At 40.9% G+C, this 72,089-nt stretch overlaps 1 protein-coding gene across 8 annotated transcripts; it reads right to left on the bottom strand.

The window, feature by feature from the left end:
• Positions 1-36,231: 36,231 nt before the first annotated feature.
• LOC141503444 (uncharacterized) lies at positions 36,232-53,559 on the bottom strand. Of its 8 annotated transcripts, XM_074208688.1 has the most exons (7): positions 53,487-53,527; positions 51,933-52,556; positions 50,572-50,675; positions 50,378-50,468; positions 49,898-50,024; positions 47,754-47,864; positions 36,232-42,095 (listed from the first exon to the last, which is right to left on the bottom strand). In XM_074208688.1, exons 3-7 carry the CDS (start codon positions 50,628-50,630, stop codon positions 40,552-40,554), a joined length of 1,932 nt encoding a protein of 643 aa, XP_074064789.1. In that variant the 5' UTR covers positions 50,631-50,675; positions 51,933-52,556; positions 53,487-53,527; the 3' UTR covers positions 36,232-40,551. The 8 variants fall into 8 exon arrangements, with proteins under 8 accessions (XP_074064789.1, XP_074064791.1, XP_074064794.1 ...); XM_074208690.1 differs by lacking the exon at positions 51,933-52,556 and having other exon boundaries at positions 53,487-53,523; XM_074208693.1 differs by lacking the exon at positions 51,933-52,556 and having other exon boundaries at positions 50,572-50,634; positions 53,487-53,510.
• Positions 53,560-72,089: the final 18,530 nt, after the last annotated feature.

Raw genomic sequence — 72,089 nt, 5'->3', positions numbered from 1 at the left:
ACGTGTGCGTCTCCACAAGCATACCTGACATATGTTCCTATTTTTCCCAGAGGAAAAGTGTGCCCTAATTTTATGGGGGAAATATTTTATTCCTTCTTTTCTGACTATGTTATTTCATTAAATGCCTTTGTCTTGATCTAATTGTGTCCTCTGGCTGACTAGCAAAAGTAAACACATCAGTGGGGGCTCCCAAGCTATTATTTTGAGTGGCTGCGGACCTACAGAATATCTTGAACTTGGGGTAAACTTGTTTGAGGAACCCAGTGTGCTCATTGGGGAGTGTCCCAAAGTGCTACACTTTAAATGTGCCAAATAAAATTCTATTGTATTGTATAACTGACCCTTTACGTTACATGGGGGCAATTTTCCCACTTCATTCTTCTTTGCCAAGCGTGGGTAGGTAGCAGCCTCTCTCCACCGTCTCCTCCCCTTGGATTTTCATTTCACACTCCTTTGTTCTTCCTGTTCTCATTTCTTTTGCACTGGTCTGGTCCTTCAGAGAAACGACAAGCCGGTTGAGGTAGGTCTTGCTTTGGGACCCTCCAATGATAAGGAGTTCCCTGTCCTTGGAGAGTAGAAGGTTGAACAAGATTCCAGATTCCTGTTGTGGACCTTGAGGACAGAGTTGAAGCCTTGGGTTGCTTCTTTCTGTTCTCTAAGGTGTCTTTGCACAAACCAGTCTAAGATTAACTATAGGGATCATTGGGTGACATCAGCTGGAAAAGGACCTTCCATCTCCCACAGTCTTCTTGTTATGCAAATCTCAGCACATGCCAACAGCTAGAATGATGGGTCTCTGCCCCAATCCCCGGCTGCTCCAGCAGCTCTGGAGGGAGTAGTCCAGGCCAGACTGGTTTGACCTGCCTCCATGTTGCTATAGTAACCCTCTCCTATCTACAGGAGGAGAGTAGAGGGCAGACTGCTAGCCAAGAGCAGAACCCCCAAAACTAATGGGAAGAGACTCTATGGCCTTTGTCCTCTTTTAGTGATGGGATAGAAGTATCGGTTAACCTAGGCTTCCTGAAGAGAGATTAGGAAGATCTATCTCTTCTCATTCTTTTAGATCCTGGTGGCTGGGTCTGAATCTTGCAAAGTTGGGTGGCTGAAAGGAATGTGGTTTACTCCCACCCCCTCATTTGCAGGAAAAACTCTAGATGTCATCAAACTAATCGTTAGCAGGGCCAGGAAGATGCCATTTTACCAGGTATAGGTTGAGTATATGTCTGCTGGGGGCGGGTATCATTCTACTACTAGCAACACAGTTGTGGGAGTCTGGGAGTCTTTGATTTTGTGAAACCTGTCAACAACCCATGAATGCTACCTGTGGGACTGTAATGTCGAGGGAGACATATTAATTCAAATCTGAATTTCAATCGTATCTTAAGAATCTTCCAACTATTAAGAGGCTTGCCTCAAAGTCATGGTGGCTTTTCTGTGAGCTTTGGGTTGGAGTCTGGGAGTGTCTTCTTGGAAACATAGAAGCAACTAGACAACAGAAAGGAAGAAAGAAAGTGGAGCAGCAGTATGGTTTCCACACTGCTCTAAACTGTTTTAAATCAGTTATTGTATCAATATATATTTTCCCCATCCTCTGACATAAACCAACATCTCTGTTGATGCATTTTTTAAAAATTCTCTTAGAAAGACTACCACAATGTATCCAAAATCACTCTGATTAAGATGGATTTATATCAGAGAAGAATAGTTCAATGTTACAACAGTGAACATAATTAATCATAAGAAAGATATTTCCAACCCTGTGACTTTATCGATACAGTCAGAAAATCCTTTGATAAAATGCTATAATCATTGTTTTTGTCTTTTTAAAAAGAAATCTACAAAGCATGGGCAAAGAAGGGGAATTTTTAATATGCTAGAAAGAGTAGCTATCTAAAACCAAAAGTAAATATTATTTGCAATGGGAAACCATGAAAAGCTTCCTTAATAAATACAGGGTGTCCCCAAAACTACCAAAGCTTAAAACTGCACAAAGATTTTTGGAACACCTTGTACAGAATTAATCCTGTTACTATTTGACATGGTTCTTAAAAGACTATCAGTGGCAATTACAAGAAAAGGAAATTAAAGACAGAAGCCTTGACAAAGAAGAGACGAAATTATTCCTTTTTGTTGAAACATGATAGTTTACTTAGAAAGCCCAAGGGAATCAGTAAACAACTAATTAAGACAATTAATAGCTTTAGTAAAATAGCAGTTTTCAAAATAAAGCCAAATTTCCATCTAGCAATAACAAAATCTAGGAGGCAATAATAAAAAAGTAATTCCATTCAAAAATAAAACTCCCTTTAAAGAAATAAGAAATGACATTAAAAGTTGGGGGGATATTCATGGCTCACAATTATGAACATCTATAAATTAATTTGCAGATTTGATGCTATGCCAAACCACCAAGAGGTTATTTTTGTAGAATTAGGCAAACTAGTAAAATTCACTTGAAAGAACAAAAGGTCTTAAGATCTTAAGGCAAACAATGAAGAACTGGGAATGAAGAGTAACAGCACTTTCAGATCTCAAATTATATTATAAAGCAATAACCATCAAAAATATTTGATCCTGGTTAAAAAGTATAAAAGTTGAAAATGGAACATTCTAGAAAAGGAAAAATCCAAGACAAATGAACTCAATAATCCTGTGTCCAATAAATCTGTTAACACAAATTATTTGGAGAAGCCCCCATCTGACGAATATGGCTGGGAAAACTAAAGAACGTTGGTATAATTTAGGTGTACACCATCACTGAATGTCATAAACCACAATAAGCTCAAAATGGCTGAGGGGGAAAAATTCTTAAGCAAATAAGGGATAGAGGCAATCACAAAAGATAAAAGAGATCGTGTCAATTATATAAAATTGAAAACTTTTTGCATGAATAAAATCAATGCTATTAAGAAAGAAAGCCTTTGACTGAGAAAAAAGTTTGTATCAAATATCTCTAAGGGTCTGATATCCAAGATATATAGAGAATTAACACACACACACACACACACACACACACACACACACACAAACACGATCAAGAGTCACTGGATAAGTAGTCAAAGGATAGAAACAAATCATTCTTAAAATAACAGCAAACTAATCAAAGATTGCTCTAAATTACTAATTATTGCAAATAAAAACACTTCAAAAGTTTCATAAACATTCCTATTCCCTCCCCACCCAAAAGAACTGGTCTTTACCATCTTTATGGGAATGGTCAATATTGAAGGGGCAGAGGAAATGCAAGCTAAGGCACTGTTACTGAATCTGGGAATTACCTCTATCGTTCTGGAAACCAATTTGGAATTATGCTTCAAAAAGCAACTCAAAGGGGCGTCTAGGTGGCACAGTAGATAGAGCCCCGGCCCTGGAGTCAGGACGATCTGAGTTCAAATGCGGCCTCAGACACTTAATAATTACCCAGCTGTGTGGCCTTGGGCAAGCCACTTAAGCCCATTGCCTTGCAAAAACTTAAGCCCCCCCCAAAAAAAAGCAATTCAAATGTTCTTTTATTCCCCTGCTAGGAAGGACTCCAAGGATGTCAAAGATAGGTCCCAGATTTTTCCCAATAGAACTTCTTATAGTAACAAAGATCTCATACACAGCAGATGTCCATTAATTGGTAAATGTGTGACGAAACTGTGGTCTATGAATAGAATGGAATATTCCTCTATTGTAAGAAATAGCAAATGTGAAGAATTCAAAGGAGATTAGGGAGATTTAAATTCAGAATCGAGTCAACAGAAGCAGGAAAACAATCAAAACCTTGACTTCAGCTATGCGAACGGGAAGGAGAGCAACAACAAACAGAAAGGAGGGTTGTGCATTTATGGCCACCGAGCTCAGGGGTGTTGAGCAAAAGCTCCTTGCTGCCGGGAGTGGGGCCTATGGGCAAGGAGTCGCTTATATACTAGCAGATTCCCTTGGTGTGTTCATTAATTTTGCTGAGCTGTTTTCTTTTTCTCTTTTCTTTTTAATCTTTGTTGTAAGCAACAGCCCTATGAATAGGAGAGAGGAAACATATATATATATATATATATATATATATATATATATATATATATATGTTTGTATGTATATATAGAGAGAGAGAGAGACATAGAGATATAGAGATATAGATATATAGAGAAAGAAAAGTTATCAATAAAAATTTACTATTTAAAGTATGAGAGCTCAGCTCTGTATTCCTAATTACCATTTCTCTCTTATTTTCTTAGCAAGATGAAGTTCAATCATTGGTAATCTATGATAGAGAAGTAAACTGAGGCTTGGTAAGGTTAAACTGTCCAATGTCACACAGTGGTAGTGAGTCCAAATCCCTTGTTCTGTCTACTATCCCACGCCATTATCCTGCACGACTGAAAGAACACAGACAGGGAGGGTAGGAATCCTGAGTTCTGGTCCCATCTCTCTCAAACTTAGCAGCTATTTTTCAAGGTCGGGGCTAGGCGCATGCAGAGGTTCCTCCTCTTTTCTCTATGTGACATTCTCCCTTGTTCCCTTTTATGTTTTTTAGGGGCATCAGATATTTCATCTTCTATTTCTAGTGCACAAAGCCTTCCATGGAACAAACTCTATTCTTTGATCCTGGGTGGGACCCTTGGGCCAGAATCTGGGCCAATAACTCTCTTAGACTCCCACTCTCCCCCAGCTCCAAGAAAGGCTACTAGATGGAAATTGAGGGTAATGTTTTGAAGGTTTTCTTTGTTGTAGTTTTTGATAAGGGAGTACTGGATGAGATTCAGGTCAGTAGTTCTTCACTTGGTGTTCATGAAGATATTTTTGAAAAAGATTTTGATAACTACTTCAAATAGTTTGTTTCCTTTGTAATCCTGTGTATGTTATGCATTTAAAATCCATTGTTTTGAGAAGACTTCCAGGCACTTCGTCAGGCTTTCCAAGGGACCCAGGACACCAAAAAGGGTAAGAGCTGCTGACTCAAATTCAGGGTCTCACCAGTAGTCCAGGAACACTCTGATCATTAAGTATTCTGGGCTTCTGGTCTGCAGGCCTGGTTCTTTTACATAACTGAGATGAGTACTCACTCCCAATGTCCTCTCTGCTTGGCTGCCATAATGTGGTGATAGGGAAAAGAACTGGATGCTAAGCTAAGCTGTCTGATAAAGCTAGATGTTTCGTGTGTGCTATTGTACCCAGAGGATGGAGGTTGGGGCCCTGCCCCATTTCATTCTCTCTGAAAGGATGCTGCTAGGAAGGAGCCCAGTTAGTCGCCTTGTGGATCAGCCTTTTGATTCCTTTATTTGGTCTCAAGAGAGGCTGTGTGGCATAGTAGTTAGAAAGTGGTCTGCTGAGTAGAGAAGAAGCACTGGGGTTGAATCCTGGCTCTGCTACATCCTGGCCATGACACCCTCTAGGTGCCCCCTCTGCTCTGGAAGACTGCTTTGTAGAGCAGGTGCCCTTATACATCTCCATGGAAGGAATTTTCTTTTGAGAATTCCCTTCATGACTGAAACTGGAGGTCCAGTCAAAAGAAAATACACACACACACACACACACACACACACACACACACACACACACACATATACATACATATATGTATGTGTCTGTATAGGCAAAGAATCCTTTGGTTTTAAAACTGTTCCTGGAAGACTCCCTCCCATTCATCAGGTTGCAAAAGTAAGGGCAGCAATATTCTCCCTATAGAGCAATGCCTATACAACGGATTGTTCTGATCCTGCCATGTACAAAGGTACTAGAATAGGAAGGAGGGCTCCTATGGGACTCGAGGCCCAGATGGAGAAGGGGCTTATACAGCTGGTCGCTGGCCAAGCTAGGACCAGAAATCAGGTCTTAAGACGTCTCCCCTCCCCCCAAGCCAGCTCTCTTTTTACCAGGCCATAACAAGCCATTCCTTGATGCCAACCTAACTCTTTGCAGACATATGTATATGGGGGGGGGGAGGTGGAATGCCACTAAAGCCCCAGTAGTCCATGGAAGGTCTGGGCCCTTCTTAAGTCATCTTGGAAAATTTGCGTCTGCAGGCTGAAAACAGCATATAGGCCCAGGGTTGGGTGAGGGGGCAGCAAGCTTCTGGGCTTCTCTCTCTATTAGAAGCACATTCAATAAGCCATGCTTCTTTTGCCTGAGGCTCAACTTCTCCCTACTTGGCCCACTCTGGCTTTTCAAGGGGGCTGTCTCCCAAATTAGTGAGAGGGCTTCCAGCTTAGCCTTTTCTCGGGCTGGAGAGTCCTGTCCCTTTAGAGTTTTCCTGGCAGGATCTCTCAACACAACCCACAGAGGCATGCCAGGGAGGGTTTGGTTTCAGCTTTCTCCTGTACCAAGAGCCTAGAGCCACTAAGCTCTCTCCCAGGGTTCCAGAGTCACATGTTTGCTTTTGTTGGTCATCACTCTGAATGCCCTTCCTTTCCTCAAGCTCAGTCGTTCTATAAGGAGAGCATCAAAAGGAACCCAGATCCTGTCCTTCCCTCCCCAACCCCACCCCATGTGCACCTGTATCTTTTGGTCCCAACTTTTACTTTTCATCTTCTATTGGGCACATCAACTTTGAACTTGAAAGTCATGACCAATGTGTTGGCCTTGCAGATTTCCCTCCTGGCAGGAAGACCTTGGGGGAGATTCCTTAAGCTATGTGGGCCTCAGTTTCCATTTATAAAATGAGAGGCATGGATGAGGTCCCAGCAGAGGTGATTCTGGGCTTCAGTTTTCTCATAATTAAGGAAAGGCATTAGCTAGTTGCCAAGCATTCTTCCAGCTTTAGGCCAGGGGCCCTTAACCCACGGTCTGTGAACTTGTTTCCCAAAAGCCTCATTTCATTTTGATCAGTGCATTTCCACGCAGTTTGCCGGACTGTTTGCTTCTGAAGCGGTGGTGGGTGGGGAGTGGTGGAAAGGGGGGGGGGGGGCGATGGAAAGATGTGTCACTTGGGAATATGCAGGTGAATGGGTGGCCAAAAGTTTCATGCCATGTAGCGGAAAGGATAAACTATGCAACCATAGATACCCACATAGCTGTGTGTGTAAAAGCTGTTTTCTTTGATGTCTTTAAAAACACGATTCCTAGAGGGGGCCATAGCCTTGAGCGCATCGTCCAACGACAAGGTCCACGACACAGAAAAGATAAAGAACCCCTGCAACAAGGTTTCTGAGCTTCAATTCGCCTCTGTGGGCTCAGTTTCCTTTTCTGCAAAATGAAGGGGTTACATGACGGGGTCTCTAGAGCTCTCGATCTCAGATCCTATGACTCGTGACAAGTTTCTTCCCTCCTGTGGGCCTCAGTTTCCTCACCTGTAAAACCTGTCAGAAGGATCGGGCTAGGTGACATCCGAGGACCTCTCCAGCCTCGGGGTTTGCTGTACTTTCTCCCCGAGGGTGCCCTAGGGAGCAAACTCTCGAGAATGGTACAGGAGGGAGCCCAAGGGCGCTGTAGCCCTGATGTACGGGAAAGCAAATAGGTCCCGGTGTCGACTGAAGCCCCTGCCGCCTGTCCCCCCCTCTCCCACGCTGCCGGACCTTAACGCGGGGAGTCTGTGTCTCGCGGAGGGCGGCTCCTTTGGGGGACTATCTGCACATGACGGCGAGGTGACTCCTGGCGTTAGAGACGCAGGGTGGGGGTCCCTAGCCTTGCCCCGGGCTCCGGGCCTCCGGGGCGGCTCCGGGCCTCCCGGGGCGCGGCCCCCCCTCCCCCGCGCACCCTCCCCCGGCCCCCGGGCCCGGCCCTGGCCCACCTGTGGAAGAAGAGCAGGATGGACAGCATGGTCTGGTCGATGTTGCGGCTGCAGATGCCCTCGTTGCGCAGGTAGCAGGGGTCGCGGACCACCGGCTCCAGCGAGTCCTGCCGCATGATGCGGTCCAGCTTGTCGGCGTTCAGGTTGGCGAAGAGCAGCTGCTCCCGCAGCTGCCGAAAGTTGCTCACGCTGGGGCTGCCCGGGGCGCCGGTGCCCGCGCCGGGCCCGCCGCCGGCCGCCTCCGCGCCGCTGCGGTTGGCCAGGTCCAGGCAGCAGGTGCAGCCGTCCAGCCCCACGGGGGACGACAGGGCCATGGTGGCGCGCTGCGGCGGCGGCTTCTCCGAGCGGCCCCCGCCGCCTCCGGGCGCGCCTCTCCGGGCTGAGCCGGCCGGGGCTCCCGGGCGGCGGCCGAGCCGAGCGCGGCCGAGCCTCGGGGCCGCGGGCTCCCTTGGTGCTGGCGCGGTGGCTGCGGCGGCGGCTCTCGCTCTGCGCCCGGTGCCGCGGCCCCGACTCGCAGCCCAAGTTTCCCCAACTTAACACCCGGACTCCCGATTGGGCCGGGAGCCGGGGTGGGCAGAGTCCCAGGCGCGGCTGGGGGGGGGGGGGGGGCGGGAGGAGGGAGGGAGGGAGGGGAGGAGACACGGGAGGGGGGGGGGCTCCTTCGTCCCTTGGTCCGGAGCGAGAGAGAGAGAGAGAGAGAGAGAGAGAGAGAGAGAGAGAGACAGAGACAGAGAGACAGAGAGACAGAGAGACAGAGAGACAGAGAGACAGAGAGACAGAGACAGAGAGAGAGAGAGAGACAGACGGGCACACGGAGACGCGGAGAGCGAAAGAGAAACCGAGACGGACGGACGGAGACAGAGACGGATACGAGCACAGACACAGACACAGAGAGACGGACGGACAGACAGAGACAGAGCGAGAGACAGAGCGAGAGACGGCCAGAGACGGAGACAGGCACAGACCCAGAGGCCAAGACAGACGGACAGACGCGAGACAGCCAGATCGAAGTAGAGACGACAAAACGGAAAGCAGGGAGGCAGAGTGCCCCCTCCGGGCTGTGACAGCACCTAACCCACCCCTGGACAGCAGGCCCAAAGCAGCAGCTGTTCTGCCTTCCTAGGCCTGAGGGAGTTGGGGCAAGGGAGGCACCAGCTCCCTCCCCAGGGCGCTACGGAGCTCCTGCAGAGCTGCCCCTCCGGCCGCCCCTCTCCCCAGGCCCGGGGTCCCCTCCCCCCGGACTCGGGGTCCCCTCTCCCCGGGCCCGGGGTCCCCTCCCCCCAGGCCCCTCCCCCCAGGCCCGGGGTCCCCTCTCCCCAGGCCCGGGGTCCCCTCCCCCCAGGCCCAGGGTCCCCTCCCCCCAGGCCAAGGGTCCCCTCCCCCCCGGGCTCAGGGTCCCCTCCCCCCGGGCTCAGGGTCCCCTCCCCCCGGGCCCAGGGTCCCCTCCCCCCGGGCCCAGGGTCCCCTCCCCCCGGGCTCAGGGTCCCCTCCCCCACTAGCCAAGTCCTCCCTCTCCAAAGCAAGCATGCACAGGCCGTCTTCCCTTCCTGTCCCCCCCTCCCTGCCCCAGCTCAGGCCGAGGGTTTTCTTGTCCCTGGAGAGGAAGGAAGCGGGCCGGTTGTCAGCAGCAGCAGGAACGCAAAGCCCTTGGCCTCAGTCCTGCTCCTGATGCCAGCTTGCCTAGGCAGGAAACTCCTGGAGGGCAGGGAATATTTCATTCCTTGTCTTCATCTACCCCCCCCACATACCCCAAAGCCTGGCATTCAGTCCAAGGCAGGGACGGCATCATTCCACCCGCAGCATGCAGAACAATCTCACAAAGGTATACTGAAGGGGCCCAATAGATGCTCCTGATGTGACTGATTGCTTCAACAAAGCGAGGAAGTCTCTCTTTACTAAGGATGTTCTCTTTCCCCCATGTGGCAATGAAGCCTGGAGGCTACTAAGAATCTAGTCGAAAGTGTCAGAACCCACTGGGAGGCCTGTGGGAGGCCTGGGGGAGGCCTGTGGGAGGCCTGAAGTCCTGGCCAACTCCTCAGATGCCAGGCCCCTTCTCCCCCAGGGCTACCATTTGCAAAACAGGGGCACAGTCCTGGAGGAAGTTGTGAGTCTGCCGTGGAACAATGCTCCCCACGAAGCCAATGGAAGAAGAACCCAGGACAACAGTGATCCAGTTTGTCATCTTGCCCCCCCCCCCATCCTCCTCACTGCCAGGAGTGAAGGGAGTCGGACTGAATCCCACCAAGCTAGAACCTGCCGGAACAGTGCACATTTGCACTCGTGTTGGATTCTCGTTGTTCTGGATTATTAAATTCCCCTTTGCCCAGTCACACCCAGTTGCTCTCAGTGGTACAGTCACAATAGTAATGATGATGATAATCAGAACCAACATTTCTACAGTGCTCTCAGGTGCCTTACCCACATTATCATTCCTTTTTGGTCTTGACAACAATCTTATGAGATAAGTGTTCTTCTTATTTTATAAATGAGGAAACTGAGGCACAGAGAGGGTGTCACTTCCCCAGAGTTATGAATCAAGGGTGGGACTGGAAGGCAGTGAATGGAGCGCCAAACTTAGAGTCAGGAAGACTGGGGTTCAAGTCCCACCTCAGACAGTTACTAGTTGGGTGACCCCGAGCTAGGGTCTATTTTGTTTGTTTCCCCACCTGCGCGTTAAGTGGGTTGAACTCAATGATCCCTAAATCTATGATCCCCAAGTCCATGTTTTTCTAACTCCACATCCAGCCCCCATCCACTAAAACAAAGCCATCCATTTATGAATATTTTTGATTCCAGAAGTAAGTGCAGGGCCGTGTGATTCAGGTAGGAGCTATGGTCGGATAGCCAGGGCTGTCTGTCTGTCTGTCTTGTGATTTTTCTGGACTTGTCTAGGTTGGCAAAAGTGTTCTAAGGCCAATAAGGATCTCGGGCTCTTGCTATGCTCTCATTTTGATGTTCTTTATGCCAAGGCCTAAGATGGGAGAACCACCTTTGGTATGTGGATCACCCCAGTGAACAGACCCATACCTGTCTCGGCTCCATTTTAGACACACTTAATTGGTGTTCTAGGGGTTCTACAGAAGAAGGGCATCAACCATAGGGCCTGGGACTTAAATGACACTTCAATGCTAAGAAGAAAACCTCTTTGTTTTAGGCAATACCTTAGACAGATTCCTTTCTTGCATAGGGAGACTTGAGAGCTCCCACATGGACAAGGCCTCTCAGCACACAGGATGCTAGTGTAAGACTTAACAGACAGCAGGGGCTGGAGGAAAGAAATGGGGAGCTGGCTTTGGAGGAAAATGGGCTTGGGGAATGGGAAGCAGGGGAAGACTGCAGGAAAAGACCAAGACTGAGATGGGAAGGTGTTAGAAGATCCCCTGGGCAGCTCCACAGAGACAGTGAGGGTGCTGACAAGGGCAACCATGCGCTTCTAGCACTGATATTTGTCTCCCCATTGGCTACTCCCAGGTCCGTGACTCAAGGGGTCCAACTGGGGGACAGCCAGGTCCCACAACCAGGTGGAGTACATTTAGAAACTGATATTTGCACTTGATTTAATAAGAGATATCTTTTGCAAGTCTCCATTTCCACTGAAATCATAGTAAGGGAAATTTACTTAAAACAGCAAACAAGAGCAAGATGAGCAGAAGCAGAAAAACTCTGTCCACCCTAACAGCTGCATGGGGCTGAGGAGCAACCCTGGTGGGCAGCTCGCTCCTCCCTTCAGGGCAACAGTCAGGGACAATTTGGGGCTGTCTGCAATGGAGAAGGCCATCTGTATCCAGAGGAAGAATTATGGGCTTCGAACAAAGACCAAAGACTGTTACCGTCAAATTAGAAAAAAAAGTTATGTTATTACGTAATTTCACTATAGATACTTTATGTTTCTTCCTTAAGGATATGATTTCTCTGTCATATTCAACTGGGATCAACGTATACCATGGAACCGATGTAAAGACTAACAGAATGTCTTCTGTGTGGGGGGGTGGGGGAGGGAAGCAAAAATGGGGGAGGAATTGTAAAACTCAAAATAAATAAAATTTTTCTTTTTTTTTAATTTTTTAGTTTTTGCAAAGCAATGGGGTTAAGGGGCTTGCCCAAGGCCACACAGCTAGGTCATTATTAAGTGTCTGAGGTGGGATTTGAACTCAGGTCCTCCTGACTCCAGGGCCGGTGCTCTACCCACTGTGCCACCTAGCTGCCCCATAAAATCTTTCTTAAACAAATAAAATATAAATAAAAACAGCAAGCAAATAAATAAAAATTAATTCAAGAGGTAAACCCTATCAGCACCACCTTCCAAACCTGCCCAGACTGGAGACTGGATGCCTATTCCCTCTGCACTCTCCTAACACTCCTATCTAATACATAGGATTAGAGACAGCCAGAGAAATCACTTTCCTCTCTCCCCAGCACAGCAAGGGGGAAAGATCAGCCATTCACATACAGGAGGGAAAGTTCAGGGAAGGCTTGAGTTTCTCACCAAATGCCTTGATGACACCCCCTGTGCTCCCTACCACTGTGTCTGCTGCAGTGCTAGTCACAGTCCTTCCTCTCTCTGACTACATCCCCAAACCCCATAGGCTGACTAGCCCCATCCATGAAGGAGCATTACAAGGGCTTTTGGGAAATGTGGTTCCCAAGGAAGCCATACATGATCATGGACCCACCTCTTTATATGAATTATTTCCCTAGTGGAAGACAAGTATGGATGGCCTTGGAGTTAGGAGGCCAAGGATTCCAGCCCAATCTTTGATGCAACTTAGCTGTGTGATCCCAGGAAAGACAACCTCTCAGTGACCCAAGTAACTCTAAATCTGTAAGGAACAGAACAGTGAGTTCAGAGTGTAGACACACCTCCTTCTTACCTAGCCAAGGTTTATTGCAACATTATCTGGACGTGTTTATATGTTGCTAGTAATTCCATTTCAGAAATGCTTTACTGATGGGGCGGCTAGGTGGTGGAGTGGAGAAAGCACCGGCCCTGCAGTCAGGAGTACCTGGATTCAAATCCGGTTTCAGACACTTAATAATGACCTAGCTGTGTGGCCTTGGGCAAGCCACTTAACTCCATTTGCCTTGCAAAAAAAAAAACCCCTTAAAAACAATGCTTTATTGATGATCATTTCCCACCCACCCCTTCGGTTTGAATCCTCCCTATGCCAAAGAAAAGCAAAAAAATCTACATAAATCTACATACATAGACTGTGTCTGACAATGTATGCAATGTTTGGTCTCAGTAGTGCCACACAGCCCCCCACCTCTCCTCTGGGAAGGAGGAAGCAAATTTTCAGATAATAAGCTAGTTTAAACAGAAGAACACATAATATAAGCTTCATGTGACTCAACAGTGGAGGGAGCGTGATGGTCAAAAAAGGAGAATATTCTCTTAGGGTGCCATCAAAAGAGCAAAAGGCTTCAGTTCTGGGAAGGTGAGAGGCCTTCTGTCCTCTAACCTGAGGAGGCCACCCCAGGAGGGTGGGCTTCCACTTAAGGAGAAGCATTCTAGGAAAACCATCAATAAACTGGAGAGCGTTCAGAACCAGTTATCAGATAAAGAACTTCTTCTCCTCACCCCAATCCCCATGTATTAGTTTCAACAATCTTTTCGTTCAAAACGTTTGATATTGCCATATTAGGCTTGGTTGAAAGAACAAGGGGATATTTAGCCTGGAAAACAAAAGTCTTGGAGGAAGAGGACAGACCCAGACACCCAGTCTAGATCTGGATTTCAATTCTAACTCTTTCTCTCATGTGGCTTTGGGTAAATCATTGGACTTCTTTCCACCTCAGTTTGCCCATCTGTAAACTAAGCACATTGGACTTGCCTCCGAGTTCCAGTTTAAAGACCTGAATTGAAGTATTTGCAAGGCTGTCTCACGTGGAAGAAGAAGGAGCACATTGGTTCAGCTTGACCCCAGAAAATCGAACTAGAGAGGTGGAGCAAACAGAGACTCCTATGTAGACTTGATTTAATAGTAGGTGACATTTCTTTAGTGTTTTAAGATTTGGAAAGGAAATTCTCGTCTCTTATTTCACTTTGCGCTTCCCAACAACCTTGTAGTTATTATGCCCATTGTACAAACAACTAAGCCAACTAAGAGAAATAAAATGATTTGCCCACAGTTCCATAAAGTGGCAGAGGAGGAACTGGAACTGAGGCCTTCCTGACTCCACGATGAATTTGTTCAGTTGTTTAGTCATCTTTCCATGGACCCAACTGTTTTCTTGACAGAGATACTGGAGTAATTGGCCATTTCCCTCTCCAGAGGGTTAAGGCAAACAGGGTGAAGTGACTTGCCAAGGGTCACATAGCTAGTAAGTGTCTGAGATCGGACTTGATCTCGGATCTTCTGACTGCAGGTCCAGCCCTCCATCCACTGAGTCACCTCGCCTAAATACAACCTTGTAAAACGAGTCAAAAAGAACTTTGAGTACTCCAAGAGTGGAACAACCTGCCTCAGGAAGTTAGCTTCCTCCATCCTAGAGGGCTTACAAAAGAGCTCCAATGGTCATTTGGGGTTTTGGCAGAGGGGCCTCTTGCTTACTTAAGTTGCGATGACCTTGGTGGGTCCTTCCAGCTTGCCTAACTGATGATTCTCTAAATCTCTAAAAGCTTCAGTCTATTCTCCATCTGCCTGTTTCTAGGAAGGTTGCAGGTTGCAAAGGCAGGAGCCCTGACTCTAGAGTTAGTTACTACCTGTGTGATGTTAGCCAAGGCTTTTCCCCTCCTTGGGCCTCAGTTTCTACTCTGTAAAATAAGGGGGTTGGCCTCTGAGGGTCCTTCTCCATCTAGAGCTAGGAATCTGTAAACAGAACCAGATTAGATTCTGAAATATACCAGGACATAGCGCCACCTTGTGGCAAAATAGTGAAACACTCTACCTGTCCAATCAGGTGGGGTATACACACCGAGTTTTTCCCAGCTAAAAATTGGAGGAGTCTGACCAAAGATATTTCTTTTACAAATGCTTGTTAAAAGTACATTTTGTTTCATTAAAATGGATACCAGGCTGCTGTGAGACACGCTGTGTGGTCTGTTATAGAGAGCAGGCCTCTGGGCAAGTCACTAATGACTTTTAGGTTGCAGAGCAGGTGCTGATTTGCATTAGAAGGAGTTTCCACACTGAAAGGTCTGCATACAGATGAAATCCTAAGGGAAAAAACCATAAGCATGGAGTATGATGGGAAAAGCCTGTAGTATAATATAAAAAGCCTCATCCCTAGAATCTGGACTTTCATTCAAATCTTGTCTCCGCTACTGCTTGGTTCTGTGACCATGGGCCTTTTCTTTTTCCATTTATGCACCTCAATTTTCTCCTCTGTAAACTGGTAATAGTAAATAAGGTAATAGTAAAATCAAAAATTTTTTTAAAAATTTCAAATAGTAAAAAAAAATGGAAATGAAGTCAATGCCCATCAATTGAGAATTGGCTAGACGAAATGTGGTCCATGGATGTAATGGAATCTTAGTGTGCTCTCTGTGAGGAATACAGAGAAGTCTGTAAAAACCCTCTATAGGGGCGGCTAGGTGGCACAGTGGCTAAAGTACTGGCCCCTGGAGTCAGGAGTACCTGGGTTCAAATCCAACCTCAGACACTTAATAATTACCTAGCCATGTGGCCTTGGGCAAGTCACTTAACCCCGTTTGCCTTGCAAAAACCTAAAAAAAAACCCCTCTATAAACTGATGCAAAATGAAAGAAACAGAACCAAGAAAGCAATATACTTAGTGACTATATCACAAACATCCACCAGAAAGCAACCGATGAGAAATGGTACAAAAATGATGAAAAACAAGCATGGAACCAAAGAAGAAATAGAAGACAGCTCTCCCTACCCCTTTGCAGAGGTGGGAGGTCTACAGGGCCAGCCCCAGGGAGTGATAGTCACACATGGTTGGTGACTTTTCCCATCAAAGCTATGTGTGGATTATTGCTCTTTGTATGGATCTGTTGGCTCACCAGTGAACCCTGACCTAAGATCATCTGTGGCTCCAGGATGGTTGTAAAAGGTTTCTTTGATAGAGAAGCATGCATTCTTCTAAGAACAAATATTGTAAATTTACCCAGGAACTTGTAAAACTGGGTCTCTTTTAACCGGTTATTCCTGAGATAAGTTTCTGCTATAAAAAGTCTGAGTTTCCAAAAATAAAGTTGGTAGATTTTCACTTCCCAACCTTCTGTGTTTGGATATGTTTGTCTGCCCAAACTCTCAGAAATTCATGTCCAGACCCACACCAGAGCTATGGCGGGCGATAGCTGGTGCCCAAACAGGGACTGAGGATGGACTGATGGATGGACAGATGGACAGTCGGACCTGGAGGGGAATCAGTCTTGAAAGGAAAGCTAAAGTCTGGACACCTGCGGGGGGTCAAAAGAGCACTCATAAAGGGACAGCAGGCAATGAAGGTAAATAATTTTTTCATCAGGTCTAAAACAGAGAGCATTAAAATGGGACAGTCCAAGGAGAGAGGACATCATTTGAGAGTTGCTAAAGCAGATAGTTAAAGGACAACAAAACAATTGGAAGAATTTAGTGAATGTGTACAAAAATGTTGTCCTTGGTTTCCAGAAGGAGTATTGAGTATTGAAAAATGGGAAACTGGGGAAACAGGAGTGAGCATTTTAAGCAGGAAGGTCAGGAGGCATTCCCTATAGGAGTCTTTTCTTTGGGGAATATTTTAAAAATCTGTCTGACTCCACCTGGAGATGTTCCTTTGGCTCCGAGTATATTAAAAGTTGATGGAAGGGGTGGCTAGGTGGTGCAGTGGATAGAGCGCCGGCCCTGGAGTCAGGAGTACCTGGGTTCAAATCCGGTCTCAGACACTTAATAATGACCTAGCTGTGTGGCCTTGAGCAAGCCACTTAACTCCATTTGCCTTGCAAAAAACCCCCTTAAAAACGATGCTTTATTGATGATCATTTCCCACCCACTACCGCTGGCCTTGCAAAATCCTAAAAAAAAAAAAAAAAGTTGATGGAGATGATCAGGCTATTCAGCAGGAAGACAAGAATAAAAAAGAGTGGTGGCTTTTACCTCCAATGCCACCTCCAGACCTGTGCCTGCCTCCGGGTGGAAGGAGGGGTGTGGAGGCCAAGGCCAAGGGCCCCTACCTCCCCTGGAGAATCCTCCTCCCAACTCCCACTTTAGGAACTTGTACCAGAGAGTCTCCGGGAGGCCAGGCCCCACCTGCTCAGGCTGCCACAGCGGCTGCTGCTCCTGGGGTTCTGGTGGTGGTGGCTCCCCAGCCAGCACCACCTCCTCCTAACTCTAATAACCCACCTTCTACTCCTTTGCAGTCTAAAGAAGAAAATGCTACCAAAGATAAGGGGCATAGGAATATTGGCCAAACAGCCCCTCAAAGAGCTATAGCTAAGGGAGAGAAGATTCCATGGGACACGAGAGAATCATTGTTCCCTTTTCCTGTACTTGAGAGACCTGATCCAAGGATTCCAGGGACTGTTTTGAGAGAATACAATAATTTAGATTTTAAAACATTTAGAGAATTCAAACCAGCAACAAGCACGTATGGTAACACCAATCCATATGTTTTAACTATGATAGAAATATTAGGTAGACAAATATTAGCCCCAGAAGATTGGACCATGAGAGCAAAAACTACTCTTACACCAGGAGATTACTCAATATGGAAAACTGAATTCTTTGAGAATTGTCCTAGTCAGGCTAAAAGGGAGGCAGCGGGATTAAAAATAACATTGGAAATGCTCTCTAGCGCTGGTCCATGGGCAGGAGTAATCAAATTGGGTGTAGTTTCCAGGCACATGAACAGGCATGGCTAAAACTGCCTGGAAAAGGAGGTGGCAATGGGAGGGAGAGATCAGACAGCTTGTTGGCTCATGGCTCGCTTATCCATATCTTGGAGTTAACTGAGGGAGAGGAATTAAGATAAGAGAGAGAGAATTGTTTCATGAAGACTTGATAAAATAAAGTAAAATGTTAAATTTTTAAAAATGCTGTTTAATTTCCAAAAGACAAGATAATCAGGTTCATTTTAAAATACGTAATTTGATGGTTACAAAAAATAATGCGATGATTGAGGATTTAAAAAAAAAGAAACTACCCTCCTAGAAAAGATTTAGGGCTGTTGAAGTTATGTGCTTTACTCTAAGCTGGTAGGGGACAGGGGATAGTCCAATGTGGCTCAGGGAATTTCGAGTGACTGTTTGCCTTCTCAAAAGTTATAGCTATTTATGGTTAAAATCAAGAAGTGTTAGATATCAAAACCTTTGAATGGAAAAATGTATTGTGAAAATGGAAGGTTCTCTGCATTGTTCCTCTGGTTTCTTGGAGGATTTGTCACCTTTGGTGGTGTTATCCTGTTGTTTTTTGTCTTTGAGTAATGTTTAAAGGGACCATCTAGTGTGAGAGCAAAGTGGGGTTTCCCCAGATTTGGGGGGGCCTCTGGTTCTAAATGCTCTGACTCCGTTTATGTGTCTATGTGTTTGCTTTAAAATACAGGCAGAGAGAAGCTCTCAGCTCTCTCTCAGGCCTGCTGCTTTCTGTGTTCTAATTGGCCAACCTTCTTTCCATTCTCTCTTTTCAAAATGAGACCTTTTTTCTCCAAAACTCATGATTGGCGCCAAAAAGGAGATTTTCCTGAGAATCATGTTGTTTTAGGAGGAGAAGGGGTTCTATTATTTTCTCTTATTTTCTAGTCTTTCTTTTCTGGTCTGACAGACTAATAGAATTTTACTTACTGATTTGACAAATTATACTTATAAGGGACCTAGGAGAAATTGAAATTGTCCCTAAAATTATTTTTGGACTGGTCTTAATTAGCATGATAAATATATATATAAAGTTTTGGTTGAACAAGGAATGTTAAACAGTAAAGGTAAATAATGAGTGCATACTACCTTGATATCTCAAAATGTGAAGAATCTCCAATTCCCAGAACATCATTTTGTCAGTGAGGATAGAAAGTTCTTTTAAGTTAGAGCACTGAGAAGTTAGAATAGCTCGGATACAGAGAAGAAGGATTTGCCAACTTTATATTTTGTAAAAGGAAAATAATTTAAGGTAATTTTGAATATGAGTTTGGAATTTATAAGATCATTAAGAGAGCTATAAAGAAAATCTTGTAATGATAAAAGGGAATTTTAGAAACATTTTGTCTCAAAAAATTTTTATTGGGGTGGCTAGGTGGCGCAGTGGATAGAGCACTGGCCTTGGAGTCAGGAGTACCTGAGTTCAAATCCAGCCTCCGACACTTAATAATTGTGGCCCTGGGCAAGCCACTTAACCCATTGCCTTGCAAAATCTAAAAAAACAAATATTTATTACAGAACTTTAGGGAGTAATGGGAATATACATTAAATTGAAATATGGTATGTATAATTAGTAAACTTTGTATAAGAACGGATTCAGACAATTTTTTGAAATTTTAATACTGTGTTACGATAACAAACAATGGATGAATTGAAGTATCATCCATCACCTTTGTAAAGATTTGTTATAAGAAAACTAGAGAATACCTTGCCAACGAGGCTATATTTCTCAAGGTCTTTTGGCTCAGAGAGATTGTGAAAAACTGTGTTCTTCCACCTAGTGTTTCTTCTTTTTTTTCTTTTTTTTTTTTTGGCAAGGCAATGGAGTTAAGTGTCTTGCCTAAGGCCACACAGCTGGGTAATTATTAAATGTCTGAGACTGGATTTGAACTCAGGTACTCTTGACTCCAGGGCCGGAGCTCTATCCACTGTGCCACCTAGCTGCCCCCCACCTAGTGTTTCTTAAAGGGAATATTTATATGTAAGATCAAAGTAACTTATTTAATATCGGTTATTTAAGAGGAAATTATATATGTATGCTGTAACCCTGGCATTGGTAAAAGTTTTACACTGATTTTTTTGAAATTATATATATATATATATATATATGTGTGTGTGTGTGTGTGTGTGTGTGTGTGTGTGTGTGTGTGTGTATAAAACTATATTGGATATTTTGAAATTATTATATATAAAACTACATTGGATTTTTTGAAATTATTATATATGAAACTAAATTCATAGAGAATCTTATTTTTTGAAAATAGGAGTGTATTTGAACAAGAAGAAAATAAGCTTTTAAAACAAAGATGTGAAAGAAATTTATGTGTAACAGATATTTAGTTATAAGGTTAACTTTAAGATGTCAGCATGGAAACATGTTTCATGTAGGTTAAGAATTTAATGTTTAATTTTTAAAAAAGCAAAAATGGTAACCTTAGAAGAAGGTTGTATAAGAAATTGGGAAGCTATAGCTTAAGTGCAATTATTTGCAATAATGCCGAATAAATGTGAGAGGCTTTGAAAAATGATTGAGAGATTGAAAATTATGTCACCCATGGTTAGGCAATTTACTGATGAGCAAGATGTTTAAAAGTTATAGGATCTAGTCTTACCAATATAAGCTATTTTACTGTAATGATATCAAAGCCTGGAGTTAATGATTAATTGCTCTGTAGAGGTAATGAGGGAAAACATCTGAAGTTATGACACTCTTAAGTTTCCTGAAATTTTTGAACAATGTGATGCACCTTATTCTAGACCTGTAGGTCCAAGCATAAACGCAATTTTTAAAAAAAATATTTTTTAATCAAAACAAAAGAATGAATTATATGGCTAATTAATGGTATTAATAGAACAGCTACAAACACTTAACATTTTTACACATAGTAAGTATAGTTATCATGTGGTCAGATACATAGAAACAGCTTTTATTAAACATGGCACTGATGAAGAATTATATCAATTCTTTAAAGATTTACAAGAAGTTATAAGAGATAGATATAATCTTTTTTTTAACTGAACACATACATTGCCACACTGGATTGCCTGGGCCCATATATGAAGGCAATCATAGGGCTGATCAATTAACCCTTCCACTTCTTATAAGCTTAGTAGAACAGCAAGCTAGGCAGTGTCACAAAAAGTTTCACCAGAATGCCTCTTTATTAAAGAAAGACTTCAAAATCACCAGAGAATGAGCAAGGAATATAGTAATATCCTGTCAACTATACATTCCATATTTACCTACCCTTACAAATTATTCTAAGAATCCTAGAAGCCAAGTTCCTAATGAATTGTGGCAGATGGATGTGACTCGTTATACATCTTTTGGAAAAATGAAATTCATTCATGTTACTGTAGATACGTTTGGTTCATGTGCAATGGCAACAGCACATAGTTCAGAGGCTACACAAGGTGTGATTGATCATTTATGCCATTGTTTTGCTATTTCAGGGATACTAAAATCCACAAAAACAGATAATGGCCCTGGATATACTTCTATGGCATTTAAACAATTCTGTCTATATTACAATATACAACATATTACAAGTATTCCCTATAACCTCACTGCTCAAGCTTTAGTAGAAAGAAAACATAAAGATCTTAAGAAATTGCTGGAAGTGCAAAAGAAGGGTGACTATATAGGGACAAAAGGGAAACAAGGAAGGAGAGTAAATCTCACCTTATATGCCATGAAGTTTTTAACATTGAATGATGAACAACACCTGCAGAAAGATTTTTTTAAGGATATGCAACATGAAGAGAAGGGCATGGTTACGTGGAAGGATCCTAAGACATCAACAATGAAAATGACTGGATCCATTATTAATCCGGGGTCGAGGGTATGCTTCTGTTTTGTCCACAGATGGAGAAATTGTCTGGGTATCAGAAAGAAGCATCAGTCCGTGCAGACCAGATGAATCAAGTAATACAGAAAATGAATAACTTATATTTAAGAAATCAAAAAGGAAAAGATGAGAGGAGAATACGTCATGGATTTATGGGACAATTTATGACTCATGAACAATTTGGGGACTGTAAAAGGAATTGAATTTCGGACTTATGTTCAAATCTCCCCATGGGTCACTGTTCTACAATGAGGAGACAGTATAGTTGAAATTGTATTAATTGGGGAAGCTGCAGATTATTTGGGATATAACAAAGTTCCTACTGGAGATATCAAAGCCGAGAAGAAAATTTAGGCATAATTTTTCTGGTTTAAATACTGTGACACCTAAATGTTTTTGTAAAATGTGTATGGTTGAACCATATGTTACATTAAGTAAAACTAATCATTCAACTCTTCCAAATATTTATAACAGGGGAGCATTTAGGACTTTGGAAATATCAGGAATTCCATTTGTAGAAAGTATTGAAGGAAGAAAGATGATTCCTACATTCCTACAAATTTACATGCTTGGGATTTAAAAAAATGAATGTTTTCCACCCTGGGTTGCCTGTCATACCCCAGATAGAAGAAATTATGATCATTCTATTTTGCTACAAGTATAGAATTCTCCTGATAGAGTTGATCCATGGGGTTTTCCAGGCTATATTAAACCAATTATATATCCAGAAATAGGGTTAGCTAATTCAAAGATATGGAAGGCTATGGCAGCTATAGATGAGATAAGGTATATACAATGGAATAAGATGTTGGGCAAAATATCTTATGCAGAAAAGAAATTGTCTGTGACTGCATGCACAGGACCAGATATTGCCTTCATGATAGGATCTTTCAAAGATGTCAATATTATCAGAGAAAAAGGGAAGTATAATGTTAACTGTTGCAATTGCACTATTCGAGCATGTATAAATAAGGAAGTGGAGGATGATGATGTTGTTTTCATGATAAGAAAACCAAAATTTGCTATAATACCCACTAAGGTAGAAGGTTTGTATATGTCTCCTGCTGAAGAGTTCTTAGAAAAAACATTAAAGAGAATTAGGCAGAAGAGATGGGTTAGTTGCATTGTGTATCATAGTAGCCATTATAGCAGCTACTTTGGTGACTATTTCTGTACAAGTAGGGAATAAAGGAAAAAATTGGAAGCTAAATATATTCTAGAATTATCAAAAGATGCTCAGGAGAGAATTAATGAGGATCTTTATCATTTGATTAATGCATTATGAACCTCTGTAGTGAACAATTGCAATGTGTTTATAGATCTTCTGCTATTTGTGTTACTCCTTTAAAATATAACACTTCACTTATTCCATGGAATAATATAAAGGTTATTTGAATGGAATATGGTATAATGATTCTATAACTGTGGATATGAATCAATTGCACAAAATTGTTAATGATATTGCATTGACACCTAGAATGGAAATGGATTCAGGTATTGATAATTTGTTTAACTTTGTTAATAGACTTCATCCCTTTCATTTTATGAACTTATTAGTGAGCATGCTTCCTGGTATCTTTGCATTATTATTGATATTGTGTATTATTCCCATTTGTATTTAAACGCCTTTTTGTCACTGGATCAAAACATAGATGTTCTAACATAGATGTCCTAATATACCGCCTAAAGCTTCAGCATGCCTAAGAAGGGGGAATCTGTAGCGGGTCAGCCCCAGGGAGTGATAGTCACATGTACTTGGTGACTTTTTCCCATCAAAGATATGTGTGGATTATTGCTCATTGTATGGATCTGTTGGCTCACCAGTGAACCCTGACCTAGGATAATGTGTGGCTCCAGAATGGTTGTAAAGGGTTTCTTTGATAGAGAATCGTGCATTTTTCTAAAAACAAATATTGTAAATTTACCCAGGAAATTGTAAAACTGGGTCTCTTTTAACCAGTCATTCCTGAGATAAGTTTTTGCTATAAAAAATCTGAGTTTCCAAAAATAAAGTTGATAGATTTTCACTTCCCAACCTTTTGTGTTTAGGTATGTCTACCTGACCTGACTCTCAGAAATTCATGTCCAGACCCACACCAGAGCTATTGCAGGCAATAGGGAGGACTATGGGAATGGTATGTTACATATAATATCAGATTTTTAAAATGTAATAATCAAGTTTCCTAATTTTTTCTTTTTTCTTTCTTTTTTAAAAAATATTGTTATATGGGATGATGGGAGGGATAGAAAAAGGAAGTTTAGATGATATACAAACATATGATATGAATAACATTTATTTTTAAAAATTAGAATAGTCACAAAATACCTGTCTCATATAAAGTGTCAGGATCACCATGGATTCTCACTGGCTATGTCAGTGAAGCATAGGTCTGGAAATTTCTACCATGTTGGAAAGACTTTGAACATGGCTTTTGGAAAAAAAGACTGATTTCTGAAGGCCAGTCTAGCTAAGTTTGGAGTGCTCATTATTGGTAGGCTGGATACTTAGGAATGTTTTGACCATGACACAAAGTACAAAATGGTTTTCAGTCCTGTGTGACCCCCATCCTGTGCAGTGATAGGGGCAGAGTTGCAGAAGATGGAGTAGATCTATAAGACCTAATCTTATATTAAAAATAATATAATCTAAGAACCACAAAGTTTTTAGACCAGTTATATATGAAGCAGCCAGAGGTCCCTTCACAGGGGGGGGGGTCTTTCAAAAGCTGTTCAATATTCAAAGCATGTTGTTAGTGTTATTAGCCCCCTCTGATGCATTTACTTTTACTAAACTAACCTGAAAAGATACATTAGTTCGAAGCAAAAGACATTTAATCAAACAGCAGAGCAAGTTAAGTAGTTAAAAAAAAATTCCTTCTCTAGCCACAGGGAGACACTTTTCCAAAAGTTGCTTTATTACCTGGAAGAAGGCACACATTCATACATGTCATGTGATCTGTCTTGACTCTGTAGTTAACTAGGCCAATATTATACAGTCTTCTACTCTTGAACTGTCGGCCGGTTGTGCTGTGGCCATTCAAGCTTAGTCAAACTGCCAACCTGGGTCACCTCCACCTGCCTCTGATCCTCCTCATAGCCTTAGATTTGCTATCTAATCTAGACTGGGCCTTCATTTCCCAAGGCAATCCTTTTTTCTCTTCTCCAGCTGAATCTCCTCTTGAGATCCCCCAAATTCTCTCCTCTAACCTTCTCCATCAAACTCTCACCCCTCTCACTTATTTAAACTCACTGCCACTTTATCAAATAGAAACCATCTAGCACCAATAATCACTTCCTCCTAGCAACTCTGTATCTGCAAAGTCCTTTATGCCTTTCCCTCTATACTCCTCTTTTGTTTCAGTCTCTGTTGAAGACATGACCCTTCTCGCCAGGGTCAAGTACTCTGCTTGATCTCTTTTTCCTATCCTCTCCTGTCTTCTCCAGCTGATTATGTCTATAATCAGCCCCTGCCTTCATGTGAAAGCTCTCCCTCTCTATTGGCTCTTTCCCTGGGGCATAAATATACTCAGGCCATCCCCATGTTTACAACACCAGTCCCTCAGCAATTGGCTTATATCTTTCCTCCCTTTCACAGATCAGACTCCTAGAAACACGATTTGTACATGTTGCCTCCCCTCCTCTTTTCTTACTGATGACTCAACTCTTGTACACTGGCTCTCATCTCATCATCCAACTGAAACTACTCTCTCCAAAGGTGACAAATCAATGGCCTTTTCTTAACCCTCTTTCATGAGTTTTCCATAGCATTTGACCAATCTGTCCTCGAGGAGATTCTCTCATCTCTGGCTTTTTAAAAAACCCCAGTATCCTATTTGTACTCCTACCTGATTGGTCACTTCTTGATCAGATTCCATGTTTTATCCCTATGCATGTGGATACCTTAAGATGCCATCCTTAGTCCCACTTTTTTCTCTTGTTGATCTCATATCATCTCTATGCAAATGATTCCCAGATGGCTGAGAAGTAACTACATCATTGACTATTTACTCTTCTGACCCCATAGCAAGTCAGTTCCCAACTCTTGCTTACTCTACCTCCATGTCTACTTCCCTCCTATTTCCCTTCTCTCTACTCCCGTGCTCACTCACTCGGACCCCTGGATGACAGCAGTAGCTTTTCAACTGGCCTCCCTTCTTCAAGTTTCTCTCCTCCTCCTATACAAATTCCACACAACTGCCAAAGCACAAGTCTGGCCATATCACTGCCCTGTCCACAAAGCTCTAGTAGTTCCCAATTGCCTATAAGATGAAATAGAAATTTCTCAGGGTAGCCTTTTTTTGGTAAGGCAATGGGGTTAGGTGACTTGCCCAAGGTCACACAGCTAAGTTATTATTAAGTGTCTGATGCCAGAATTGAACTCAGAATTCCAGGACTGGTGCCACTTCGCTGCCCCTCAGTGTAACCTTTTAAAAGGCTTTTCAAATCCAGAGTCTCTTTTCTGGCTCATTGTACCTTACTTCCCTTCACAAGATTTAAGTCTGGTTTGCTTGTTGATTGTCACACAAGACATTCCATCCCATATCCAAGCCTTTTTGTCGGCTGTGCTCCATGCTAGTAATACACTTCTTCCTCATCTCCATTCACCAGAATCCCTAGCTTCGTTTAAAACTCAACCCAAGAGCCACCTCTTTCATGAGGACTGTCCTTCCACTCCAAAATTTCTCTTGAATTTGTGTAGGACATTATATTTATATATTTATATATTTATATATAATACATAAATACATATATATATATATATATATGTATAGCTATAGAAAATAGTTCCCTTGAATTGCCTTCCAACTAGGCTTTAGGTATTTTGTGGATGTCCATGTATTGGAAGGAGACATGATTCCAAGCCAATAGAGAAAATGTTGAGTATGAGAAAACACTTTCTGTGAAGCACTTAATTTTGATGGAAAAACTTTTTGGACAAAAAAATGTGTGATTCTAGAACATTATGAGAGAGACATGCTGAGAGAGAGAGAAAATACTAACTGGTAGAAGACTCAACGTGTCTCTGATTTCTGACTTGCTTCTCCAGAGACTACTAGAAATTGACCTCCATGGCTTAGACTGGGCACTTTCTCTTAGTCTGAGTTGAGATCTCCCCTCACTACAATTAAAGAGTTTATCCACCCTTATGGATATTCTAAGCTGCAGAACTTCTCCAATTTCAGTTTGCTGTTTTGCTTGAATAAATGAGTTTACCATAATTCATTATTTGTAATTGCGTATTGTGTAGCCAACATTTTAGGGGAAGGTTGTGTAAATTAAGACCTACACTCACTCTTTAGAACAATCAGGGAAGTGTTTTTCTCCTCAGTCATACTTGTACCCTAGACAAGGAAACAAATCTAATTTTTTTTTTAGATTTTTGCAAGGCAACCAGGGTTAAGTGGCTTGCCCAAGGCCACACGGCTAGGTAATTATTAAGTGTCTGAGACCGGATTTGAACCCAGGTACTCCTGACTCCAGGGCCAGTGCTTTATCCACTGTGCCACCTAGCTGCCCCTACAGATCTAATTTTAATCTGACACTCCTTTTTGACATAGGCAAAGAAAGGAAAAAGGGCCTAGCCATGGTCTTTCTCCTGTTCTCCTCAGGATGAAATTGCCTTGCAATCTCCCTTGGAAAATGATTGACTAGATTCCTTAGATCTCTATCCATGTCACAAGTGAAGCACATAAATACTTTTTTTAAAGAAAGATTTGATTTATTTTGAGTTTTACAATTTTCCCCCTATTCTTTCTTCCCTCTTTTCACCTCCCACAGAAGGCAATCTGTTAGTCTTCACATTGTTTGCATAATATACATTGACCTAAGTTGAATGTGATGAGAGAGAAATTATATCATCAAGGAAGAAAAATAAAGTATAAATCATAGCAAAATTACATAATAAAATAACAGGTTTTTTTTCTAAAGTGAAGGTAATAGTCTTTGGTCTATGTTCAAACTCCACATTTTTTTTTTAATGTTGAAAAACTTTCCTAACATGTATTTAGAAAAATAAAATAAAATATCAATCTGACATTTATAATATGAATCAATCTGACATTTACAATATAAAAAAACCTGCCTGTTCATATCCTTTGACCATTTTTTAATTAAAGATTTTATTTATTTTGAGTTTTACAATTTTCCCCTAATCTTACTTGCCTTCCCCCACTCCCCCCACAGAAAGCAATTTGCCAATCTTTACATTGTTTCCATGTTGTGCATCGATCCACATTGAGTATGATGAGAGAGAAATTATATTCTTAAGGAAGAAACATAAAGTATAAGAGATGGCAAGATCAGACAATAAGATATTAGGTTTTTTCTAAATTAAAGGGAATAGTCCTTGAACTTTGTTCAAACTCCACTTTATCTGGATACAGATGGCACTCTCCTTTGCAGACAGCCCAAAATTGTCCCTGATTGTTGCACTGATGGAATGAGCAAGTCCATCAAGGTTGATCATTGCCCCCATGTTGCTGTTAGGGTGTACAGTGTTTTTCTGGTTCTGCTCATCTCACTCAGCATCAGTTCACGCAAATCCTTCCAGGCTTCCCTGAATTCCCATCCCTTCTAGTTTCTAATAGAATAATAGCATTCCATGACATACATATACCTCAGTTTGCTAAACCATTTCCCAGTTGAAGGACATTTACTTGATTTCCAATTTGTTGCCACCACAAGCAGGGCTGCTATGAATATTTTTGTACAAGTGATGTTTTTACTCTTTCATCATCTCTTCAGGGTATAGACCCAGTAGTGGTATTGGATCAAAGAGCATGCACATTTTTGTTACCTTTTGGGCATAATTCCAAATTGCTCTCCAGAAAGGTTGAATGAGTTCACAGCTCCACCAACAATGCATTAGTGTCCAAGATTTCCCCACATCTCTTCCAACATTGATCATTGTCCTTTCTGGTCACTTTTGGCCACTTTGAGAGGTGTGAGGTGGTACCTCAGAGAAGGTTTAATTTGCATTTCTCTAATAAGTAATGATTTAGAGCAATCTTTCATATGACTATAGATCACTTTGATTTCCTCATCTGTAAATTGCCTTTGCATATCCTTTGACCATTTGTCAATTGGGGAATGGCTTGTTTTTTTGAAAATATGACTCAGTTCTCTGTATATTTTAGAAATGAGTCCTTTGTCAGAAATACTAGTTGTAAAAAATTCTTTCCCAATTTACTACATTTATTTTGATTTTTGTTATCAGTAATTTTGTCTGTGCAAAAGCTTTTTAATTTAATGTAATTGAAATCATCTAGTTTTTTTTAGTGATGTTCTTCATTTCTTTCTTGGTCATAAACTGCTTCCCTTCTATAGATCTGACAGGTAAACTAGTCCTTGATCTTCTAGTTTGTTTATAATATTGTTTTTTATGTCTAAATCCTGTAACCATTTGGATCTTATCTTGGTATAGTATGTGAGGTGTTGGTCTAATCCAAGTTTCTTCCATACTAACTTCCAATGTTCCCAGCAGTTTTTATCGAGGAGAGAGTTTTTATCTCAATAGCTGGACTCTTTGGGTTTACCAAACAGCAGCTTACTATAATTATCTCCTGCTATTGCACCTAGTCTATTCCACTGGTCCACCACTCTATTTCTTCACCAATACCAGACAGTTTTGATGACTGATGCTTTATAATATAATTTTTGATCTGGTAAGGCTAAGCTACCTTCTTTTGCACTTTTTTTTTCATTGAATCCCTGAAAATTCTTGACTTTTTATTTCTCCATGTGAATTTACTTACAACTTTTTCTAACTCATTAAAAGTAATTTTTTGTAAATTTGATTGGTAGGGCTCTGAACAGGTAGTTTAGTTTTGGTAAAACTGTCATTTTTATTATATTAGCTCTACCCATCCATGAGCAGTTGATGTTTGCCCAGTTATTTAAATCTGATTTAATTTGTGTGAGAAGTGTTTTGCAATTGTTTTCAAAAAGTTTTTGAGTCTGCCTTGGTAGGTAGACTACCAGGTATTTTATATTGTCTAGGGTTACTTTTAATGGGATTTCTCTTTCTAGCTCTTTCTGCTGTATCTTGCCAGTCATATATAGAAATGCTGAGGATTTATGAGGGTTTGTTTTATAGCCTGTGACTTTGCTAAAATTGCTAATTGTTTCTAGTAGTTTTTTAGATGATTTCTTGGGATTCTCTAGGTAGACCATCATGTCATCTGCAAAGAGTGAGTTTTGTTCCTTCCTTCCCAATTCTAATTCCTTCAATTTCTTTTTCTTCTCTAATTTCTGAAGTTAACATTTCTAATAAAATATTGAATAGTAGTGGTGATCATGGGCATCCTTGTTTCACCCCTGATCTTATTGGGAATGCCTCTAGCCTCTTGCCATTGCATATAATGCTGGCTGATAGTTTCAGATAGATACTGCTAATTATTCTAAGGAGCAATGCATTTATTCCTATACTCTATAGTGTTTTTAGTAGGAATGGGTGCTGTATTTTGTCAAAATCTTTTTCAGCATCTATTGATATGATCATATAATTTCTGATAGGTCTGTTGTGGATATAATTGAGTATACTAACAGTTTTCATAATATTGTACCAACCCTGCATTCCTGGGATAAATCCTACTTGATCATAATGTATTATCCCAGTGATAACTTGTTGTAATCATTTTGCTAAGATTTTATTTAGGATTTTTGCATCTATATTCATCAGGAAGATAGGTCTAGAATTTTCTTTCTCTGTTTTAACTCTGTCCAGTTTAGGTATTAGCACGATATTGGGGTCATAGAAAGAGTTAGGCAGAGTTCTGTGTTTACCTATTTTCCAAAGAGTTTATATAGGATTGGAACCAATTGTTCCTTAAATGTTTGATAGAATTCACTTGTGGATCCATGTGACCCTGGAGATTTTTTCTTAGGGAGCTCAATAATGGCTTGTTGAATTTCTTTATCTGAGATAGGGTTGTTTAGGTTTTTAATTTCCTCTTCATTTAATCTGGGCAACTTATTTTTTTTATTGTCCAAAATGTTTATTTTGAAGAACTGAAGGTTCTCAGTGATTTAGTCTCCTCCCCATCATTCTAGAGTCCACTGAACATTCTTGTAAGATTGCTTTGCCAGATGTGTGAACAGATTAGAGAATGGAGAAACTAAGACAGAAGATCAATTAGGAATCTATCACAATAGTCAGGTGAGAGATGGTGAGGGCCTGAAATATGGTAGAAGTTATGTGAGTGGGGTGGCTAGGTGGGGCAGTGGATAAAGCACCGGCCCTGGAGTCAGGAGTACCTGGGTTCAAATCCGGTCTCAGACACTTAATAATGACCTAGCTGTGTGGCCTTGGGCAAGCCACTTAACCCCGTTTGCCTTGCAAAAACCTAAAAAAAAAAGAAGTTATGTGAGTGAAGACAGGGGATATATGAAATGCTGTGAAGGTAAACTTGCCAAGACCTGTTTGGTTTTTGGGGTGGGAGATGGAGAGCTGAAGGAGAAGGTAGAGTTGAAGATAACTCTAAGCCTCCAAACTTGTATAATTTGATGGTGGCAACCACAAGAAATGTCAATTGTATTTTAATTTTGAGTATTTGAGAATACAGTGTTCTTGGTTCATTAACTCTTCTATCCCTGGAAGCTAAGGCCATAGGGAGGTCCCATCCCAGACAAAGTCACTCCTGTCTCTAGGCAGAAACAATTGAAGGAGGCTTGAGTTAGCATTCACTGGTCAGACCCCACTCAGCACTGCTGGTTGTGGTCACAAGGTTCTTGAGTTTCTTTGACTGAATTCTGCTCTCTCCATCCTTGTAAGCCATTTCTTCAGCTCAGATGACCAGGTTCCTTCCTTTTGTCTGTCCCTTCACTTTGGATTTAATTCCCTTAAACCTGTGTACCTGAGACCCAGCATTTGTGGCCAACCTTTTCAGTAATGACGATCTTGTCCCCTGAACTTCTGCTGATATTCCTGCTTTGATACACACACTGGATTTTGAACTGTTTGAGCCTTTCATTTGTAGTACACAGCTTTCCTGTCCCTCTGCCTTATAGCTCAATAATCCAGTCTTTTACATATCTTAGGAGTAATATCTTTATGTTCTCATTCCTAGAATAACTAGCTCCAACCCTGTGAGTCCACTTGGATGCCAAATCCCACCCAGAACCCCAGTTACCATATAACTATTACCAAAGGTAATCATAATCATTAAACAAACACCATCTGAAAAGATAACAGGATCAAGGACCAGAGATAGGTAGCTCATGAAGGGTCTGGGAGATCCCTGTATGATGGTGGGATCCAAGGGGTAAAAAGAAAATGTGGTGCAAGGGCAATACATCAAAAAGATCAAGAAAAGGTTTGAGGTCAGAAAGGTCTATATATTATTTGTCTCAATGTGGGGCATATCCTTTTGTGCTTTGGCATGAATGACTAACCCTACCTTCTATTGTTTTTGAAAACAGCCATGGGGCACAACAGATAGAGTACTGGCCCTGGAGTCAAGAGGACCTAAGTTCAAGTCCTCAGACACTTAATATTTACTTAGCAGTGTGACCTTGGACAAGTCACTTAACTCCATTGCCTTGGAAAAACAAAACAAAATGGAAAACAGCAATGTCCTGGTAACAGTGGACATCACCACAGTCTAGTTACCAAGGGGTCAGCACTGACAAGTTACGAAGAAACCGGAATAGGCAGGCAAAACCTGATTGCTGACCATAACTAAAATGAAATAGCTCTAATGTCATGCCACCATTTGAGCAACAGGCTGCTTCAACAGCCAGAATCCTCACCAAAGACCCTGGAACCAAAGTTCAATTCTCATTTAAGACATACACTATCTGTCAAGAACATTGCCCAGTGCATGTTGTGAATTCCGTTTTGTGTCAAGTCTCCTTTTGGGCTGTTGGCAACTGTCTTTTCTTATGATCCTTAATACTTTTGGGTAATCACAAGGAAGTCATTCATTTTCCTATTGTTTTCTTACACATTACCCACCAGGTCTAAGAAAAGGGAAAAAAAATTTGTTAGCCTAACAGCACTACTCACAGTTTCCATTTTCTCATGCCCCTTGTTTCTTAGCTCATTGCTATCTAATTTATGTCACTACTTAACTGAAGCTGCCAGTGCTCTCAGTTACTAAACTCAATGGCCTTTTCTCATTTTTTGGCCTTCTTAAACTGAAGCTTTTGAAACTTGCCTACTGCTTCTTCCTAGATCCTCTTCTCTGTGGATTTTCATGACAAGCTCCCTTCCTTCCTGGTCTTCCTCCTCTATGACTGCTCCTTCTCACTCTCATTGGATGGGTGATTATCTATGTCCAATCCCTTATGTGAGGGAATCTCTTAGAGCTCTGTGCTGAGTCTTCATCTACTCTCTATATACTTTCTGGGTGATCTCAGTAGATCTCGAGTTGGAAGAGACCTCAGAATCCAGCTAGTCTAGGGTCCATGATACTATGGTTTAAACAAATTTTTGAAGACCCACATGTACAAAAACATTTATAGCAACTCATTTTGTAGTGGCAAAGAATTGGAAATTGAGTTATGGTATATGGATGTGATGGAGTACTATTGGTCTTTTATGGGGGGAGGGGATTTGCAAGGCAATGGGGTTAAGTGACTTGCCCAAGCTAAGTATTAAGTATCTGAGGCTGGATCTGAATTCAGGCCCTCCTGGTGCTCTATCCATTGTGTCATCTAGCTGCCCCAGTATTATTGTCCTGTAAGAAATCATGAGCAGGTGGATTTCAGAAACGTCCGGAAACATTTGCATGAACTGATGCTTAGTGAAGTGAGCAGAACCAGGAAAGCATTGTATGCATTAACAGAAACATTGTGAGATGATCAACTATGATGAACTCAGCTCCTCTCAGTAGTTCAGTGATTAAGAATAATTCTAAAAAATTTGTGATGAAAAATAACATTTACATCCGGAAAAAAAAATTATGGAGTCTGAATGCAGACCAAAGCACACTAGGTTCACTTTTTAAAACTTTTTTTTTCTTTCTTTCTCATGGTTTTTTCCCCTTTAGTTCTAATTCTTTTACAGCATGACAAATATGGAAATATATTAAACATGATTGTACATGTACAACATATACCAAACTACTTGATGACATAGGAGAGGGGAAGGTGGTAGAAAAATGTGGAACTCAAAAGCTTACAAAAAGGCAAATGTTAAAAACTATCTTTGCATCTAGATGGAAAAATAAATGAATGTTGAAAACTATCTTTAGTGACAATTGGGGAAAATATTATAAAAAAGGAAAAATAAATTCAGAAATTATAATTTTATTTTGATAACTTTATTTCAAGATAATTGGTTTCCTTTGTAATCTACTTTTTAAATTTATGCATTTAATAACATGAGTCTGTCATTTCTAAAATATACAGAGAACTGAGTCAAATTTTCAAAAAAACAAGCCATTCCCCAATTGACAAATAGTCAAAGGATATGCAAAGGCAATTTACAGCTGAGGAAATCAAAGCAATCCATAGTCATATGAAAAATTGCTCCAAATCATTACTTATTAGAGAAAGGCAAATTAAAGCATCTCTGAGATACCACCTTACACCTCTCAGACTGGCCAATATGACCAGAAAGGACAATGATCAATGTTGGAAGGGATGTGGGAAATCTGGGACACTAATAATTGTTGGTGGAGCTGTGAACTCATCCATCCTTTCTGGAGAGCAATTTGGGATTATGCCCAAAGGGCAACAAAAATGTGCCTACCTTTTGACTCAACAATACCACTACTGGGTCTATACCCTGAAGAGATGGGGGGGGGAAGGGTAAAAAACCATCACTTGTACAAAAATATTTATAGCAGCCCTGTTTGTGGTGGCAAAGAATTGGAAATTAAGTGAATGTCCTTCAGTTGGGGAATGGCTTAACAAACTGTGGTTTGTTAAGGAAGAAAAGTGGAGAATAAAAAACAGAATAGTAGAGAGCTGGATGGAATTAGTGTCTCAAGAACTTGGACTCAAGGTCTGTCTCTTCTTCTAATTACCTCTGTGGCCTTGAACAAGTCACTTAACCTAGGCTTCTGTGCCTCAGTTCCTCACCTATAAAATGAGGAAGGTTAGCCAGGGGGTTATGTCTTTAAATCTATGATCCTACTTTCTATTAATATTACTATTATCCTCTCAGTCACACAGATTCCTAATTTTGGAGTCATCACTGACTGTTCACTCCTCCTTCCCTCAATCTTGTTGATTCTACCTCCACAGTTCTCATCCCACTGCTTCTTTTGATTAACATAGTCTCTACCTGGTGAAGGTTTTTATTACACTTCTCCACCAGCCCCCTGAAATACCCTAACTTCCTCATCTCTCCCTCTAGTCCATCCTTCGCATGGCATAACCAAAACACAGACCTGAGCATGTCATTGACCTGCTCAAAATTCACTGACTACTGTCTTTTAGGGCAAAAGATCAACTTCTTTGTCTGGAATTTAAAATCCCTTATAATCTAGTCCAGTCCATCTTTCCAAACTAATTTCACCTGAGTTCCATTCATGAACCATTTCCCATATGTGACGGTCCACTTCTTGCTTCTTGTGACTTTGCATTCTTGCCTTCTTCTCTGCTTCAGTCAACAACCATTTCAGAAGAGCATATCAAGTGCTAGTGATATAAAGAATGGTCTAAAAAAAAGCCCCATGGGACAGCTAGGTAGTGCAGTGGATAGAGCACCAACCCTAGAGTCAGAAGGACCTGAGTTCAAATGTGACTTGACACTTAATAATTACCTAGCTGTGTGACCTTGGGCAAATCACTTAACCCCATTGCCTTAAATAATTTTTTTTAAAAAGCCTTCCACATGGGACCCTGCTTACAAAGAGCTCAAAGTCTAATGAAACTAACTATAGACAACAGAAGGAAAGCAGTAGTAGTAAAGGAAATTGGGAAGATTTTAACTGGCAATTGAAATCAAGAGACAGAAAGTCCAAGTAAGGGAGACAACCAGTGAAACCACTCAGTCAGGAGACAGTATCTTGTTTGAAGAACAAGGAAGATTGTATAAATGGATTGCAGAATATATAGAGGCAAAAGATGTAAGAAGACCGAAAAGGTAAGGGGCCAGAATATGAAGGGCTTTGAATATCAGAGGGTTTTATATTTGATCCTGGAGGTACTAGGGAGCTACTGGTGGGTGTGTCACGATCAGACTGAGTGGAGAACAGGCTGGGAGAACAATCAGCAACCTTGGTAGTCCAGATGTAGGTGATAAGGATATGTACCTGGGTGGCAGTGGCAGAGGAGAGGGTGGGGTGGTAGCTATAGGACAATAGCACTACTGGGTCTGTACCCTGAAGAGATGATGAAAAAGGGTAAAAACATTACTTGTACAAAAATATTCATAGCAGCCCTGTTTGTGGTGGCAAAGAATTGGAAATCAAGTAAATGTCCTTCAATTGGGGAATGGCTTAGCAAACCGTGGTATATGTATGTCATGGGAACACTATTGTTCTATTAGAAACCGGGGGGATGGGATTTCAGGGAAGCCTGGAGGGATTTGCATGAACTGATGCTGAGCGAGATGAGCAGACCAGAAAAACAGTGTACACCCTAACAGCAACATGGGGGTGAGGGTCAAACTTGATGGACTTGCTCATTCCATCAGTGCAACAACCAGGGACAATTCTGGGCTGTCTGCAAAGGAGAGTGCCATCTGTATCCAGAGAAAGAACTGTGGAGTTTGAACAAAGACAGAAGTCTGTTACCTTCAATTTAGAAAAAAAAAACCCATTACCTTATTATGTAATTTTGCGATCTATTATACTTCATTTTTCTTCCTTAAGGATATGATTTCTCTGCCATCATATTCAACTGAGATCGATGTATACCATGGAAACAATGTAAACACTAACAGAATGCCTTCTGTATGGGTGGGGGGGAGGGAAGCAAGAATGGGGGAAAATTGTAAAACTCAAAATAAATAAAATCTTTCTAAAAAAAGAAACAAAAAAGTAACTGTAAGAGATAAGAGTGCAAAGTCCAGGATGACACTAGGTTGTATTGCCTGGGAAGTTGCCTGGGAAGATGGTGGTACCCTTGGCAATAATAGGAAAAGTTAGAAGTGGAGGATTTGGGAGTGTGAGGAATGCAGGGTGTTGGGTCTTCACAGGGTGTGGAGGGGGGTCCCTAGGAAATCCACTACAAAGGGGAAATGGCCCAGCCAATCACAAAATGGGGAGAGTTTTCCTAATCCCATTCCAGAGATGGCAAACCCAAGATTAGAGGAATCCGGTTCTCAACCAGTCAAGAGTGACCTAGAGATCTTGACCTAATGCAACTGAGTTTGCACAATTAGGTAATTGAATATTGAATTGAATAATTGAATATCACCCCCCCATGACAATTGGGGTTCATTAGCATATCATGCATCAGATGATGTGGGGGGGATCATATTAGGGACATGTCATGAAATGGGTGGACCTCTTAGATTGTAACTCAAACTCTGAGAGCCTATGAAAATCTAAGAGGGAGGGGAAAGAGTTTCTGAAGATTATATGATACCTGCTGTAATAACCCCACCTCATGCCTCACGCCAGATGAGGTACTCATATCCTGCAGGATTTCGTGAATAAAATCTACAATTTTCTCTCACTCTAGCAGGTTTTCTTTCATTCATTTATAACAGGAGGAAAGATGAATTTGAGAGTTGAGTTGGTCATCTATTCCTACATGTCCAACAGGCAACTGCCCAATGCAAGACTGAAGGTTAGTAGAGAGGTTAAAGTCAGTCTAAGAATCATCATCAGCAAAGAGCTAAATGAATCCATGGGAGCTGGCATGATTACCAAGTGAAACGGTAGAGGGAGAAGAGGGATACCCAGGACAAAATCTTGAGGGACATCCATGCTAGTTTTATGACCTGGATTCTTTGTATACTTTGCTCTTACTCACCTCAGAAATAAGCTCTTAAGGGAAGCCTCTTTTGATACTCTTCCTTTTTAGTGCTTTCCCTACCTTCCCCTCCAAATTTACCAGTCATCCACTTTGCGTTTACTTCTATATGCATATGCATTCCCCTGTAAGTTCCTCCAAGGTAGACTGCTTCAGTTTTGGGTCCCCAAGGCTTTTGCCAAACACAGGCTTAATTTTAAGCTGCTGATTTAAGCAGGATATCGGGACCTAAGTTCCTGTCAATCCTAACTTGCTTGTTCCTTAAGATCTCTTTGCTAAAGAGTGAAGAGTGTCTTTCAGTGGAAGCTTGATGGAGGCAGTGGAATGTGCCAATCAGGCTTAGGATAGAAGGCATACCCCAGTTATGTCAGTTCCCAGGCTAGGAATGCTTTTGCCAGGTTCAATGTCCTTCTCCCCTTGCCAAGTGAACTTATTAGCAGCTTACAATCTATACCACATCTAAGTACAGCATGAATGCCATCTGGACAATGGCAACTGTATCTCAGCCTAGATAAGCAGGGTTCACACTGACCCCTTGGAAGATGCCTTAATGGGATGAGCTAATGACAAAACTTCAGGTCTTCAGCATTGGCTTGAAACATTTATTGTGCATCTGTGTGGGTGGCACAGTGCAAAACCCCTGGGGGTAATGGGATAAGAGCAGATCTTTTACCTCAATGGGGCATACAATCAAGTTGGAAAGACAATACAAATACCACCTTACATTTGGGTAGCACTTCACAGGTCACAAGATGTTTTCACATAGATCCTCACAACCCAGTGAGAGGCAAGGCAGGTAACATCTCCATTTTACAGACAAGTAAACTGAGGATAGAATATTTACCCAAGGTTATATGGGTAGTTAAGTGGCAGGGCCAGGGCGCATACATTAAAAAATCCAAAATACAAGGTAGCATGTTAGGTGCCAAATAAATAATACAAACAATAGTAGAAACACAGACTCACAACCATTAAGAGCCACCTTGTCTAAGCCATACATGAACAGGAACTGTCCCTATAACATCCCTGATGAGCAGTCACTTAGTCTCTACCTGAAGACCTTCAGTGACAGGTGACTTCTTATTTGTCTGCATTAAGTGCCACAGGAGATAAAGGATATTAAGTGTGGGGGTGGTTGGGGAAGATTTCATGGAGGAAGGTGCTAGCCCCTTGAAGGGTAGTATCTAAATAAGCTGAATAAAAGGGAAAAGGCATTTCAGGTAAGAGAAACAGTATGGGCAAAGGCACAGAGGCAGGAATTCAAATAGTTTCCATTTGTATCATGCTTTCAAGTTTACAAAGCATTTTCACATGCTCCAAAAAATCCCTGATTAAGACAGGGCAGATTCTTCGAATCCCTATATTATAGATGAGGAGACTGAGGCTGAGAGGTGAAATGAATTATCTAAAGCTAGTAGGTGGAAAGGATTTGAAACTAGGCCTTCCACCTCCAAGGCCGGTGCTCTTTCCACCACACCATGCTGCAAGTGTGGCTAAATTCTGCTTAGGGAATCAAGGGGAGGACGGCTTGGTTTGAGGGGTCACATGAAGGAGTAGCCCAGAAACAGGGAACTCAGAAGTCACTTGTCCAAAATATAAATAAATCAGAATCTATTCTGTGAAGGCCTCCAATGAGGAGGATCCATTAACTGCAGATGATTCCCTCACTGGTGGGGAGCTTTGTCCTTAAAGCTAAATCTGGCTCTGCAACATCTACCTGGTCCTCCCAGTTCTGTCCTTCGGGGATAACTATTGAAATCCTCAGTTATCCTGTTCCACCTATCCCACCCAATTACTCTCTTTCTCAGGCTAAACTCCCTCTCTCCACCTCCTCCTCCCAGTCACCCTCTTCCAGACATACACTTATGTGTAGTAGCAGAAGGTTTTAGAGGTAGACGGGCCAGATTATTGAAGGCATTTCGATATATGACAGGCTATGATGTCTGGATTTATTCAGTATGGAACCGAATGTGATCATACTGATTTCTAAGTCTGAAGACACAAAGTTGGATTGGTTAAGTGAGGAAATTAGGTGCACAAGTTGGATCACAAGGGGCATTAGCCACATAGTGCCAGGTACTACCGTAGCTCCAATTACTCAGCAACCAGATAGGTTCAAACTCCAGGTTTCAGCAAGCACTTAATAAGAAAAATGTGAAGGGAAAAAAAAAAAGCTCTGGAATCACCGGCTTCTCAATTTAGAAGCGGAAAAAGCCTTGGAAGTTATCTAGATCAAGTAAGGTCCTGGGGCTAAAGGGATTTGCTCAAGGTCAAATAACTGCCAGGATTAGAATTCATACTCTTTGACCTGAAATTCAACCAAGTTTCCCATGGCACAATAGAAGGTTCTTAAGAGGCAAAATCCCCTCCTCTAGAGAAACCTCCTCTGCTAGCCCCTTCCTTAAACCTTGGTTCCTGGTGGTTCTCCTGGGAAGCCTACCCTCTAGCTTAGAATCCAAAAGCAGTGCTCAAGTCAAGATCTCTCCACTCCTCTCCACCAGAAAGTCTGGTACAAAGCATGAAAAAGAAACTTAGGCTTGACTCTTGCCTGACACTAACTACATGACCATGAAGAGTCACATGTGCTAATGATCTGTTTCATTTGTAAAACTGAGTTAATACCTCTAGAACCTACCTCACAAGGCTGTTGTGAAATTCAAGGGATAATATGTGTAAAGGTGCTCAAAGTATTATATTGTTGGTGGCTGTTAATACTACAGGGCAAAAGCAAATTGCTGCTTTTCCTGTCCTTGGATTAAAGCAAATTCAATAGCCTCTTCTTTTCCAGTCTTTGATCTCAACTTTTTTTTGATATATTTTGACTGTCTCTAAAAATACTCTGCGACTCTCTAAAATACCCCCAGACATATCACCAGCTCAGTAGATCTAACTAAGGCTTCTTGAAAGCAGTCTGAGTGAAGCATTTGTATTTGGAAGTAACCAGAAGTACTTAGGTGAGTAGGATGGGGTCAGCTAGATAGTGGCCTAGGGAAGCCATGATCAAGTTAATCCAAAAGACTTAGGCAGAAAAGATTTTTTTAAAGAGCCTGGAGGCAGAGGAAGATGAGTTAGTAGGCAATTGCTTACAACAGATAGCCTCTGAGAGCCTCAACTACAGCTTGGAAATAGCAAGGCATGAATCTGAACTGACATGATTGAAGGCCAGCAACACTGGTTTTGGTGTAAAACAAATCAAGTCATAGACACACAAGCTCACCTTCAATACTTTTATAATACTATATGGAATCTAATCATAGCGTGAATTTTCTGGGATTTGAAAAGCTGCAAGAGTGACTGAAGCTTTCCTAATATTTATTCAACCCAGAGTGTTACTCTTTAGTGTGAATTTTCTCATGTGAAATTAGCTCTGAGCTCTGTTTGAAGGCTTTCTCATGTTGATCATATTTATAAGGTTTCTCTCCAATATGAATTCTTTTATGTAAAATGAGCTCTGAGCTCCATCTGAAGGCTTTTCCACATTCATTGCATTTACAGGGTTTCTCTCCCCTATGAATTCTCTGATGTACAATTAGGTTTGAGGTCTGACTGAAGGCTTTCCCACATTCATTGCATTCATAAGGTTTTTCTCCAGTATGAACTCTCTGATGGGTAATAAAATGTGAGCGCAGTCTGAATGCTTTCCCACATTCATTACATTTATATGGTTTCTCTCCACTGTGAATTCCCTGATGTATAATAAGGTTTGAGATCTGAGTAAAAGCTTTCCCACATTCATTACATTCATAGGGCTTCTCTCCACTATGAATTCTCTGATGCTGAATAAGCTGGGTAGTGCCCTTGAAGATTTTTCCACACTCATTACATTTATAAGGTTTCTCTCCACTATGAATTCTCTGATGAAGAATAAAGGTTGAAATCTTATTGAAGGCTTTTCCACAATCACTACACTTATAAGGTTCTTCTCCACTATGAATTCTCTGATGTCGAATGAGGTGTGAAGCACACCTAAAGTTCTTTTCACATTCATTGCATTTATACGGTTTCTCTCCAGTATGAATTCTCTGATGCCCAATGAGGGATGAAATTTGACTGAAGGCTTTCCCACAGTCATTACATTTATAGGGTTTCTCTCCGCTATGAATTCTCTGGTGCTGAATGAGGTGTGCGGTTTCTTTGAAGGCTTTCCCACATTCATTACATTTGTAGGGTTTCTCTCCACTATGGATTCTCTGGTGTTGCTTCAGGCCTGACCTTGCTGTGAAGGCTCTGCCACATTCATTACATTCATAAGGTTTCTCTCCGCTATGAATCCTCTGATGTACAATAAGGTTTGAGGTCTGACTGAAGGCTTTCCCACATTCATTACATTTATAAGGTTTTTCTCCACTATGAAATCTTTGATGTACAATAAGATATGAGGTCTTACTAAAGGCATTCCCACATTCATTACATTCATAACGTTTCACCCTATTATGGATTCTCTGTCTTACAGACTCTGGATTCAGGTTAAAGTTGTGGTTATATTCATTATGTCTCTGAGCTCTCCCTCCTGTGGGAGTGCCTTCATATGGAATGGGGAAATCCTGCACTGTCAGTCCCATATGTAAGGGGAAGCTCAGACCACAGTTTCTCCTATAATCACTGTATTCATGGCCTCTCTGCTCTACAGAGACTTGGTTGGGGTTTATACCCATAATGCTGAAACCTCCTCTGTCTTGGGCTAGGGTACAATTCCTTGCATCACCTTGCTGCCTCTCTAACCTGTTTTCACATGCAGAGACATCTCCAAAGTCAAACCCCTGAGGAATGGCCCATGGGAATCCAGCCAACAAAGTCCACTGTGATGCAACTTCTTCAGACATTTCTGACTTTGAAATAGGCTCCTCCTCATTCTCAATCTTAATGCCATCATCTGAAATGAAAAATAAGATAAATACAGAATGAATACCACCTGTTGTTCCCTGTGCTGAAATAAAATTGCTACTCAATCAACCTCAATCAAAGGGAGAGTACAGAAATTTAAATATGTTTATAACTATTTTAAAATTATTTTAAATATATGTATACTTTAAACTATAACAAATAAAATCCCATTTAAAATGAGAAGAAAGAAGTGAGAGGAAGAAGACCAATTACTAGAAGGGGTAAGAGGTCACTGGATGGGAGCCAAACTTTGATTCAGGAAGTCTCAGGTACAAGATCTTACTCAGAATGTAGATTAGCATGCTTAGGTCATTTAACTGCTTAGCGCTCCAGGGCCCTCTCTAAGATGTTAAAATACAAATGAGATCTGAATTGAAGGAAGTGCTCTACTGAGTTTCACAAACCAGTGAAATCACTGGCCCTAAACCAAAACGAACAATAAATAGTGAATGCAGAGCTTTTATAGAGAGGAAGGGTCTGAACTGACAGTGGAAGTGAGATTTAACAAAAAACAACCAAGGGGTGTAGACCTTTCAGATAACTGCAGCCTAGTCTCTCCTCACTTTTTTACTCCTACCTTTCGGGTCCCATTTCCTTAGCCTAAGCTCACAAATCTTCTCCTCCAAAGAATCTGCAAAACAAAGACTATATTTGTACTAGCTACCTCATCAGGCTATTGTAAGAAATCATTGCATGAATGTTAAGTGTTGTATAAATGCAATTGTACACAAAAGTCCTTCTTCCATACCAGTCACAGACTAGGTCTGCTGTCCAACAACTAGCTAAGATGAATATGGAGAGGTTCATTTCCATCAAGGTGGGCTGCTGTGTGATGAACTTTCTGGAAATTATCATCACAAATGAAAGCAAAAAATTGGCCACCAAGACTTACAGAGTACAAGAATGGAAGTAAAGGGAAAATATGGTGCTAAGAACCATTTTTCTAGACCATAAACATATGGTCTATTTTCTAGACCATAAACATTCACTTAGCAGCTGGTACACCAAATGAAAGATATTGATTCTAATGATTAACATTTCCTACAGAAGTTTCAATAATATAAAAATTCTGCCACCAAGAGGCAAGAACAGTTAAAATAAAGGTTAGCAGCAAATTATCTCCATTAGTCAAGGTCATCACTGGTTTAGAATAAAAATAAAATATATACATACAACACTGCTGAGGAGAATGGTGAAAGATTATGAGTAGTATCACTTTTACAAAACAGTAGATAATAAGTATACAAGAATTTGGCATAACACCCAAGCCAGAGCCTTGGTTTCCTTATCTATAAAATTAGGGTGGGAGGTGGGCATGGGGGGGGGTGCATTTGACTTGTTTAAGTTCTCTTCTGGCTTTAATCTATGATTCTATGAGATGGAAAGTTGCCACAGCCACCAAGGACATTAGTACAGATTTCAAAAGAAGAGGGAATCTCTATATGGCCAAGTCCTTCATGTGTTGAATGTGTTGATTCACCAAGTTCAGGAACATTTCAGCATTTCTTAAAACTAGAATTGTCATCATTCAAAAGGGTTTGGCTTTCCACTATTAACAAAGGAAAATCCAAATAGATAAAGAATGCCTACTTTTTACAATGATGTGCAGTATAACGGACAGCCCAAGAAGCTGGTCCCAGAATTGAACAGGAGGAGGAAAGCAAGCTGTATTACCTTGAGGAAACTATATGATGTTTTTAAGAAAACCCAATTTTGGGGGCGGCTAGGTGGCGTAGTAGATAAAGCACTGGCCCTGGAGTCAGGAGTACCTGGGTTCAAATCCAGTCTCAGACACTTAATAATTACCTAGCTGTGTGGCCTTGGGCAAGCCATTTAACCCCATTTGGCTTGCAAAATCCTAAAAAGAAAAAAAAAAGAAAACCCAATTTCTCCCTAAAACAAAGTTCTATATTTTTAACAACATTCTTCCAGAGTTGCTATAGATGAGCTATAGAGTATAATCATCTCCAAGGTTGACCATCACCCAGAGTGATGGAGAGGGCTATAATCAAAATGAGACAACAACTATATTACCAAATAAGAATTATATGAGAAGCAGTATAAAGGATGTCATCAGAGAAATGTATGATCAGAAAAAGTGGGTTTGTGGCAAAAACAGGGCATTAATAACTGATGTCTACTCAGCTTGTTCCACTGGCATCCAAAAATGCCTCAATATTTTGCATGGAATTCAGGTGGAGAATTTACAAGAGGGAATGGCAAAATGACACAGGATAGGGTGCAACTATGTCTATGAAGAAAGTGACTACATTTTGATCGGTTCATGTGGTTAGTGGATCAGAGTTAACACGGTTATATTCTATTAAGTAACACTTGAATATTTTTGCCTCTATATTCATTAGGGAAATTGGTCTGTAATTATTAGAATATTATTATCTTTATCAGGTTTTAAAAGTCACAGCATACTGATCTCATCAAGACTTTGGGGGCAGCATCCTGTTTTATATTTATGATTATTTCTTTTTGGAACATTCAAAACCATTCAGTTAGGATTCCATCTAGATCAGGTGATTTTTGGTGAAGCAATTCATTGATGACTTCTCTCCTATTTCTTCCTGAGGGATTAATCATTGAAATGATCAATTTCATCTTATAATGCCAAATTCAAAACTTTATATTTCTGTAGGTAATCACCTATTTCCTTTGAATTCTCTCATGTCAGAATAACTACATACAATATTCCCTAATAATGCCCTTCAATTTTTGTGTTCTTGTAATATCTCTTTCTTTGTAATGTTGCTGAACTGCATTTTCTCTTATTTTTAAATATTTAATTTGCTAATGCTTGTCAATTTACTGCTTATTTAAAAAGTTAACTGATCAATTCAATTGTTCTCATTTCTAAATTTCCCCTTTTAATTTCATAATCTTACCCTCAGGCTTTCCCTGCATATTGTGGGGTAGGACAGGTCAATTAGCTTTCCTTATTCAATAACCTCCAGTGGCTCCCTATTGCCTCTAGGAAAAAATACTAAAGGTTCTGTCGGTCATTCAAAACTCTTCATAATCCAGCCCCCTGCTACCTTTCCAGTCTTCTGATAATTTACTTCCAGACTCTTCTATCCAGTGACACTGGTTTTCTGGCTGTTCTATGAACAAGACATCCCATCACTGGACTCCAGACATTCTCTTTGACTATGCATTGTCCCCCCCCACCCCAAATGCTTTTTCCTCCACTCCAATTGACCTCCCTGGTTTCCTTTAAGTCCCAAATAAAACTGAAGCTTCCCCAGCAAACTTTCCCTAAGTCCTCTGAATTTCGGTGCCTTCTCTCTGTTAATTATCTTCAATTTAGCCTGTATAGAGTTTGACTGTATGTATTGGTTATATGTTGTCTTCCCCATCAGACTGTAAACTCCTCAAGGGCAGAGATTGTTTTTTGCTTTTTTTGGTAGCCCCAGCCCATGGTGTCTGGTATATAGTAATTGCTTAATAAATGTTTACTGACTTGAAATGAATTGGTTTCCAAACATACAATAGACCCTGTTCATGGTAGCAAAGAATTGGAAATCAAGTGAATGTCCATCAACTGGGGAATGGCTGAACAAATTATGGTATATGTATGTCATGGAACACTATTGTTCTATTAGAAACCAGGAAGGATGGGATTTCAGAGAAGCCTGGAAAGACTTGAATGAACTGATGATGAGCAAGATGAGCAGAACCATTGTACACCCTAATAGCAACATAGGGGTGATGATCAATCTTATTGGACTTGCTCCTTCCATCAATGCAATAATCAGGGACAATTTTAGAGCACTTGCAACAGAGAATACCATCTGTACCCAGAGAAAGAAATGTGCAGTTTAAACAAAGACCAAAGTCTATTATCTACAATATTTTTTATTAAAAAAAAGTGTCATGGACTACATAATTTTGCTATCTCTAATATTTTATTTTCTTCTCAAGGATATGATATCTCTCCCAACACATTCAATTTCGATCAATGTATAGCATGGAAACAAACAAAAAAAAAGAAATGTTAGCTGCTGTTATTGTTATGGTTGGCAATATCTAGCAAGGGAAGCAATGATTCCAAAGAGCCTCCTGGATTTCATCAAGAATAGGTGATATCCCTCAATTGACAAATGGTCAAAAGATATGCAAAGGCAATTTACAGATGAGGAAATCAAAGCAATCCATAGCCATATGAAAAACTGCTCTAAATCACTAATTATTAGAGAAATGCAAATTAAAGCATCTCTGAGGTACCATCTCACACCTCTCAGATTGGTCAATATGACCAAAAAGGACAATGATCAATGTTGGAAGGGATGTGGGAAATCTGGGACACTAATACATTGTTGGTGGAACTGTGAAGTCATCCAACCTTTCTGGAGAGCTATTTGGAACTATGCCCAAAGGGTAATAAAAATAAAACCTTTTGATTCAGCAATACCACTACTGGGTCTATACCCTGAAGAGATCATGAAAAAAGGGTAAAACATCACTTGTACGAAAATATTCATAGCAGCCCTGTTTGTGGTGGCAAAGAATTGGAAACTGAGTGAATATCCATCAATTGGTGAATGGCCGAACAAATTGTATAGGTATGTGATGGAACAGGAGGGCTGGAAATTCAGAGAAGGCTGGAAGGATTTGTATGAACTGATGCTGAGTGAGATGAGCAGAACCAGAAGAAAACTGTACACCCTAACAGCAACATGGGGTTGATTATCAACCTTAATGGACTTGCTCATTTACAGATCAGTTCCTTAACTGATAAGACTATTAAATTAGTAGATGAAGGGAATGTTGTGGATAGAGTTTTCCTAGATTTTAGCAAAGCTGTTTTTTTTAAAAATGAAATATACTGTTCTTATGGAGAAGACAGAAAAGAGTAAACTGGATACTAATAAAGTAAGATGCATTCAGCAGTGGTTGGAGGTCTGAACTGGAAGAAAGGATGGTTGTTAATAGGTCACTGTCAATGTGGCAGGTCTCTATTGCAGTGCGCCAGGGATCTGTGCAGTTTAATGCTTTACTCAGTGATGAAGAGGAAGGCAATGGATGGCAGACTCATCAAGTTTGAAGATGGCACAACACTAGGAGAGACACAGAGCTGGGTTGTATTAAAAATAATAAAATTTAATAGGAATAAAGAGGAGGTCTTCAGCACAGATGAGGGAGCCAAAGGTAGGAGGCAGCTTGTCTGCAAACCTTCTGGGAGTTTCTATGAACTGCTAGCTCAATGGGTCAGCAATGTGTTGTTCGAGGTTGACCCATTCCCCTCAGCTGGTGTGCTGAGATCAGTGCTGAGCATGAGGCAAAAGTTGACGGCTTTGAGGCTTTGAGTACATATAGCATCCAAAGGTTTGAGTATTTGTTGAGTTAAGTGTGTGTATGACTCCATAAAAAACTTTTTTAAAAGCAAAATTTGACTTATTTTAAAAAAATCACTTCACTGGGATGTAATAGAGTAAGTAATGGAATAAGTAATGAAGTAATGGAGTAAGATTCTGTAGGTAGGGCATAAACTTTCAAAGAGTAAGGGAAGGATGATTAATAAAGAAAGAGAACTGCTGAGCTCAGGAGGACAGAGAAAACAACAAGGTCTGGGGCTCTCCCCACTAAAGGGGTGACTGGAAAAGGAACCCAAAAGTAACTACACAGTTCCCTGACTCACCTGCCCAGGTGGCCTGCTCCTCTCTCCGTTCTATGCCTTGAAGGTCTGGGATCCATGGCACTGCCTCTTGTTCCAGCTTGGAAATCACATCAGGTTTGGAGATAAGAATCCCTGCTCAAAGGGAAAGGAAGACAGGCTCAGGACACAAGTCCATGATGGGTAGAAAGCAAAGGGGAAATGCCCACAGATGTTACAATGAGGAGCGGCTGGGGAACCATTGAAGAGGTACATGGATGTGAGGCAAGAATAGTGAAACTGAGGGCATCAATGCCATAACTAGCGTTTGGGTTGGGCCTAGAACATTCAAATGCATTTGCCTTTGACCTCCTCAGAGCAGGTAAATGAACCAGGGATCAATACTAGGACACTGGGAATAAAATAGAAAGGAAGGAAACTGGGAGGCTGGGAACAGTCAATAGCATTAGTTATGATTTCAACCCCTGCAAAGACCAAACCCGTCACCTGGGAACAGGGCCCAAAGGTGTTGGGACCGTACAAATTCTGTGGTCAACTGAAGTTAACTTGATGACTTTTCAGAGTCAAAAGTGATCAAAGGGAAAGGAAGAACTTCTACATGAGAACAGACCATGTGGGACATCCTCTTTGTCTGAAAGGTGAACATGGAAAGCCATTATTTCTGTGATACTTCAAAAGATCTCAGATTTCATCTACATGAACATTTCTTTCGCCAACTCAGAGAGTACCCCCATGATACCTGGGGTTTCTGGAACTATAAAGGACAAAACAGATCAACCACAGAGCAGCCAGTTTCCTCCAAATTGAGCTAGGCTGGCCTGACTGCCAGAAAATCTGCCCTGGGACTTGACTGTGGCCTTTCCAGAGAAGCAGGAAATTTATTCTTCACTGGCATAGCCTTCCTTAAAGAAGCTGGATTAAGGCAGTAGTGAAATCAGGTTTTCATGTACATTGAAGAACAATGTTTTAGAAAATTGCCATGGGTACAGAGAAAATTAATATGGGAGGCTTCATTTTTAGCTGAAAACCTAAACTTCTATTAAACAGGTTAGAGGTGGCATAGTGGATAATGAGCTGGACTTGGAGTTAGGAAAACTTGAGTTTGAACCCTAATTTATTAGCTGGGTGTGACTCTGGCTAAGTCACTTAACTGGATTGCTTTAGTCTTCTCATCTATAAAATGGAGTTAATAATAGCACCTACCACAGAGGGCTGTTGTGTGAGAACCAAAGGTGATAATATCATGCAAAATGCTTTGTAGACCTAAAAGAACTAAAGAAATGATAACTGATTTCTTTCTTTTTATTCCAGATAACACTGCTTTTTGTTATAGAAAAAAAATTTAATTTATCTAACCAAATCCATCCACTTATTTTTCTGACATTTTTAACGAATTGCTAAAATTTTTCCTTGTCATAATTATTAAAGCAACATTTCCTTTTAGACTGAAAATGATTTTTAAAACTATTTAGATCATTGATCCATTTGGAATTGATTATGGCATATGGTAAGATAAGTAATGCTCCCCTGTTATCATTCTGCTTTCAGGGATTCAGGGTTCATAGCTTCTTCCTTCATTTTCTATAATCTAGAATTTCTCAAACATGGGTTTATTGTATACTTTGGATTCTAATTTTGGATGATTCATTCTATCTTTTTGTAAAACTACACTACAAGACAGCTTGTTAATTCTTGGTGCTGACACTGGCATTGGACTTTTTTTTGGCCAAGGGCTTTATTTATTATGGTTATTTATTTTTTATTATGTCATTTGAGTCCCATACTCACATTTGGAAGTAGATTCTACATGTATTATCTCCATTTTACAGATCAGGGGACTAAGGCTTGAAAATGTAAAATGACTTGTCCACCTAGGGTTACATGGTTGAAAAGTGTCAGAGAAAAGGTCTGAACTTGTCTTCTGACTGGCCCTCTGCCTTGGGGAGGTCCAACAATGCAGGCCCCTACTGCCTTTCCCAAGGTCTACAAGATGCTTCTTGATACTCTTTCCAGTGGTTGCTTGTCTTTACAACGCAAACAGTATTGGTCCTGTCATAGAACCAACATCAGATGGCAAGGAAATGTAAACTGCCTACTGGGCTTCACAACTATTAACCAATTTGGTAGCCTAGAATAGCTGCTGAGTCAGGAAAAAAGCCAGTCCTTACCAAGTGAGGTGATATTCATGTAGTTCTCAAGCATCACATCCCGGTAGAGGGTCCTCTGAACAGGGTGTAATCGATCCCATTCCTCCTCAGTGAAATACACTGCCACGTCATCAAATGTCACTGACTCCTAAAACATCAAAGACAATCACCATCATGAAAGGGCAAGGGTGGGGTGTTAGAGACCAGAGAGCGATATGCTGTGGTATCAAGTCATAACCGAAAAGGCAACAGAAACAGGAGACCTGTGCCCCCTGGCCTGTGTCTGCCACGCTTCTGCTGTACAGTTTCAGGCAAGCCTTCAACCCACCTGGACCTCATGAGTCAAATGTGGATAACCATTTGTAAAGGCCCAATTCCAAAATAATGGTAATCAATGGTATTAGTCCAAGCTACTGGGACAGGGAACTGGGGCTCAGGCCCCTAGAAGTGACACAACGTAAAATGGAAAACTGAGGAAGGACAGAGGAAGCCATAATTCACCTGAGTCCTGAACGTCAGGAATGGAGCTGCCATCACCTTTCCCTCTGGGTCCTCTTGGGCACCTTGGGCTGGGTGGGAAATTAAACTGGAACTGCAGGAATACAAAGTAGCCAAGAGTTAGATGAGTCCAGGACTCTTTGCCATCAAAGGATTCTGGGAAACCAAGTAAGAGCCTCTTCCAAGCAGTCTCTTACCTGTTCTGATACAGCTCTCCATCAACAATTACTGTTGAATGTCTAGCAGTCCATGACATTCATCTAGTGGGGAACAAGGAGAATCTTTGCCAGGGGGGTCAGAGCTGAACAACCAGAATGTAAGAAGGTCAATGGCCAGCCCCCAGTAGCTTGGCACATGCTTGTTTGCAGCATGTAGCTAAAGTTAACCCACCAAGTCCTATGGAACCTCCCTCAGATCAGAGGAGGAAGGAAGGAGACATATTCTGCAGGGCCCAGGCTGGATCCTCATTGAACATCAGGCAGCCAGAAGTTAAGTGTCCCAGGTAGGGAAATCTACTGCCATGTTCTTGGATAGGACAATGGAATGGGCCAGATCATGGGGCTCTAGCCCTTCTGAGTTCCACTTTCAGAAGTGGCAGGGCTGAACTTAGGCAAAAATCTGATAGCAGCTAAAAATTGGTTTTTCATACCCTCCCATCTCTATCTTCTGTTATATCCTTAAAGGATCTTAGAGCTACAGTTGGAAGGCCCTCAAAGGCCATCTAGTCCAGCTTTTCATTTTTTAGGTGAAGAAACTGAAGTCCAGGGAAGTGAAGTGACTTGACCAAAGTCACACAGTTAGTAAGCATCAGAGGTAGGATATGAACTGTGTCATCTGATTCTAGAGTCGATGCTCTTTCCATTTAAGGCCCAGATGTCTACTCTGAGTAGTAATAATGACAGCAGCAGCCAGCTACATGGCCTTAATTAAGGTGTACAAAGCACTTAACAAACAGAATGTCATTTTACCTTCCCAACTACCTGGGGAGTCAGGTATTATTATCGTTCCTATTTTACACATAAGAATAGTAAAGCAGACAGAGGTCAAGTGACATACTGAGGGTTGTTCATACAGTCAGTCCTAAGTGTATGAGGGTAGATTTGAACTCAGGATTTCCACTGCATTTAATGTTCTGAAGAGAAATATAAGCTTCTAGAGTCATTTCTGTCTTTCAATTACTAGTCTGAAATCCCATCTGCCACTCAATGAAGGGGAGAGGAGACAACTTCCTCTTCAGAAGTGAGGGAATAATTCTCATGTTATGCCAGGGCCAGTTTGCAGCCCTCCATTTTGTGCAATGCAAGTTTGTAATATCCAGGAATGAGGGCTACTAGGAAGCTTCCATAGGTTACTATGTAGAGCAAGACCCTCTGGGTAACATGGAGGATGGTGGGCCTTTTTCCCCTAAGTGGGAATCCCACTTAGGAGAATCAGTTTATTTTGGAACATGCAGAAAGAGAAGAGGCTTTCTCTAATAACTTGGCCTGGTCCTTGGGGCTGTTTTGTGCAAATCTAAACTTTTCATCATTGCCCTGAAATATGTCAAGGTGGCTCTTACCTTTGTAACACTTGCTTCTCATGTTCAGCACCATAAGGGATATCTGGTTCAACTTGATCTCTTTGAGTTGTGTGAAACAGTGCTTTGAGAGGGCTCTTGTTCCTACAATGACTATTACTGAAGGATCCCCTACTCACCTCCAAAAGCTAAGATTTACTCAAAGCTGAAAAGCCTTGGCAAAAGTTGTGTGGTCCTATTTCTTTTGTTTATTAAAAGAAAAGTGCGCTGCAGATGGGGTAAAAGTGTGCTGGTTTACAAACAAAAAGTTGACTATATAAAAAGTTGATGTTTTAAAATAGCTTATTTGGTCCATTTCAAATATCTTAGTTTAAAATAAGAGCCATAAGGACAGCCCTTGAAGCTATATGTTGCTTTATCTCTTAGTTTTCAGTAGTTCATGAGAACGAGGAACAAATATGACTAGAAAAGGCTGTTGAGATTATAGCAAAATGTTAAATGCCGTTAAATAAATGGCTGTGGAATTAGTGTTGCCAATAAAGCCATGGTGGGGGTGGGGGTGGGGGGGTGGCAATAGGTTGAAACTGGAGCCTGAAAGCTGCTTGGCTCTTTCAGCAATGAAGTGTGTGGACCTCCAGGTCGTACAAGTGAAGATAGGAGAAATGGCTGTGAAAAATCAAAAACAAAAACAAACAAAACAGAATGTTCCCTTGAGTACAACATCTGTTGTTTTAGATTAGGAATAATTTCCTGTTTTCATGGAGCCAAAGAAAGTGGTTCCTCCTCTTCTTTTCCCCTATTTGATCCTAAGTTGTCAACCTTCCTCACAGAGCTTGCCATTTGAAAGGCCTTGTACCAAATACAGAAACATGGATCAGCATAATGAGACCAGCTTGGTTGCATTTCCTCGTTTTACAGAGGTGGAAACTGAGGCTTAGATGACACACGGGAAGCAGCATCCTAGCTGTAGAGCTAGGCAGGGCGTCAGAGACTCGCTAGTCCCAACTCCTTTCTTTTCTGCAGGGGAAAGTGATAGGTGAGGAGCCAAAGTGACATGGTGGAGGTCCCTGGTGAGGTGAGCCCTACAGTGAAGGGCTGACTTCGGGGACTGGTCCAATGGAGAGGAAACACACCCAAAGGCAGGCAGTGATTTGCCCAAGGGCACACGGAGAATCTCAAGCTGGAAAGGCCTGGAAGGCGACCCCCCTGCATTTGACAGAGGGAGAAACTAAGGCCCAGGGACGAGTGATGGCTCAAGGTCATCCCGGGCATCGATGGCAGAGGCAGGACTCGCCGCCTGCGCCCAGGCCCGGGGCACAGCAGGCGCCTGCTGCCTGCCCGGCTGTCAGGGCGGAGTCCTTAGCAGGCACGGCACGGGACAAAAGGAGGGGGGCTGCTGGTGCCGAAGACATGGCCCCTCGTCCGGGAGAGGAAACAGGAAGAGTGGGAGGGAGGGAAAGAGGAAAGGGCGGGGAAGGGGGAGGGAGGGTGGACGGCCGGACAGAAGGAGGGAAGGAGGGAGGGAGAAAGAGACAAAGAGAGCGAGCGAGCGAGCGCGAGGAAGGAAAGGCAGCCAGCCCGCCCAGCCCCACTCACCTGCGAGCAGCCGAGCCGACGGACGATGGCGGGGCCGGAAGTGTGGCCCCACCCCCAAGCGCCCGCCCCCAGGGGCCCGCCACTTCCGCTGCCTCTCTAGGACGCCTCGGAGGTCTGCGCGTGGCGCTCGCCGTTCCTCGCACACCTGGCCAGCTGCAGGCTCCTGGGAGGAGGTGGGGGCCGTGGGGCGCGGAATGGTGCATACACTGCCGAGCCCAGGAGACCTTTTTGCCGGACTGGGACATATCCCCGGACGGTCCCTGTCCTCTCCTACCTAGCTGGCCGTTCCCGCTCTGTCTCCTTTATTGAATGCTTGCCGGATCACAGCCTCGCGGTTAGCAGAAGTGTCCTTCAGGGCTCTGGGTCCTTTTCTCTTCTTCCAGTACCCTATTTCACTTGGTGACCGCCTCAGCTTCTATGCATTGAGCGACCATGTCTATGGTGATGACTCTCACATCTGCCTTTAGCAGCCACACATTCCCAGCTGCCCTGGAGGCTCACATCTCCACCGCCTTTCCCACATCACAAACTGCAAGGAAACCATCTTCAACTCACTATGTTGCAAATTGAACTCGTTACTGGACCCCTCCAAAATCTGCCCTTCCAACTTTCCTCTCCTTGCTGTCTTTCTGTCCACTTAGGGTACCACCCCCTTATAAGGCAGCTAGATGGTGCAATGGCCAGAGCACTGGCCCTGAAATCAGGAGAAGCTGACTTCAAATCTAGCCTCACACACTCACTAGCTATGAGACTCTGGTCAAGTCACTTCACCTGATCACCTCGCATCCAGGACCATCTCCAGTCATCCCAATTCTTCTCTGACCACCAAGCCAGATGGCTCTGCAGGAGAGAGTGACGCTGGGGACTCAGCACAGCCCCCTCCCCCTCACTCAGATACAACTCATGTGCTTGTCATGGCATCACCTCCTGGATGTCACTGGCATCTTGAAAAATGAAGGACAAAGCAAAAACATCATCATCACTAGCTACGTGACCTTGGACAACTCACTTAACCCCGACTGCCTTGCATTCAGAGCCATCTTCAGCTGTCCTGACTCAGACTCAGACCCACATGGCTACAGAGGAGAAAATGAGACTGCTACCTTAACACAGCCCCCCCTCACTCCAATCCAAATCACTTATTTGTCATAGCATCACCTCCCTGATGTCATGGTATTCTTCCAGAATGAGGGACAAGCATCATCATCATTTCCTGTCACTTAACTCTCATTGCCTCACATCCAGGGCCATGTCCAGTCATTCTCATTCCTTATCTGACCATTGGACCAAGATGGCTCTGCAGTAAAAAGTGAGACCAGTGACTTAGCACCCCTCACTCAAATCCAGCTCATGTCCTTATCATGGCATCACCAGAATAAAGGACAAACATCACCACACCTGCAGGGACCTTGCACAAAGGAAAAGAAATTTTGATCTATGAAACCTTCTAAGATACCTTCAGATTCATCTCCTACATTTCCGATGCCTTAAACCCAAATCACTAGCTCTCATTGATTGGCCAATAATTAGTCCCAGCCCCAGCCTCATTTCATCATTGCTTGGTGCCAGATAGCTCAGAATGTAAATATCAATAGTTTCAGTTTTGACCAGGATTCCTGAAGATCTTTCCCTCCTGGAAAGAGGCCATTCTCTGCTTGATTTCTTTCTTACCTAGCCTTAATCACTGAATGGGGGTTGCCTCAGTCAAACTGTGACCTGCGAAAGACCTAACTTTAAAACATCAAGTTCTCCCACTGTTTCTGAGACCATCTTCAGTCTTACTGATGCATACCTGGCCACTGAAACTAGATGATTGCAGAGGATAGAAAGACTGGGGACTTTGCATAGCCTGCTCACTTAAATCCAATTCACTTGCAAGTCATGGCATCACCTCCCTGAAGTCAAGGCCCTCTTCAAGAAGGACAAACAACAGAGGCAGTCCATCTCCCAGTCCTCATCAGGTTCACAACCTACAAGTCACCCTGGATTCATCACTTTCTGTCATTGCTGCCTCCTCTTTATCCAATCTCTTACCAAGATCTATCAAATTCTCCTTTGCAACATCTCTAGAATACTCCCACCCGCCTCCTCTGACACTGCCATCTCATCAAATCACACCTGTAAATCTTACTGTCTCAAGTCTCTCTCTACTCCAATCCATTCACCATTCAGCCACCAAAATGATTTCCTAAAGTGCAGGTCTGACCATGTAATCCATGCTCAATAAACTCCTGTGGCTCCCTATTGTCTTCAGGAGCAATAGAACATGTTCTGTTTGGTTCAAAGTCCTTCTTCACCTAGCCCCCTCCTACCTCTCCAATTTTCTTCTGTCTTCCTCCCTACCATGTACCCTTCACTCCCAAGCCCCTCCATCTCTCAGCTCTGGCCCTTGTCTCTGGTTCGGTCCCAGACCTGGATTGCTTTCCCTTCTCCATTCTGACTACTGACCTCCCCAGCTTCCTTTATGTCTGAACTAAAATCCTACCCCCCCCCACAATGCCTTCCCTAAACCTTCTTAATCCCTTTTGTTAGTTGTTTCCTATTCATCCTGCATATAGCTTATGTGCAATACCATCCGCTATATCCTCCATTAGATGGGGAACTTCTTGAGGGCAGACCCTGTCTTTTGCCTCCTTTTCCATGCTCACCTTGCTAAGCACTGAGCTACATTGTGTGGAACATAATAAATGCCTAATAAATGTTTATTGAATTCGTTGCTTTTTCATTTTCCTTTTAAATCTTTGTTCCAAGTGATAACTGAGTAGGAGCAGGAGGTATATATTCAAAAGCATAAAAAGAAAAAAAAAACTTTTTTAAAATCCCAAAAATAAAACATGGGGGATCCTCTTTTTACAGAGGTGGGAGACTATAGACATGGAATATTGAACACAAAATTCATATACTGATTAGTTTTTCCTCTTTCTTTGGTAGAAGGAAGGACTTTTCTATAAGCCCACCAAAATTGAAACTTATCATAGTTAGCAATCTTTGCCAAATTAATGGGAGTTAGATGATATGACATGTTTCTCCTATTTTGTGTTTCTGATGATTAGTCAGTTTAAATAGTTTTTCAAGTGGTTATTTTTAATTCGTTCCTTCTTTTGGCCTCTGAGGGAGAACTTCTTAGGAGAGCACATTTCTCTTCCAGGGTTCCTTTCCCTTCTCCTCTGGATGCATTGATTTTTGTTGTGCAAATCCTTATTATGTTTACTATGCAAACTCATCTAAATTTTGTCTCTTAGAATTTCTTCCATTTAACAAATAGATAAGAATTTTGATTTTTATGATATCAAAACCTATTCTAGTTCCAGTGGATTCACTTGCTATTTATTGTGGCATACTGTACGACATGTCCTAAATGCTATCAAAACTGAATGAAGAGTCCAGGATCCAAAATAAAGACACAGTTGGATTTATGGCCCATATAATCTCTCTATGAATGCATTAGATCTTGGACAGACACTACAAATGAACTGGGAGTCGGGTCCAGAATTGAAGAGAAGCACAAGTTGGACACAGAATGTTTTTATGATGCCAAGACTTTCCCTGCTCAAAGGACCATTTTTTAAAAAAACTGATTGATGAAGCGACTTGTCCAAGACAGCAAAGTGAAGAAATGATAGATCTGGAACTTGAATTGGTTTGACAGGTGGAAAATACCTCAGTGAGCTAGTTCAATCCCTTCATTAAGCAAAGGAGGAAACTGAGGCCCAGAGAAGGGAAGCAACTGACCCAAGGTCATACACAAGATCTAGAGTTACAAGGGATCTCAGAGAACAGCTATTCCAACCCCTTCATTGTATAAGGAAAGACAATGAATTTCAAAGAGGGGAAATGCCTGGCCCAAGGTCACAGAGGCAGGGGCAGAGGCAGAGGCAGGATTTGAACCCAGACCTTTTCAGACCAGATGCAGCATTCTTTTTACTATATTGGCTCTATGTTTTTACTCTCTGTCTTTTGATTCCAAAACTAATGCTCTTTTTTTCCTTTTTATGAAAATATTTCTAAGCTTTTTTTCTTCCCCACATTGTCATTTCCTAATACTCTATACTACAGTAGATAGAATTCTGGATTAGGGAATCAGGGAGACCTGTGTTCAAATTATATCTCATTATTAAACCCTGGGCAAGTCACTTAATTGCCTTGGGCTTCAGTTTCTTCCTCTATAAAATGAAGAGGTTGGACTATCCATTTAGCACATAGTAGATGTGGGAAAGAATCAGGTGTTTTGCTTTCACAAGTGTGAGAAAGGGTATTGCCAGAATCTCACAGATGTCTGTGAGGATAATACATTACAAAAACCAGGATGCCTGGTCTTTGTGGCAACTCAAGAGATGCCAACCTGTTTACAGGAAGGAGAGAGTTAGACAAAGGGAAAGGTGATTCAAGAAATAACTTTGCAGGGAATGAATGGGAGTCTGTGCTATTGTTCTTTGCACCTGCTCAAGGAAGTAGCTGTTTTTGTTCATTAGTATAATGAGCAGGGTGGGGAAAAGTATGGGGGTGAATGTATCAATTAAATTTGTGACCCCAGCCTATGATTGGCATGAAGGGGCAGGAACAAAGCCTTTCAAAGTGCATGTAACATCTAGCATTTAGGAATTTGGGGGAACCTCCCCCCTGAGAGAGGTATGCCTTTTTATTAAAATGTCTTAAAAAACGTTTTAATCAGGGGACAGCTAGGTGGCGCAGTGGATAGAACACCGGCCCTGGAGTCAAGAGTACCTGAGTTCAAATTCAGCCTCAGACACTTAATAGTTACCTAGTTGTGTGGCCTTGGGCAAGACTATTAACCCCATTGCCTTGCAAAAAAACAAAAAAAAAGTTTTAATCACTGGACTAAATTTTCATGAGCCATTTATAACAGTAGGTACTTAATAAGTCCTGATAGATGACCTCTGTAGTTCCTTCCAACTTTAGATCTGTAAACTTATTTACCTTGAGTGAAATAATTTCACTTCCCTGGGTCTGAGTTTCCTCCTCTTTTTTCCTCTCATCTCCCTTTTTTTTCTCCCCTCCTAAAATTCCAGGATTGGACTAAATGACCTCCAAGATTCCCTAAATCTTTACAACAAAGTAGTAAGTTAAGCAAAATCAGTCAACACCTTCCCAGCACCTAGCCTCTGGCTCATTGAATCTGGAGTTTTGCATTCCAGGAGTGGCCATTGTCGTAGCAGATGGGGGGGGGGGGGGTTGTGTGACCACCAAGGTGTTTGCCACCAAAGCACTTTGGTGGACCAGAGGAAATTTATTGAAAATCTCAAGAACACACTAGGAGGTTGAGGGAGATTCTGGGTTGGGGAGGAATAGGGCCAAGTTGGATTGGAATGAGGGGGAGAAATGGGAGGGGAGAAAAGGGATCTCTTCTGGACAACAGTTTTGGATGGCAATGATTAGGAAAGGTATTGGGAAGTAAGGCAAGAGGACAAATCAAAACCAAGTTAATGAAGTGTGTAGAATTAATCTGAAGAGCTAGTGTTAGTGAAAGATTAAGTTTTGCTGGGATGTTCTGGAGCCAGCCACAAATCAGATTGATTTATTATTTTGTTGATTGTCTAGACTAAAGAAAATGATGGAGAAAAGTTTTTTGGGAGGAAAGCTGGTGATTAAACACCAACATACCATTGGTTTGATGTCATCATTATAGGGACCAGGTGAATTTATCTCAAGTGTTACAGGCTGAGCTACAAGGATTGGGGAGAGGAAGCCTGTCAGATCATGAGCCAGGATCTCTTTGGATAAGGGACAGAAGAACATGGCACAGTGGGAAGAATGGTGGATTTATGAGCAAGAGAATCTGAGTTCAAATCCCTTCTTTGCTTGCTTACTACATTTATAATCTTGGACTTACAGGCTGTTTCCTAATGGGGAGATTGGACCTTGTCCCTCTCACTTTAAATTGGTGAGCCTGACATCTGGGCAAAGAAGACATCTAAATAAAGTGCTAGGAGAAATGTTGGGAAAAAGAGATTCCTTTGGAGTGAGAAGCAGTAAAAGGAAGGTCTGGGTAGGCTTAATTGCAGAATTAGTGGATTGGTTGAATGAAACGAAGGCCTTTAGCCAATGAGATGCAGAAGTGGCTTGATAATTCATGGGAGACTGTATGAAAAAAATAACAAAGGGAACCATAAACCAACTATAAAGAAGGTAAAAAGGAAAAAAAAACTCAAGCCAAGGTTGACTTCCAGGTGTTTAAAAGTTTTTATTGAAGGAAAGGAGAGTTGATGAATGGTACACAACTTCATAGAGAAACTGGAATTAAGTATGCAGACAAATGACCAAGAAAATGAGATTATGAATGCAGAAGCCAAAAAAGAAAGGATACCTTAAGAGGAGTGACACTGAAGGGCAATTCTAAGAACTTGGAGAATTAAAAAAAAAAGGAGGGTGGCTAGGTGGCGCAGTGGATAAAGCACTGGCCCTGGAGTCAGCAGTACCTGGGTTCAAACCCGGTCTCAGATACTTAATATTTTTATTACCTAGCTGTGTGGCCTTGGGCATGTCATTTAACTCCATTTGCCTTACAAAAACCTAAAAAAAGGATTAGCAGAACCAATCATTTACAATTATCCTACTGAAAAAGCCTCCTTAGATTGAGAAATCATTTGAATTCAGTCTTTGCAACTGTTTGTGCATTGTGAAAAATATCCTGCTCCAGGTGCTTTAAGCAAATCTTACTCTCTTTAGAAATTATGAAAGAGGGAAACTGTCCCCAAACCATTGGAACACTTTTATAGCCTGGTTCATTCTACCTAAAAAATTCAAAAGGGAAAGTAATTGTTGTAAAGCAGATTAATATTATAGAAAGTGAGGGTGTTATGTTGATTTTAAGCCACCATCACTGTTAACTCTATCAACCTAGAAGTCTGGGTCAAATTTCAAAATCTCCAAGAGTGAACTGGTACCTTCAAATGTATGCTCTTTACTAAATTCTTTCCTCTGTTCCCACAAAATAAAAAAAGAAGGAAGGAAGGAAGGAAGGAAGGAAGGAAGGAAGGAAGGAAGGAAGGAAGGAAGGAAGGAGACAATTCATTGCTTTCTTTACTGGGCATCAGTTTTCCCATGTGAACTGCATTTCATACTAGAAAGTCAGCCAAAATTGAGGCTAGTATCTGATGAAAGCATTATGGTTTATTCAAATAAGGCAATGATAATCTTTGAAAATAAGGGCAGGCACCTATCAGATTGATTCTCATGGCAGTAAAGGAAAATGACAAATGTTGAAGGGGAACTGGAAAAATTGGGACGGTAATTCACTATTGGCAGAGCTGCAAAATGGCCCAACCATTTTGGAGAACAACTTGTAATTATGTCCAAAGGACAATAAAACCATGTAGATTCTTTGATCAGTAATAATACTACTACTACTAGGTCTGTATTTCAAAGAGATCAAAGAAAAGGGGAAAGGATCAATTTGTACAAAATACTGATAGCAGCTCTTTTCGTGGTGGCAAAGGCTTGGAAAATGAGGGAATGCTCATGGATTGAGGAATGGTTGAACAGGTTGTTGGTATATGAATGTGATATAATACTATTGTGCTATGAGAAATTATGAGCAGGCAGATTTCAGAAAAACCTGGAAAGATGATATGATGCTAAGTGAAATGAGCAGAACCAGGAGAGCACTGTACATAGTAACAGCAATATTGTATGATCAGCTATGAATACCTTATATATGTGTGTATATATATGTGTATGTGTGTGTGTGTGTGTGTGTGTGTGTGTGTGTATACATACAATATATATATATATATTGCCTCAGCAATAGAATGATCTAAGGCAATGCCAAAGGACCCATGATGAAAAATACTATCCACCTCCAGTGAAAGGACTGATGAAGTCTAATTGCAGCTTGAAGCATATTTTTAAAACTTTCTTTTTATTGCCTTTTTGGAGGGAGGGATGTGGCTAATACGAAAATATGTTTTGAATGATTTCACATGCATAATAGGTATCATACTGTTGCTTTCTCAGTAGGTAGAAGAGGGAATGAGAGAATTTGGATCTCAAATTTTTTTTTAAAAGAATGCTAAAATAAATAAATAGATGTTTTTTAAGTTCAGGAGAAAAACATTCTGAAACATGGAACCATGTGGAATATGCTGGTCCTGGAGTCAGAGGACCTAGATTCAAATGTCAACTCACTACCTTTGCGACCTTTGGAGAAGTCCCTTCTCCCAGGGTCTCAGTTTCCTCCTCTGGGGACTAGATGGCTTCTCAGTTCCTTTCCAGCTCTTCACCTAGGATCCTATGATTTCAGATGACAGTTTCCTGGCAGGAACCCAACATAGAAACATCGACCATTGCTACAAGAAGGATTAGTCCAAAGCTTTGTAAGTTCAAAATAATTAATGGGAACCAATGACCTTTAGGTACTGGACATTTTTGAAGGAATGATAAGTGATCATAGAATAAAACATAGGTGATTTATAGACTCCTTCCTATCCATTTTCATACATAAAAGGTAGGGAAACTGATTATATTCTGAAAATATTCAATTATTAAAAATGTACAAACCAATTATGATGCATGAATATAATAGATTATTACTGAACCATAAGTAAATATGAAATGGACAGTTTCAAAGACATTGGGAAGACTCATGGAAACTGAAATGAGTAGAACTAGGAGCACAATTCAGAGAAAGACATTTTAGAGAAAAACAATTTTGAAAGACTTTCATACTCAGAATGATGCAGTGACAAATCAGGATTTTGGAAACCTGAGAATGAAACCCTCATGCCAGGAATATGATAGACTTAAAATGCATTCACAGTTTTGGACATGGACCAATGAGAATTTGACTTATAAGAATTTTATTGTCTATTTTTGATTTTTTAATGGGAGATAGGGGAAAGAAGTAGGAAAGGGAGAAAATAAATGCATGCTTAAAATAAAATAAAAGGATTAACTCCCCCCCCCCATGATACATAATCAAATAGCTGCTTATATGAAATTAGGACTCAAATAAAGAAACCCTTTGGTCCCATTCAAGCTTAATTTGCTCCTAATGGAGCAACATCATAGAAAAATGAAGTCAAGTGAGTCTTGGGAAGCATTGGAAACAATAAATCTAGGGGATGTGATGGAATTCCAGTTGAACTATTTAAAATCCTAAAAGATGATGTTGTTAAATATACCAGCAAACTTGGCCACTGGATTGGCAAAGATCAGTTTATGTCTCAATCCTAAAGAAGGGCAATGCAGAAGAATGTTCAAATTATCAAACAATTGTGCTCATTTCACACTTTCTCCTTTGAAGGAAAGCTATGGCAAATCTGGACAGCATACTCAAAACAGAGACATCTGTTGACAAATGGGTCAATATAGTCAAAACTATGGTTTTTCCAGTATCAATATATGGCTCTATGAGTTGGACTATAAATAAAAGTTGAAGAATTGACACTTCTGAATGTGGTGCTAGAGAAGAATTTTGAGGTCAAATCAGTCCATACTTAAATTACTTCACACTATTCTCTGGAAGATCAAATACTGAAGCTGGAGATTAAATACTTTGACCATAAGAAGCCAGGCCTCATTGGAAAAATCCCTGGTCTTGGGAAATCAAAGGAAAAAGAAGGGACGGAGAGGATAAGAGGAATAGATAGGGTCATAGAAACAACAAATATGAACTCGGACAGACTTTGAGAGATTGTAGAGGACAGAAGGGCCTGGTCCATTTTAGTGTATGGAGTCACAAAGAGTCCAACATGACTCAACAACTACAATGAAGCAGAACAGCAGGATAAAGAATGAATACTATATATGGATGAGGAAAAACTTAAGAGTTAATGAGGCTGATCTTTGAGCAGAACTATTGGGAAGTGGCATATCCAAACAAATTTAGTTCCATTCAAGGACTTGGGGTCTGATCTAAATGTTCTGCTGAAAACATTTTTGAAACTCATGAGTTCAGTGGTTTGAGTTATTTTTTGAACTTTCTCAATGGTGGCAAATCTTCATCAAAGTCCAGCTTCTGATACATACTCCCATTGTGACCCTGGGCAAGTTAACTTTATTTGAGGGCTCCAGACTACTATATGAGGCTGTAGGCTATAGAAAAACATCCCAACTTACCTTGGTAGAGGGAGTTTCCTCACCAGAAATTCCCTATATCACTGAAATTCCAAATTCAATGCCAGTCTCTAACTCAATATCCTAGATATTCTTATTCTCACTTATTCTCAGTTAACTCATCAATGATATAAGGAAAGATGGAAGTTAACTCACAGATTTATTGCAAGAAAAGCAATTTAAGACTAAATGTGAGAGATTAATAAATTGCATATTGTATTCTTAAAAACACATGTATAGTGCAATAGCAGGAAATGATTATAGTAATCTGTTGTTTGATTAACTCAAAGAGTCCAGCTATTGGATAAAAACTCTCTCTTTGATAAAAACTGTTGGGAAAACTGGAAGTTAGTATGGAAGAAACTCAGATTAGACCAACACCTCAGACCCTATACCAAGATAAGATGCAAATGGATACAGGATTTAGACATACAGAACAATACTATAAGCAAACTAGAAGATCAAGGACTACTTTACCTGTCAGATCTATGGAAAGGGAAGCAGTTTATGACCAAGGAAGAGATGGAGAACATCACTAAAAACAAACTAGATGATTTTGATTACATTAAATTACAAAGCTTTGGCGCAGACAAAATCACTATAACCAAGATCAAAAGAAATGTAGTAAATTGGGAAACAATTTTTATAGCTAGTATTTCTGACAAAGGACTCATTTCTTTTTTTTTTCTTTCTTTTTCTTATTTTATTTTATTTTTTGGCATGAATTTTTTAACATGACATATATGAAAATGTTTTCTTTGACTGCACATGTATAACCAATATCAAATTGTTTTCCTTCTTAATGAACAGAGAGGGATCAAAGATAGAAGAGAGAGAATCTAGAACTCAAAAATTTAAAAAACAAATTAGAAAAAATATCTTTACAAATTATTGGGGAAAAGATAATTTTTTAAATTTATTTTTATTAAAGATATTATATGAATTTTACAATTTCCCCCCAATCTTGCTTCCTTCCCCCTACCACAGAAAGCACTCTGTCAGTCTTTACTTTGTTTCCATGTTGTACCTTGATCCAAATTCAGTGTGATGAGAGAGAAATCATATCCTTAAAGAGAAGTCTAAGAGGTAACAAGATTAGACAATAAGATATCTGTTTTTTTCTAAATTAAGGGGAATAGTCCTTGCACTTTGTTCAAACTCCACAGCTCCTCATCTGGATACAGATGGTGCTCTCCTTTGCAGACCGCCCAAAATTGTTCCTATTGTTGCACTGATGGAATGAGCAAGTCCTTCAAAGTTGAACATCACTCCCATGTTGCTGTTAGGGTGTACAGTGTTTTTCTGGTTCTGCTCATCTCACTCAGCATCAATTCATGCAAATCCCTCCAGGTTTCCCTGAAATCCCATCCCTCCTGGTTTCTAATAGAACAATAGTGTTCCATGACATACATAGACCACAGTTTGCTAAGCCATTCCCCAATTGAAGGACATTTACTGGATTTCCAATTCTTTGCCACCACAAACAGGGCTGCTATAAATATTTTTGTACAAGTAATGTTTTTACCCTTTTTCCTCATCTCTTCAGGGTATAGACCCAGTAGTAGTATTGCTATTCATTTTTGTTGCCCTTTGGGCATAGTTCCAAATAGCTCTCCAGAAGGGTTGGATGAGTTCACAGCTCCACCAACAGTGTAATAGTGTCCCAGATTTCCCGCATCCCTTCCAACAATGATCATTATCCTTCCTGGTCATACTGGCCAGTCTGAGAGGTGTGAGATGGTACCTCAGAGAAGCTTTAATTTGCATTTCTCTAATAATTAATGATTTAGAGCATTTTTTCATATGGCTATGGATTGCTTTGATCTCCTCATCTGTAAATTGCCTTTGCATATCCTTTGACCATTTGTCAATTGGGTAATGGCTTTTTGTTTTAAAAATATGACTCCGTTCTCTGTATATTTTAGAAATGAGCATTTCTAAAATATACAGAGAACTGAGTCAAATTTTCAAAATAAAAAAGCCATTTCCCAATTAACAAATGGTCAAAGGGCATGCAAAAGCAATTTACAGGTGAGGAGATCAAAGTCATATGAAAAATTGCTCTAAATCATTACTTATTAGAGAAATGCAAATGAAAACATCTCTGAGGTACCACCTCACACCTCTCAGACTGGCCAGTATGACCAGAAAGGACAATGATCAATATTGGAAGGGATGTGGGAAATCTGGTACACTAATGCATTGTTGGTGGAGCTGTGAACTCATCCAACCTTTCTGGAGAGCAGTTTGGAATTGCATTCAAAGGGCAATAAAAATGTGCATACTCTTTGATCCAGCAATACCACTACTGGGTCTATATACTGAAGAGATGATGAAAAAGGGTAAAAACATCACTTGTACAAAAATATTCATAGCAGCCCTGTTTGTGGTGGCAAGGAATTGGAAATCAAGTAAATGTCCTTCAATTGGGGAATGGCTTAGCAAACTGTGGTATATGTAATTCATGGAACACTATTGTTCTATTAGAAACCAGGAGAGATGGGAATTCAGGGAAGCCTGGAGAGATTTGCATGAACTGCTGCTGACTGAGATAAGCAGAACCAGAAAAACACTGTACACCTTAGCAGCAACATGGGGGCAATGATCAACCTTGATGGACTTGCTCATTCCATCAGTGCAACAATCATGGACAATTTGGGGCTGTCTGCAATAGAGAATACCATTTGTATCCAGAGAAAGAATTGTGGAGTTTAAACAAAGACCAGAGACTATTACCTTTAATTTAGGGAAAAAACTGTTATCTTTTTATGTAACTTTGTTATCTCTTATACTTTGTTTCTTCCTTAAGGATCTGATTTCTCTCTCATCACATTCAACTTAGATCAATGTATTCCATCGAAACAATGTAAAGACTGGCAAATTGCCTTCTGTGGGGGTGGGGGGAGGGAAGCGAGATTAGGGGAAAAATTGTAAAACTCAAAATAAATAAAATCTTTCTTAAAAAAGAAAAGTAAAAAAAACACATGTATATATATATATATATATATATAATTAGTCTTTGAATTTATCAAATAGCTTTATGTTTTGCAACAGATTTACCTTTCTATTTATGTTTTTCTTAGGCTCATAATTCTTTCTCAAAACTTTACATAATTTTCAATTGCAGCCTATCCTCTCAAAGTAACAAATAAGGTCAGAATTATCCCAAAGTGGCTCTCACTCTTATTTCTAGGTTAAGTGGTTTTACTATTTTAGTATATGGAGGAAAAACATTTCACCACATTCTCTGTGGACTTTAAATTCTGGCAGGAGGACTGTGGGTTCTATATGTAATATTTGGCATAACATTTATGCAATCTAAACAATCTATGGAGTAGTTTGGGGATTGTTTTTCTCTAACTTTCATGGCTTCCTCTGAGACCCATCCCCTAAGAACTAGGAAACACACAAAGTTTTTCAACCAGGAAGGACAGAAAGTCCCTCTGATCCCAACTCCCAACCTCTTATTCCACTTCCTCACTGCTGTCCCTGGCAGAACTAAGACAGGCCCAGAGAGATAGAGGGGGGCATTATTCCATTTAACTTTCTCATAAGTGAGTTCTGAGTTAGCTTCTAGTCTCATTTCTGCCTTTCCTAGGGTTTTCTAAAATATGCATTATTGGGAGGTTGACAGAGGTGGGGTCAACTGAATTACCAAGAGTTTTCTAGTTGGGGTCATCTATTAGTGAGGATCAGGCCTGGCTGGAAACAAGAACCTGTGGGCACCCAGAATTGCTGATTAGGACTTGGGGAGTTTAAGCATCTAAATATTCTCAGACTTCAATAGTCTCCCCCCCCCCCAATAACTGAAACACTACCCCTGGACAAAGTGGAATTAGTCTTTTACATAGACCTCATTTCAAATACACAATCATTCAGGGAGGTTGGTACTAAGAAGGTATTATCCCTATTTGGGAGAAAACAAGCACATTCATGTTGACTTTGCCCGTGGCCAAACAGCTGGCATCAGCCATGAATATGAACCCAGCTCTTTCTAATTCTTGCCACTACAACTAGTTCTCAGACTATGTTCTGGAAAAGGTGGTGGAAAAGCAACTGAAACCAAGGGAATGTCTGCTGATCTTCTCTATACCAGAGGTGTCAAACTCAGCTATGCTCAAATGTAATTGAGAAATGTTTAACTGTTTAAATGCTTAATTGAGTTAAGTGTTTAATGTAAAAATGCAATGTAACATAATTAATATTAATTTGTGGTTTCCTAGATCAATCTGTGACCTTTGGGGATCACCACTGCTCTATGCCACTAAAGGGAAACCATAGTAGCAGTGATAGCAGAGATGTGACCTTGCCACAACAACCACACCAATAAAGTCTCATTGCAATATAGAAAATAGAGCAAGGATCAAAGGTTGTGGAAGAAAGATTACTAGATGGGAAGAATGTGTGGTAGACAAAAGAAACAAAAGTAATACTGTCATACCTTAGACCACTTAAATGAAAAGAGCACAAGGCAAGCTGGTGTACAGTCATTTTTCAATTGTGTCTGGCTCTTTGTGATCCCATTTGGGGTTTTCTTGGCAAAGATACTGGAGTAGTTTGCCATTTCCTTCTATGATAAGGAAACTGAGGCAAATAGGATGAAGTGACTTGCCCAGGGTCACACTGCTAGTGTCTGAAGCCAGATTTGAACTCAGGAACATGATTCCAGACCAGGTGCTCTATCCACTGTGTCACCCAGTTGCCCCAGTTACAGAAGTAAAGGGGGGTAATTTTTTTTTAGGTTTTTGCAAGGCAAACAGGGTTAAATGGCTTGCCCAAGGTCACACAGCTAAGTAATTATTAAGGGTCTGAGACCGGATTTGAACCCAGGTCCTCCTGACTCCAGGGCCGGTGCTTTATCCACTGCACCACCTAGCTGCCCCTAGGGGGCTAATTTTTTAGACAACTTGAAATTCTCTCTGAAAAGCAGGGTAAATAATGATTTCTTAACATGTCTTAATTTATTAATTTCTTGACACCACAAAAAGTAGAAGAATCAATGAGAGAAACTTTTTTTGGACATGCCTCCCCGATGAATATCTGATTTGCTAGGATGTATGGGTATGGAGGGTTGAGGGAGAATTGGATAAAGAAAGGTCAAATAAATCCTATCCTAAAGCTGGTGACAGGGAGGAATGTCAGATACAGATAGTACTTTAGATTGGCATACAATGACATATACCTTAGATTACAGGAATGGCTATTTCAGAGGATTCAAAGGTTAGCAAGATTCTATGTCCTAAAATTCTATAAGGTAAGCTCTCAAGAAAGAAATTTTGAAGACCCAAATAGAAATAATTCCAGTAAAGAAAAGAGAAGCAATCTAAAGAGACTAGTGTGGATGCACAGAGAAACTCTATACCCTGTGCAGATTATGTCTACAGTATTATGGTTAATTCTAGGCACCACATTTTAGGAAGGACATGGATGACTGTCCAGAAGAGATACAACCACGATAGTGAAGAGAATGGAGTCCATGCCATCTGATCTGCTGAAGGAACAAAAAAGTATGACACGGGGGTGGCTAACCCCACTGCTTTGCTAAAAAAAAAAAAAACCCTTAAAAAAAGCATGACAAAGGGGGTGGCTAGATGGCGTAGTAGATAAAGCACCGGCCCTGGAGTCAGGAGTACCTGGGTTCAAATCTTGTCTCAGACACTTAATAATGACCCAGCTGTGTGGCCTTGGGCAATCCACTTAACCCCTTTTGCCTTGGAAAAAAAAATTTAAAAAAAAAAGCATGACATGGACTCCCCATGGGTGGAGTGTCAGGTGGACTAATGTACAGAATAGAAATATTTATCTTTTTTTGTTGTTTTAGGTTTCTTTTTAGGTTTTTGCAAGGCAATGGGGTTAAGTGACTTGCCCATGGTCACACAACTGGGTCATTATTAAGTGTCTGAGGCCGGATTTGAACTCAGGTGCTCCTGACTCCAGGGCCAGTGCTCTATCCACTGTGCCACCTAGCCGCCTCTGAATATTTATCTTAAAGAGAAGACTTAGTTGGTACAAATATCCTAGATCTAGATCTGGAAGGGTACTCAGGGGCCATCTAGTATAACCTCTTCATTAAAAAAAATTATTTTATTTTATTTCCAATTACATGTAAAGATAATTTCCAACATTCATTTTTTGTAAGATTTTGAGTTCCACATTTTTCTCCCGTCCCTTCCCCCTCCCCATAACAGTGAGAAATCTAATATAGGTATACAGGAGCAATCGTGTTAAACATATTTTCATATTAGTCATATAACCTCTTCATTTTACTGAGGAGGAAACTTGAGTCTCTGCCCCAAGCCCAACTGAGGAAGTGAAAAGGGATTTATGTGAGATCACACATAGGATCCTAAGTGAACTGAAAGTTCCCACCCAACTGGGAGAGTCTGTGAAACTATGGGACTCCCCCAACTCTAGTCCCAGGTGGTTTTGTGGAAATAGAGTTAGAGATCCAACAAAGCTCAACCCTACCTAAATGTTTGACTTGCCCAGGACTTATTGGCAAGGGTAACCCTAAAATTGCCTTCTGAAACTCTTTTCTGACTCACCCTTAGGACATAATTAAATAAGCCCCTTACTTCTAAGTTTTAATCTTAATTGCCCTACTCACCTTGTCCCCAATAACACTGCCATTATTTTTTATTTCTTTGCAACTACAGCTGGAAAATTTTATGTGTATATATGTGTACATATGTATATATAAATTTGTTTTTTAGACACACTGGACTTGGTACCCAAGTAAATGATCACTTTGTGAGTTTCATTAGCAACTTGAAACATATATATGTATATATACACATATATATGTGTGTATGTATTTCCTGTCTTCCACTTATTTCACTACTTGCTAGATAATTTAAATAAATTTAGATCTGTGATTTTTGTTCTAGATTTTTCATAGTCTAATAAGTGTCAAAGTTGCCAATTATATCTTTCATCTGAATCTTCTTGGGATGCTGATAATCTTTTTTATTAATTTATTTTTTATTGAAGATATTATTTGAGTTTTACAATTCCCCCCATCTTACTTCCCTCCACCCCACCCCCCACAGAAAGCAATCTGTCAGTCTTTACTTTGTTTCCATGTTGTACCTTGATCCAAATTGAGTGTGATGAGAGAGAAATCATATCCTTAAAGAAGAGACAAGAAGTCTAAGAGGTAACAAGATCAGAAAATAAGATATCTGGGGTTTTTTTTCTAAATTAAAGGGAATAGTCCTTGAAATGTGTTCAAACTCCACAGTTCTTTTTCTGGATACAGATGGCACTCTCTTTTGCAGATAGCCTGAAATTGTTCCCGATTGTTGCACTGATGGAATGAGTGAGGCCATCGAGGTTGACCATCACCCCCCATGTTGCTGTTAGGGTATACAGTGTTTTTCTGGTTCTGCTCATCTCACTCATCGATGGTGATAATCTTTCAAAAATGCCTTGCTATTATTATTTCTATCTTCATTTTATCTCTTGGTTCTTTTATATTGAAGTTTTAAAAATAACAAATCCAGTCTTGACTTGGCAACTCTGTCCTTTTCAACATTACATAACACTTTTGCCTCTTTCAAGGTACTACAATTGGAATTAATTTATTCCATATCAGCACCACTTCCTGTTCTTAAACTTGAAGTTGTAAGACATATTTTAAACCAAAATTTCAAATTCAAGTCTACTGCTATTTTTTTGGTAAATCTTTAACTACTTTTTGACATTCTGTGACTTTCTGGACTAGTATTGGAAGCAAAAGTTGAAGATATGGCTCTGAGACCTTGTCATTTTACTAACTGGGTAACTTGTAGTATTATTTCTTTCTAGGTTTTTTGCAAGGCAAATGGGGTTAAGTGGCTTGCCCAAGGCCACACAGCTAGGTCATTATTAAGTGTCTGAGGCTGGATTTGAACTCAGGGACTCCTGACTCCAGGGCCGGTCACCTAGCTACCCCCTACCTTGGGCAAATCATTTGACTTATAGAATCCTGTTCTTTCCTCTGTAAAATTGGGCTAGGGTTAGAATAAAGACTATATAGTTAGAATAATGACAGCTGACATGTTTATGTCATAAGATTTGCAAATGTTATTTGCATAAGGTTTACATACTCAATAGTAAGATATTGATACTGCAGAGATAATCATTATATGAGAAACTCTATCATTATTTGTGGCTCTGGGAAGTTAGATGATTTGTCTGTGATCACTTAGCTAGTTGAATATTAGAAGCTTTAATTGCTGCCATTCAAAATCCAGTTCTTTCTATTGACTCACATTGTCTTGAAAAGTCTGTTGAGGGTCAAATGAGTTCTAGGATGTAAAATACTAGACAAATATTAGCTCATATTATTCATTAAACTTTACCTAGATACTTATTTGCTTCCATTATCATTTCTTCAATTCTCTTGGAATCTCAGTCTCCTCATCTGTAAAATGGGGGCAGTCATCTACTACAACTCTAAGGTCTTTTCCAACTCCATCTATTATTTTCTAATTCCAGTCCCAGCTCAGATGCTACCAGCATATGATCTCCTGTTACCTAAAAAGGGAC

The sequence above is a fragment of the Macrotis lagotis genome, chromosome X, assembly GCF_037893015.1.
Source record: "Macrotis lagotis isolate mMagLag1 chromosome X, bilby.v1.9.chrom.fasta, whole genome shotgun sequence".
In the NCBI taxonomy this organism is placed as follows: domain Eukaryota; kingdom Metazoa; phylum Chordata; class Mammalia; order Peramelemorphia; family Peramelidae; genus Macrotis; species Macrotis lagotis.
Note: the sequence above shows the minus strand (reverse complement) of the source record. Positions and strands in the feature narration are given on the sequence as shown.

What these genes read in the sequence shown, in the direction of transcription:
- LOC141503444 (XM_074208688.1), bottom strand. Translation starts at nt 50,630, where the DNA reads ATGTCATGGACTGCTAGACATTCAACAGTAATTGTTGATGGAGAGCTG. An exon ending in GGAGAGCTGTATCAGAACAG is followed by an intron (nt 50,469 to 50,571) that starts GTAAGAGACTGC and finishes GTATTCCTGCAG; the next exon opens with TTCCAGTTTAATTTCCCACC. An exon ending in CATGAATATCACCTCACTTG is followed by an intron (nt 47,865 to 49,897) that starts GTAAGGACTGGC and finishes CCCTTTGAGCAG; the next exon opens with GGATTCTTATCTCCAAACCT.